At 33.0% G+C, this 60,948-nt stretch overlaps 3 protein-coding genes, 1 long non-coding RNA gene, 1 other non-coding gene and 1 pseudogene across 13 annotated transcripts; 4 read left to right on the top strand and 2 right to left on the bottom strand.

The window, feature by feature from the left end:
* Positions 1–8,281: 8,281 nt before the first annotated feature.
* On the bottom strand, positions 8,282–12,022 carry LOC18608680 (uncharacterized). Of its 2 annotated transcripts, XM_018116569.2 has the most exons (6): positions 11,661–12,022; positions 11,432–11,564; positions 10,672–10,775; positions 10,391–10,562; positions 10,165–10,296; positions 8,282–10,070 (listed from the first exon to the last, which is right to left on the bottom strand). In XM_018116569.2, the coding sequence occupies exons 1-6, from the start codon at positions 11,699–11,701 to the stop codon at positions 8,580–8,582; spliced, it is 2,073 nt and encodes a 690-aa protein (XP_017972058.2). In that variant the 5' UTR covers positions 11,702–12,022; the 3' UTR covers positions 8,282–8,579. The 2 variants fall into 2 exon arrangements, with proteins under 2 accessions (XP_017972058.2, XP_017972060.2); XM_018116571.2 differs by lacking the exons at positions 11,432–11,564; positions 11,661–12,022 and having other exon boundaries at positions 10,378–10,562.
* Positions 12,023–14,451: 2,429 nt separating this feature from the next.
* On the top strand, positions 14,452–30,152 carry LOC148764034 (uncharacterized). Its single transcript, XR_016024762.1, has 2 exons — positions 14,452–14,922; positions 29,967–30,152. It is a non-coding gene; the product is annotated as an uncharacterized LOC148764034 (long non-coding RNA).
* A 12,211-nt stretch (positions 30,153–42,363) lies between these two features.
* On the bottom strand, positions 42,364–42,756 carry LOC148764033 (uncharacterized; annotated as a pseudogene).
* Positions 42,757–45,209: 2,453 nt separating this feature from the next.
* On the top strand, positions 45,210–45,871 carry EPF1 (epidermal patterning factor 1). Its single transcript, XM_007043485.3, has 2 exons — positions 45,210–45,345; positions 45,445–45,871. The coding sequence occupies exons 1-2, from the start codon at positions 45,249–45,251 to the stop codon at positions 45,723–45,725; spliced, it is 378 nt and encodes a 125-aa protein (XP_007043547.1). The 5' UTR covers positions 45,210–45,248; the 3' UTR covers positions 45,726–45,871.
* A 2,200-nt stretch (positions 45,872–48,071) lies between these two features.
* On the top strand, positions 48,072–48,229 carry LOC148764032 (U12 minor spliceosomal RNA). Its single transcript, XR_016025012.1, has one exon. It is a non-coding gene; the product is annotated as a U12 minor spliceosomal RNA (small nuclear RNA).
* Positions 48,230–50,916: 2,687 nt separating this feature from the next.
* LOC18608676 (ELMO/CED-12 family protein) lies at positions 50,917–56,933 on the top strand. Of its 8 annotated transcripts, none has more exons than XM_007043483.3 (10): positions 50,932–51,126; positions 51,757–51,859; positions 52,538–52,641; positions 53,030–53,098; positions 53,565–53,680; positions 54,252–54,306; positions 54,397–54,517; positions 54,976–55,023; positions 55,139–55,233; positions 56,164–56,933. In XM_007043483.3, the coding sequence occupies exons 1-10, from the start codon at positions 51,073–51,075 to the stop codon at positions 56,263–56,265; spliced, it is 867 nt and encodes a 288-aa protein (XP_007043545.2). In that variant the 5' UTR covers positions 50,932–51,072; the 3' UTR covers positions 56,266–56,933. The 8 variants fall into 8 exon arrangements, 7 of the variants coding, with proteins under 7 accessions (XP_007043545.2, XP_088659288.1, XP_088659286.1 ...); XM_088803162.1 differs by having other exon boundaries at positions 51,104–51,126; positions 52,522–52,641; XM_088803160.1 differs by having other exon boundaries at positions 51,125–51,221.
* Positions 56,934–60,948: the final 4,015 nt, after the last annotated feature.

The raw sequence follows: 60,948 nt of genomic DNA, 5'->3' as shown, positions 1-60,948 counted from the left end.
ACCGTCAACATGTCGTGCCCTCTGATACCACTTGCCTCACTAATCATACCACCCAATTTAGTTAATCAAAGTGCAACAAAGAGGTGGCCGTGGCATGCCAGTATGGGCAGCCGGAACATAGGTTTTCCCGAAATCCATCAATGTGTTAGACTAATTAATTAAAAACTTTACCATATTGGAAGAAATAGATGATCAAAGTATATATGGGACTTGTGTCGGAAGGATTTAGGGGTTTTCAAAAGAACGAAGTCAACCCCCAATTGTGTTGAGAAAGTGTTTGTCTTAGATGGCAACATTATCATATAAACTTGCTACTGGCCCATTAGGGTAATGCCCTCAAATAATACTGCATGCCACTCTCTGCCTATATATGAGCATTGAAGGAAATGGAGATGGCCCACGCGCTTCTCCATCCTTGTATAAGTTTGAGAGAGTGCATTTCACAGTTTAATCGAATTTGCTCAGTACTATTGCAGACACATACATCGTCCTTTCTGCCTTTGTCAGCATATTTATACTGTAAGTCTACTCCACAAGCTTAAATTGACAAGAGGTGGCAATTTTACAGGATGGAAATCGTTCCTTTGGTAGGCTAGTTACATTTAATTATTGGCTCTTTTTTCAACATATCTTTTTGGTCTCTGAACCTGCACCAAGATACATAGGTTGCAAAGTTGGTCTAATAAATAAATATACTATTTTTTTTTTTTGGTTTGCTTAAGGAATTCGTTTCTTTTTCTCAAGTTTTTAAAGTCTCACGGATGACTGAGTCAATATATATGATTAATTAAGAAAGCTCTCCCTAAACAAATGCAGCTGATGGGTGTACTGATCTTCGTGCTTCACTGGTTTGGTATCTGACATGGAATCATACGCCAGCTAAATTCATATTAGGCTCCGTTTGTTTCTCAAATCTAATGGCTTTCAGAATTGATTTCTGTATTTTCTTATTTTTGGTTGGTAAAAAATGGAATAGTTAACAAAAAAAATATAATTAAATAGTCAATAAAAAATAAACCTAAAACCTTGAAAATTATCTTCCATTTTACAAAAAGCATAAAATAATTTTTAAATTAACAACATACAAAACAAACTCACCTCAATTGGACCGATCTGTTCAGGAATTGGGCCTTTTGGTGGGATTTTTAGACTCATATCTAGTTCGGAATATTATTAAATTAATAAGTACTTATTTTTGAATTAATTTTAATTGGATATATATTGAACAATACTAAACTATTAATATATAAAAATATTTTAATATTTAATTATAAACATAAGTATTTTGAATATTATTAATAAGATTTTTTATTATTTTAATAATATATTACCATTTTAATATCAAATAATAAATACTAATATAATAAATTATACTTCTTTACTATTTTAATAATAAAATTTTAGCATAAAAATATTACTATATTAACGATAATTTTTTTAATATTTTAATAATAAATAATTATAATAATAATTTTAAATATTTTAACAAATAAAATTTTTAATATCTTAATAAAATTGTTTTAATTGTTATGTCAATATTAATATTTTGACAGGTATGCAATTTTTTTTAAAAAAATAATCAAATAACAAAAAATATTTTTCATAAAACTATCTAAATAACATAAATATGAATTTTTTAGGAAAGTATCAACACTTTTAGAAAATTATTTTTTGGAAGTCTATTTCGTAAAACAAAGAGAGAATTTAATTAGTGAGAAGTGTCACAGATCCCACATCAATAAGAGATGTGGTGTAAGGCCCGATCTTATAAAATACTTATCATAATATACATGTGATGGATAGCATGTTTGCATGCTATGAGAGTTTCAAAAAATTTACAAAAATCGGTATTATACCTAGAGGAACAACAAAGTTGATTTAAGCCTCGAACTAGATCAAATAGAGATTTTAGGGTGAAATTGAAATTTTTACAGTCAATGAATGACTTAAAATGGTGATTCGGAGTTCAAGGATTAATTTGGAGTCAAATCAAAATTTTCACTATCTAGGGGCAAAATGACAATTTTGCCACCTGAGGATAAAATTGGAATATTGGAAGAAGTTTTTGATTAAGATTGATCACATTTGACTCATTGGAGTATAATTTGAGGTTGATAAGTGAAAAAAATTGTAATTCCGGTATTTTCAGAGCATAGGGGTAAAATGATAATTTTGTCACTTTATGGGTAAAATTGTAATTTTACACACCCGACACTTGTCCAGCACATGGATTTTATCCAATATTATCATGGATAATTGAAGGAATTTAAGTGGTGGAGAGAGAAAGCTTAATAGTTAAGAAATTAAAATGGACTAATAATATGGTGACATGTGTCAAGTTATTATCCATTTATTTTTTACCTTTAAAATCAGCAAAAATAAGCTTATTTTCTCTTCATGTGGCCGGCCATAGCAAGAACAAAGAGAGGAAAAGAAAACAAGAAACCTATGTGGGAAAATTAAAGAAAAAGTGTGGGATTTCAAGGAATCAAGCAATCAAAGGTAAAATTTTTTGATTTTGACTTGTGATCTACCTTTCTCATACTTTTCTCCTTATTTTTCATGGTTAGATTTCATATTTTCATGGTGAATTCATGGCTGCCCAAATGGGTATGGAGAGAGAATGAAGTTAGATTGATTTGATTTTAAGTTATGTTAGTGTTTTAAGTTAGTTTAGCATATTTAAAAACAAAACAATAAGAAAAGAATTCATTTTCCCCCATTACCATCATTGGCCGAATTTCCTAGGGAGAATATTGTGGCTGAATTTGATGATATTTCATGATATTTTGATGATATTTGATGTTTGGTGAGGCTAGAAATTAAATGGGAAATTTTGGTGCGAAAATACGAATTTTTGCTCAACATATAAACATGTATAATTATTGATCCGGGACCGATAAGTTGAACCTCATTCACAGTCACTGAGGTAATTTAGGTATAATTGAAGTGTAGAAAGTGAAAAGCATCGATTTGGAGTTAAATTGAAGATTTTAGCCGATTAGACCGAGAATAGTGCGGATTAGGTCAAATACCGTATTTAAACGACTATTTGGACATTTTTGCATTCCATATCATGCATTAGTAGCCTAAATTAGTTTAATTTCAATTTAGTATCAATGTGGTGAATTTTTCAATTTTGTACTATGTCAAGGTGGTGAGTCCTCCGATAAAGGTAAGAAAATTGCATCCAAAGACCAGTAGACAGAGTACTTCGAAAGTCTGCATTCTAGATATTGTGAGTAAACTTACTGTCATTTTAATTATCTAGAGTGGTTAGATGATTTCATGAATTCTATGAAAAAATTGATTTAAAAGGTAAATTTTCATGTTTTATGAATAAAGGTGATCCAATGAAATTAAATTATAAATTATTTTGAAACTAATAATGATTTTGAAAAAAATAGAGTACATGGAGACGGTTAATTGTGGTAATTTGATTGTTTAAATTGATGGCTTATGTTATATTGTTATTGTGTTGGCATGACTGGCTGGGCTGTGTTTATGAATTGTATAAATTATTTTATTTTACCCTTGCAGGCTGGGTAGTATTTCATTAGACTTGTCATGCCGTCAAAATTTTATTATATGGTGGATTATATATTAATTAATCACTACAGTAGGGGGTTTCTGTGGATCAGCCTTTTAGAGGGGCACGGTAAATCTCATTATATTCTTACCTCGAACGGAGAGGCGCGTAGGGTATCTTTTGGGGTAAAGCTTAGGATTCACTTCACACCAAACCACCACGTGAGGGGGAACTCAGCTAACGCTAAGGAACGGCTATGTTTTCAAAACAAAAACATGATTTATGTGAAATGTGAATTTTAATAGCCTTGGTGGTCTCGGTAGGATGCCTCGGCCAAGGTGTCCTTGAAAATGGATTTATGGCACAAGCCTAGTTGTTATGAGATTCATAAGCCTCTTCACGTATTTTAAATGAAATGTATTCTAATACTGTGACCCAGTTTATGATTATTTATTTTATTGTCTCCATGTACTCAACTCTAGATGTTTATGATAATGTCTGTTTACTCATTGGGATTTTATAATCTCACCACCCTCCTTTCCATCCATTTCGAGTTCAGTATAGACTGTAGATAGCTGATCTCATCGAGGACTACCGTTAGATCTGCATTTTTCAAACTGTAGGTTCACAGTCCTCTTTACTTTTGTTTATTCGGGGGCTCTCTTGTTATTGTAAATTAAATTACATACTCTGACGTACTATATTACAGTATGTATAAATTTATTTAGCTTTTACGCTATAAAAATTATTTATGTATAACTCTATAAATATTATTTTATAAGAAAATAGAATATTTTACTTAATATTTTTTTATTTTCTTATTATATCCAAATAATCGTAATTTCGTTTTAAATGAAAATTTTAGACTTTAAAACTCATTTTAATTATGAATTCTATGTTTTGTACTCGCTTACTATATTTTTAGCGGATTTCGAGATTTTTGAAGAAAAATGACCAAAATGCCCCTGTGAGGAAAATTTATTTTTCTATTGTTTTGAATTGAAAATAGTTTATAATCTCTCGAAACATGATTTTAGCAACTAATACTCACTAGGGAAGCGAGAAAAACTTATGTTAAGCCTTGCGAGGTTTCGATTGACATTTCGGGTAATGAATGTTTATCGAGATGTCGAGGCGGTTGTCACTGTCTCGATAGGAGTTCCGGGTCGTGACATGTGGTAAGTCCTGAGAATATAAACATGGGTATTTCATCATTTATTAGACATGTTTTTTGAGTTGAGAACGTAAGCCCGTGATTTATAGACTTACTTAAACTCTATTTTCAGTGTTTAAGACTGCATGAGGTTAGACCTAAGTTTCGACCCATGAGATTTGGTATCAAACTAGACCCAGATCTTCATTAATGTGGAGTCCCATGAGAGATAGAACGTCGAGATTAGACTTAAGTTTCGGTTTGTGAGATTTGGAATAAGACCAAACTCAAATATTCGTTGATGTGAAGTTCCATGAGAGATACAAGAGTCGAAGTAGACTCAAACTAGTGTAAGAGTCCGTTTTTTTCTACGGGTAAAGAGCTAATGCAACAGGGACGTTGCAAAATTGGACAGGGGTAGACCTAGGAATTTTTCTGAGTGATGTTATAATTAAAATAATAATTAAAAAATTAAATATGTTAAAATTCATAAAGTAGAAGTTTTAATGTTAAATTAAAGAAAATGCAAATTCAATACATTCATTTAATACTTTAAAGTAAAAATATCTAAAAGAACTATAATTGTCAACGATATTTTTTATATTTTGAAAATGTTGCTTGATAACATCAGTAGAACCACTATCAAATACATTTTTTTCAATATATGTCACTAAGCAATCATTCATCCACTCGTCACTAATTTGATTGCGTAGCCTATGCATTATGAATTTCATTGCTAAAAAAGCTCTTTTAACTGACGTTGTTGCAACTGGTAAGATCAATGCAAATTTTACTAGTAAATAAACCAAAGGATACACAATATTTCTATATGTCACAACCATTTTTCTTGCAAGATCACCAATTATGTTTACTTCAACAAATTCCTCATCCAAACTCAAGTCTGCAATCTAGTTTTCAAGTTGATTTTCAAATTCATCGTGTCTTCAAAAAGCTACCCCTTGGCACAAGAGAAACCTAATGCAATCCATTGATGCAATTAAGCGAGTTCTATAATCTCTTTTAACTTGTTTTGTTTGCTTACAAAGTGCTACATCAATATGTTGTTTCTACTTCATGAAGTCTTGGCATTTCTATTAAAGTTTTATTATGTGCACTATTGCAATTGCCAACATCAATATTTAATCTTTCTTTTTTGTTCCAACTTGTGAAACCTTCAGTTACAAAAGAATCACCTCCCCCTTGCTTCTCGATTTCATTTTTGAATAAATAACAACACAAGCAAAATGCAGCATCTTTTTGTATGCTGTACTTTAACCAGCTACTATAGTCATTAAACCAAGAAGAATTAAATCGATGAGGAACCCCATAAATAATTCTTTGAGGAAACTTATGATCGCAAGGTTGATATGACCCTTTTTGCAAATATGTGCTTCTAATTTCATCCTTGTCATTAGGATGATACTCAGAAATTTTTTTCCTTAATCTAGGATTTGCCAGAAGAGTACTTAAATCAAATTCAACATGACTTTATTTAGAAGATTGTTGAGTATGATCATTAGTAGAATTTTGTTGTTGTTGCTCGAGATCTGAATCTTGTGAGATAATTTCTTTTCTTTTAAAATATCTTTTCATGGCTTATTTATCCAAAATTATAAAATCTGGTTAAAAATTACTACTTATTAGCATAAACTAAAATATTAGAATTAAATAAAATATGATCTTACATAACAAATTATCAGGTTGAATAACTAACAATATGATAATTTTCTATTCATTGATCAAAACTAAGTATAACCATCCACAAACCACATAAAGTTAAATACAAAAATTAAATAATCAATATCTATAAGATAAATAAAAAAAAGGACTCATAATTTCAAGATTATAATTATGAATCCAAACTATCAAATTAATCAAAAAATATTTAGATATGAAATATTTAAAAACTTATCTTGGATTGAAAATTACTTACAATTGAAGCCTAGCTGAGTTGTTTGAGAGAGTGAAAAATACTACGAAGGATCGAGAAGCGGAAAGTCACTGTAGGTTACTTGAATTTTTGAAGAGCGAGAATAGATTAAGTTTTGATTTTTTAATAAAATATTAAATTATAGAAATAAATCTTTTTGTCTTTCCATGTAGAATTCAAATATTAATATATAAATTATTTTTTGATAAATCTACTTTTTGATTATATTGAAATATTATTTTTAAAAAAGAATAGTTAATATTATTAATATATAAATTTTTTAATGAAATTTCCCTTTTGGCCCCAATTCTTACAAAATTGTAAAAATATTAGTGAGTTCATAGTATTATTAAATATATAAACTCTAAAAATAATATAATAAATAAATATTTTTTTTAATTGAGTGATGTCACAACTAACATGGGTCAACTCATGTAATTGGATGAGATAAATATCACAAATCTCATACTAATAAGAGATGAGGTTATTTAAATTTTATTTTTAAAATTTAAGACTATACGAAATTAGACTTAAATTTCAGCTATTGACAGAAAGAGTATGCTCTGTTTGGTATGCTAAGTTATTGGGAATGTAACTTTACTTGGATATCAAATTGCCATTGTGGGAGGGAAGGTGACTCCCTTTTGGATTGGAGGGAATATTACTTTCCCATGACCTAGAGAAAGTAAAATGAGACCAAAAGGACCAAAAACCCTTTCGGGCTGAGTGATTTGACTCTGGTGATGGGTGTAAGGAGGAGGGAGAGAAAAAAGAGAGAAAGAAAAAGAAGAAGAGCCCTTCATTCCGAGGATGGGTGCTGTAGGGAAGAGAGAAAAAAACAGAAAAGGAACAAGAAGAAGAAGAGCTCGTCGTTCTGACCATGGGTGCAGGAAGGAACGAAAGAAAAAAAACATGAAAAGAAAGAAAGCAGACTGGGTTCAAACCCCAAAGGATCATAGACGTGCCATAAAATTAATATTTTTAATTAAATAAAATAAAAAACAATTAAATACATTGGAAATGTTTAATTATGATATAATTGATAAAGTCATATATGAATTTTAAAATAAAGAAGATATGAATTAATTAAAAATGATAATTAATCATATAAATGTGTGATTAATATTAATTGATTAATTATTTTAACTTAATTTAATTAATTAAATAATTAGTTAATATAATTATACACTAATTTAAATTAATTAATTTAATTTTTTAAAACTTAATTAATTTAATTATAAAAAATTATGCAAGTGTATTGTATTTTGATATATAAGAATAATTTTGAAAATTTATATTACATTCTTAATAAAATGTTTGTAAATCAAATTTATAATATTATTTTTTAAAAAATTTTAAATAATATTTTTTTTATAAATACTAAATACTGTAATATTATCTTTCAACAATCACTTTTCCTATTATCAAATTTCTAATAAAAGACCAAATGCCACTTGAATTGGCCAAGGTATTCCTTTTAATGGAAAAAGAATATATAAGTAGAGGGTGCAAATTGCCCTCAGTCTCGAGTGCATGATTGGATCGTAGCTGTCAATTAAGAATTGGGAAAAGCCTTAACATTATTGGGTTAGATTCTGTCAAACTTAAGCTATGGGTCCGTTGGACTCAATCCACGAGGGCCAAGTCTAGTGCCAAGCTTGTAGACTAATTTCTCTCAAAGAGCAATCTCCTAAACCCATATATATTTAGTATAGATAGAAAGTAATCCTCTGATAAATCCACTAAAACTTGACATTATTAGCTTCGTTTTCAGCAATTGCAAACAAATCTAAGAACAAATGACTATTTCCTGGTTCTAATTGAAACAAATAATTTTTCATATGATTATATCTTATAACAGGATAAAAAAAAAAAAAAAAGAAGTCAGGAGATACTAGGAGAAAAATAGAACCGGTCTTGTCCGCTGTGCATGCCAATACTCTTCTAGGCTTTCTTCGACACTGCTTCTACAGCAGACGCTCCTTCTTGAGAGCCATAAATTTAGCAGCTAAGTCATCATAATCTGGTAGCTTAGGATGGACGTGATTAGGGTTTTGAAAGGACAATGAATTGGAACGCAGAATGCTGTACCTGCGACCATCTCTAGGCCTTTCTTGGGGCATTGTCATGGCCCTCAGATAGGGAGGAACTGTTTCTTTTCTTGTCTGGGAACTGACCACACTAGGCAAGGAACTGTTAGAAGAAACATGGCTACCGGGGGAGGCACAGCCCTTCGTTTTCCCTAAGGTTTTCTCCTTTTCCATTTTGGGCAAGGTGAAAACTTCATATACACTTGCACTGTTGTCGTAGCTCCTTCTCCTGAGATTCTGTTTAAGAGTCATCTCTTCCATTTTGGTACATCCAGTTTCGTTCTTGCATCCTCCAATACAAGAACATTGGCAATGGCAAAACTGGTTATCCAAGTTTTCTTCCGTATCACAAATTGGAAACTGCCCTGAATTTCTGAGCCCTCTCTTTTGATTCCTCGGAGGAAACTGTTCTTCCCTGTCATCAACAGTACAAAAGTAAAAAGGATATTCCTGGCCGCAGATATTTACTTCACTGTTGAAGCGGCAATTGCAGCATGATGTCATAGTATTATATTTGCAGCAAGGTTGATTCAGTCTCTTCAGCACATAAGCTGATTGTTCACATTCTGCAATTGTTGTCTTCTTCTGAAGCTTTCTGTAGTGGTTAGATTTATGCTTGTGACTTGGAGACGTCTTGCACGGCTTCTCATAATAAGTCTCATGGTCATTATCCTTCATGCTTGAACGTTCAAGAGACAATGACCTCCGCCTGGATCTTTTTTCATATGAATTTCTTCTCTTACTGAAGGTCCTTGAGCTTGACTTTTCATCCTGTGGTCCATCATTATCCACATAACTTTCATCACAAACGTCATAACCATCCGTGACAGGTCCTCGCTTAGGCAGGAGGGGGGACTTGAACTTGAATAGTCTCTGATCCTGGCAGTCTCCTTTTTTCGTTGAAGATTGTAACTCCTCTATGTCATCAAGATAAACAACCGCTTCTTCAGGAAGCTGAGGCAAACTTTCTGAGGAAGATGGTGCTTTTCTCTCATCCCTATGTTTCAAAGTGGTTGTACAAATCCAGCTCATTCTCTGGCTTTTTCCAACACCTGTAGTATCAACTGTCAATTCAAAGGGAGAATCCGTTTGGGGAAAATTCTCTACTCTCTCTGCTTTTATCTGAACTGGTGACTCCATCTTATCTGGTGAAGGTTGTTTGGAGGAATTAAGGGAAGTACAAATTGCATCAGAATTTGGATAGGAGTAAGACTGACTTTGCCTGATCAAGCGACCGTCACTCATTGCCAATGGATCAACTTGTATAAATTTTCCTTCTATCTCAGTAGCATCTGAAGTCAGCATTTGGGATCCTTCGCAATTGCTATTATTTGTGTCCAATTCTTGATGTCGACTAATTTCTTTTAGCTGTGATTACATAGCACATGAGACTCGACTAAGTTGGCAAAATAACATCAAAATCTAATAACAAGACATTAATTAAAGGAATATATCTAGTTACCTGCTGTTGCATTTCGGGAATGAATTCAAGTGCCAAAATTTCTGGCTGCTGGCCGTAATCTCGAGCAATTTCATCAATTAATCTGTATTTCACATCATCTGAAACTGATTTTATGGAGAGCTTTTCTTTTATCTGTAGTCAAATTTATCAAAATACTTAGTGTTAATCAATGATAAAACCCTTATCGGTTGAAGAAAAATCAACAATACGCACTATAATGGCGAACCTCACGGTTGACAAGATTCCCAGGAAGTAATTCAACAGCAGTTGTTGCGAACCTCTGACCATAACGCTCCCCAAAGAGCTTTCGAATTGCAGGAAGCTCAGGAAGATCCGCACATCTTGCAGAGGCAAATATCAGACTTGAAACTGCTTCGTTGATATCATTAGGGCAGTCCCTAAAACAGCATAATTACAGAACAGACTTCATTATCAGTTCATAGTGAAGATAATAAGAAAATAGTTTGGCATCTATAATGACTGACGTTATTGTTGCGGGAAACATACTTGTTCCTGCGGATATACGATAGTTGAATGTTGACAAATTCACAAAAATTATCCAGCATATCATACACTGCCATTATGCTCTCATCCTTAAACAGCTGCTCCGCCTGAAATTGAGAATTAATGGTCAGAGCTAACTTTGACAAAAATAAGCTTATTCATAGTTTGGTATTGCTTGAGATGCACTTGGACACGCATGACACATTCTAATCACCTAAGACAACTGCAAAATGGCTAGCTAAAATATTTAATCATGTGAGGGAACCTATAGTTAACATTTGTGAGGTTAAAGGCTCCGGTCATCTAATGAAGCTTATATATTGTTAACCTTAAGCATTTGCAAGTAATTTTTACCAGAAAGTTGTCCACTCAATATATGACACAAGTTGCAATATTTCGTTCTTCCGAATTTAATAACGGATTGGTGAAAACGTTACTCCGAATCTTCATGTTCCTGTAGCTCTAGTCAGAAATCTTCAGCTTATGTAAGTACTATACAGAAAAATGCTTCCAAGAAAATTGTATCTTATCAAATTCAATGTCGATCAAGCGCTTGTTTTTTAAGTCAATACCATATTTAATATCAAAGTTATGCAAACAGCGTGAAGAAGAGCAATCAACAGCATCGATTAACTACTTAAAACTCAACTTGCTTAGTATGACTACTAGAAGAACCACAGAAAGCAGGGGAAACAGCAGGGTAGGCTTTGAGTAAATTACAGAGCGTAGAATTCAACAAGAAGATTTTCAATTTCCTTCCTACCCTGTTAAAGGCACTTTCTTCATAGCCAAGTTTGATGAGCTGAGCCAGGTCCTCACGTAGCTGTTTCACAATTGTATATCTTTTGTTCTTTAGCAGTTTCAGACGGCACTGAACACGCTTGATCAGCTTTTTACTGGAACAAAACAACACATACAATCCTCATAAGAAAAAAAGTAAGTATAAACAGCATATCAAATAAACCTTTTTTTCAAGACCCTCGACACAGAACCATTTTGAAGCTTTTCGCCAACCAAAAAAGATGTCAAACATGCTTCAAAGTCTATTGGGTTCTTCTAGCTTCAAGAGTGCAGCCACTAAAAACCAAAAGCTTGAGTTTCAGATTCATGATTCAGCAGGATTAGATACAACTCGAATATGGTACCATCCTTGGTGTTGTAGCTGTGAAATTCGGGAGGAGAAAGGAAGTGGAGAATAAGAGTTGAGAGCAACAGAAGGAAGACGGCATGACAGTTGGGCTTCCTTTTGGTTGGTGCTATATTCTGGAGGAGTGGGTTTGAAAAATGAAGAAAGTGGCAGCAGACAGTTGTAGTCTCCTGGAAAAACTGCTCCCACCACTCCGTTTATCAGGACACTTGGCAAGACAGCGTTATGCCGCATATATAAGCGAAGAAAATGAGAGGAATTTTTACTCACTGGCATTATTTATCTTTCAGTTATTTGGTCACTCATCTGATTTACATTACGGCTGTTTTATTGAAGCTGAATTGGAGCCTCCTGAGCTTGGTTTATTTGGGTGTAGCCATCAATGACATTGACATCCAGAATGTTTTCCTTCAATTGAAGCAGATCATGGTGTAAAAGCTTTGAAGATTACTCTAAGGCCGGGTTATTTCTAAACAACACTCAAATAATCTTGACTTTTTCCATCCAAAACAAAAGGATACAATTTGATTCTACCTTTAACAATCGTTCAAGTCAATTTTCATGAAAAATTATTCGCAATTTGATCATTAAATTTATACTGAAATTTCACCTTCTATAAGATATTTAAATGAGGCACCTAACCTACTAATTAACAATTGGCGTTTCGATAAAACCATGGACAATGGAAGACAGACGAATCATGTATAAACCCATGAAAAAGAAAAGGTGTTCATTATTTTTTTTTCATTTTCTTTTTATAATGGAATTTATATTAACTTTAATATCCGAACTTCAACAAAAAGTTAAAAAAAAAAAATTCAGAAATGCCTCAGATGAAGTTCCTCAGAATAACGCACATTTATGTACTTTGTACTTTATAGTATTCAATAGGCCTATAATTGAGAACTTTGGTTGGTGGACTAATGGCATTTTAAGCGGCTAGAATTAGTTAACCATTTTGACAAAAAATTAGGCCTGATCCTCAATCCTCTGATCTGATTGGTCCTAACAAGGAGAAGTAAAGCTGCCAAGATTAGTAAAGACAGGTAAACAAATTTGGTCCCCAAAGCTCACATGTCATCGTTCTGTTTAAACATGGGTTAAAACTGAAACCTTAATTCACACGCACTGGCCCAGTTCGCCTCCCACTTACCCATCTCTCATTCTTGTCCGATGAAGTTCAAAGTAGAATAAGGAACAAAACAGGAAGCGATTCAAGAAACCAAAAGACTGCGTGGTCGTGGTTGTAGTTGGGGTTGTTAGCACGAGCACAGCAGTCAAAGAAATAGGTAATCGAACCCACCATATTAAAAAGATAAACTATGCAATAAGCTTATGTTTCTGCTGGTGACCAACTGATGCCGGCAAGGCATGCAAATGTTGTGTAGAAGGGAGGTGGGGTCATTGCTTAAGCATGGTGGAAAGATTAGAGGATGATGATGGTGACCCTAGGGCCCAAAGCTGACTCTCTGATCCTTATCATCGTTTTATAATACTGCTTTTTCTTGGCCACCAAAAGGCAAAAAGGAATGTGTTATAATTAGTTCACTGTGGAATGAGCCCCCACATATTTGTTTACAGGGTTAGATTATTTTAACTCAATTTTGTGTGTGTTTAGTGTATGATCAGGAAGGAGTTCAAAAGTTGTGCAAGTGGGGAGCACATTATGTGGTTGTGGAGATGTTTATGATAGTTTGCATGTGTAAACTAGGCATGCAGATGTTTTGGATGTACATTGCCATGCGCATGGATTTAACATTTGGCATCTGAGCAAAAAATGCATCTAGGCAAAGCTGATGTGGGTCCCATTAGTGATGTCTTAGTGTCAGGCATCATTCGTCCTTTTTGCTCGTCTTGCGGCGAAGCCAGCAATGCTTCCCACTCTCTAACTTGCTAACTTTGGGAATGAAGGAATTATGCTATTCCAAGTATTAGATAGATAAGATAATGCTTCAAAATTGTGGTTAAAAACGTAGCACCTTTTAATGGTAGGGCTTCTTTCATCCCACTCTCTTTCATTGCTGAAAGTAACATCTAAGATATTATTATTTTTATCTTTATTCTATCATTTCCGTCATAATTATCTTTATCATTACTGTATTTACAAGCTTGAAATCTAAAAATATTGTGAAATTATTTTGTCTTTCATTGATAATTAAAAAATTATTAATTGTTTATCTATTTTCATCGTAAGATTGAATTTCTTATTTGAAAAAAAAAATTCTAACTAATTGAATGACTATTTCCTTTTAAAATGGAAGTCCTTATTAAAGTAAAATAAAATAAAATAATAAATAATTATTTATTGATCTAAGTTTTAAACCCTAAAAAGGTCCATGTGCTATGCTTGTTTATTCAATTAAGCCCCTCATCTTGTACATTCAAACGAATCCTTAAATTTTTTATTTGAATCAAACAAGCTTTTATCCATAAAAGAAAATTAACCATTGTTAAACTTAATGTCAATTAATGTTTTATGTCCATGTGATATATGATGTAATCATGTAATAGATGATGTGATATTTTTTATTTCTTTTTTTCCTCTCACTCTTCTTAAAAACGAGGTAGTTTTGAGGAGGCTATATAACGCTTCCCATTTTCTTCTTCCTCTCCTTTTCTCTTTCTTTAAACTCTACCTAGAATCTTGCTATCCCTACCGGTAGCCCTGTGCATCAGTTAGTTGCAACCAAACAACTGACAACCAACTGAAAACGTCGATTATTGCAATCGACAGTTTCGCCCATCAACCTCGTTGATCGATTGGTTCAGTTGTTGGGGGGACTCCCTCTTACCCAAACCAATTGGAAAATCGATCATCAATATATATATATAAAATATTGGCGGATTGAAATACTTGTTGTACCCTTCATCACCCCCCTCCCCCCCCCCCCCCAACTTTTTCCCCCTAACCTTTCCCCTGATAGATTCCACCAATTCAGATTTCCCTGCCCCTTCGTTAAACCATAACTCCCTTAATTGGCATCTCCCTTGCATGTCATCGCCAGAGCAGCACCTCTTGCCGTCGTTGACGTCACGCCAAATAGTGGCCACCGTTCTTCTACTTCCTCTAATCTCTATCGCAGCGTGCAATCATTCTTGACAGTAAGGTAATTTTTATTACCCAATGATATGTTTAGTTTTTAATGTTTGAGAATTATTATTTTTTTTGCGTAACCATAATATTCATTACTAATGTAATAACTGAAAATATATGTCAAAAATAAGACCGTATTCAACTACTGTGAGTACAAAAACTTACAAACTAGTAAAACTACAATTACTACAATAGTATGACAAATGTTATAGGGTGTTAATGCTTGAAATCCTCTAGTTTAGATGATTGAGTAACAACTCATTCACATTAGAGATCTTTGGTTAATATTTTGGGAAATATGAGGTATCGTTATATTGCTCATAAACCAACACAAATGAAGTAATAGGTGTTCAATGATTGTGATCCACTATTTTTAAATAAAATATAAATTATAGGTAAATTTGTATAACAAAGAAAACTAATTCTTAAAGCAAAATATATTATACATAGAAAGAGTTTATCTAGACCTTTATGTTTTTACTGCAACCTTTATGGCTTGATACAAGGACCTTATTTGACATTGAACATTTCAAAGAGTTATTGCACGTTTAATATGGGGAATAGCTAAGCTATTAGTTATTCCCTCTTTATTCCCATGTGATACTTTTTCCCATGTTTGGTTGGTAATTATATTATAGCATGTTTGGTATAGGGAATAGCTAAGCTATTCCCTATCTATTCCCATGTTTTCTCTTTATATCTGTTTGGTAAGCAATGTCATAAGGAATAGCTATTCCTTCAAAATGGGGTAAAACTCAAGCTTAACTAAACCCAAGCTCTCCAATGAGTTTTGCTATTCCATGACTGGGGGAATAATTTTAAAATGTGATAAGACTAAAATACCCCTTATAACTAAAAAATATTACAACCCTAGATCTATAAATATTTCTTTTTCCTTATTCTTTCTTTTTTCTCTCTCATTCTCTCTCTAACTTGCACTTATCACTGAAGATCATGATGGCGACGGCGACGATGGCAGTTTCACTATTGAATATGATCGAAAAACATCGATCTAGTCTTTTTCGATAAGATTTAATCGAAGAATCGCCGAATCTGGGATCCACGGCTTGATCCGGTCGCTAGAAGCACCAGATCTGGTGCTTCCGGACTAGATCCCCACGGTTGGATCTGGCACTCCACGGCCAGATCCAGCGCGGGAAGCATCAATTTGGCACCTTAGTGGTCAGATCTGGCCACATGGTGCTCCAGATCGGCATTTCATTACACAAGTCACATTTTCGGTGGCCGGTCCATGGAGAAGAAGAAAGGAAAAAGGAAAAAAAAAAGAACAAAAAAGTAAAAAATTATTTATAAAATTTAAAATATTAATATTTTATATATAACTTAAACATTGTTAATATTAATATGATTAAAATATTAAAATATTAATGTTTTATTTATTAAATTATTAATATATTAAATTTTAATGAGTATAAATAAAAATAAAAATTATTAATATTATAATCATAATAATATTAAATTATAAATAAAAATATTAATATTTAAAATATTAATAATTAAATTATACTAAAATATTAATATTAATATTTAAATTATTAATTATTAATATTTTAATTAAATTATAAATTATTAATACTTAAAAATAAAATAAAAATAAATAATCATATATATATAATAAGGATATTTTTTTCTTTTTACTTTCTATTCTTTTTTATTCTAAAATTATTATTACCAACCAAATACTGCAATAAGTCATAATAATTTTTCCTATCTTATTCTATTCGTCGTACCAAACTACGTAATAACTATCATATTCTATTCCCACCTCATTTTATTCCCACGTAATAACTAAAATATTCCATTCCTGTTTATTCCGTAAACCAAACGTATCCTTAAGGAATACCAATTCCTTAAGAATAGCTATTTTTTAAAATCAGTTAAAAGTCAAGTTTAACTAAATCCATCCTCCCCCTTGGTATTAGCTATTCCACATTTGATAGAATAGCTTCAAAAATTGTTAAGACTAAATTACCCCTCATAAGTTTAGAAATTTACAATCTTAGCCATATTAATAATTATTAAATAAACTATTAATATTTGAAAATATTAATGATTAAATTATAAATAAAATATTAATATTTAAGTGATCAATTATTAATATTTTAAATAACTTATAAATTATTCATATTTTAAAAATAAAATAAAAATAAATAATCGTAATAATATTGAAATTATAGATAAAATATTAATATTTAAATTATTAATTTTTAACATTTTAAATAAATTATTAATTATTAATATTTTAAAAATAAAATATAAATAAATAATTATAATATCATTTAATTTATAATTAAAATATTAGTATTTTATATGTTAATGATTAAATTATTAATAAAATATTAATATTTAAATGATCAATTATTAATATTTTAAATAAATTATAAATTATTCATATTTAAAGAATAAAACAAAATAAAAATAAATAATCCTAATAGCATTTAAATTATAAATAAAATATTAATATTAAAAAAATTAATGATTAAATTATAAATCAAATAATTAATATTTATATGATAAATTATTAATATTATAAATAAATTATAAAATATTAATATCTAAAATAAAAATAAATAATCATAATAATATTTAAATTATAAATAAAATATTAATATTCAAATTATCAACTATTAATATTAAATATAAAATAAAATAAAAATAAATAATAATTACATTTAAATTATAAAGAAAATATTGGTATTTTATAATGTTGATGATTAAATTATAAATAAAAAATTAATATTTAAATGATCAATTATTAATATTTTAAATGAATATAAATTCTTAATATTTAAAAAATAAAATAAAAACCAATAATCATAATGACTTTGAAATTATAAAGAAAATATTAATATTTTAAAATACTAATGATTAAATTATAAATAAACTATTAATATTTAAATTATCAATTATTCATATTTTAAATAAATGAAAATTATATATATATAAAAAGAAAAGAAAATAAAAATAAATAATCATAACAGCATTTAAATTATAAATAAAATATTAGTATTTTATAATGTTAATATGCAATTATAAATAAAATATTAATATTTTATAATGTTAATATGCAATTATAAATAAAATATTAATATTTAAAAAATAAAATAAAACAAAAATAAATAATAATATATATAGCAAAGAGTTTTTTTTTATCTTTTTATCTTCTATTCATTTCTTACTCCAAAGTTATGTTTCTACCCAAACACTACAATAAATTATAACAATTATTCCTACCCTATTTCACTCGTCGTAACAAAGTACGTAATAACTATTCTATTCTATTATCACCTTATTCTATTCTCATAAAATAGCTATTCTATTCCATTCTTGTCCATTCCGCGAACCAAACATGTAGTTAATGTTTGGGCATTCAATTAAAATGATTGACAATATACTAGAATTAATAATTGGAGTTAATATTTGGGTATTATTTTTTGTTGTAGATGTCAACTAATGAGGAAACAAATTTGGCAACTAATGAGACATTAATACCAACATCATTAACATTTACACCTCATGTTGGTGTTAGTTCTACTGAAGCCAACAAAACATATAAAGTTGTAAGCAAAGTGTGAAAACAAAGGAAACCACTTTAGTCTATATCTATTGTGTGGGATCACTTCACCAAATTTGTTGATAAAAAAAGTAATAACAAGGCTAAATGTACTTATGGTAAAGAATTGTGTGCTGGTACAAAAATAAAATGAAACACCTTCATTGAATAATCATATTAGAGTTTGTCTGAAGTTGAAATTGATCCGTGCTAGTGACAAGAACAAGAAATGGAGTTAGTTTTTGCTTTTGGATGAGATGGGTTGGGTAGTTGAAAGTTTGATCAAAAGGCAATTAGGAGGATTTTAGTCGAGATGATCATTTTAGATGAATTGTATTTTAAATTTATAGAAAATCAAGGATATAGGAAACACATAAATAAAACATGTCATAAATTTCGTGTACCGTCATGATGGACTGTTGCTAAAGATTATTATAAGGTTTAAACTGATGAAAAAACTCAGAAGAGAAGATTGTTAAGATCATGTCCGAGTAGAATGTGTCTCACCACTCACACATGGACTTTGGTACAAAGAATTAATTATGTGTTTGACTGCCCATTTTATTGATAATGATTGAAAGTTGTGAATAAGAATTTTGACCCTTTGTCTCATTACTAATCACAAAGGTGAAGCTATTGGGAAGGCAATTAGTAAATGTTTACTTGATTGGAGGATCTAAAAGATTTTTTCTATCACTGTTGATAATGCTAGTTCAAATGATGTTGCAATAGGACATTTGAAGAAAAAATTTAATGTTGTCAGAATTAGTATTTTAAGAGGTAGATTTTATCATGTGAGATGCATTGCTCATATTATTAATCTTGTGGTGTTTGATGGATTGAAAGATATCAATACCTCAATTGCTCGTGTTAGAGGGGCAATGAGATATGTTAGACAATATCTTACTAGATTAGCTAAGTTTAAATAGTGTGTTTTTAGTGTGGGAGTTGAGAGCAAGTGTTTTTTATGTTTGGATGTGAGCATTAGATGGAATTCTACTTTTTTGATGTTGGATATAGGTTTGAAATTTCATAAGGCTTTTGTATCATTTGAGTTATGTGGTAATAGCTACATACCTGAGCTAATGAGGTTGGGAGATGGGGTGCTTGATGATAAAGATTAGGCAAATGTTAAGAGGATTTCTAGTGTCTTGAGAGAATTATATGATTTGACCTTGAGTGTTTTAGGCGCATCTTACATAATTACTAATTTTTTTTTATTCCAATTCTAATGTGTATATCATTTTGATTGAATGGCAAAATGGTGATGATGTTGATTTATGGTCTCTGTCAATTAATATGAAAAAGAAATTTGACAAGTATTGGGGGAATATGGACAAAATGAATTTGGTGTTTTTCATTGCTATTATACTTGATTCGAGAAAAATGGTTTTTTATGTTGAATTCACTTTGCTTGAAATTTATCCTCTTACATAAGCTTCAATGATGGTTTTTTTTGGGTAAGACAAATAATGGATGAGTTGTTTCGTTGTTATAAAAACATGTCACAACCTCCATCTCATGTTGGTGAAAGAGGTCAAAAGTGTCCAATGTTAATGGAACAAGGCAATAGTGGTGGTTGTAGTGATAATGTTGCTTCCACTTTGATTGGTAAGGACACAAAATGTACTAAAAAAAAGATTAGATAGGTTCAAAAAGCTCCAATTGAACATTGGGTCAAAGAAGCTGAAAAAGGAATTGGAGAAATATTTATTTGAATTAGTGGATGATGAGGGTTTCGATGATGATGAGTTTGATGTTCTCATATGGTAAAAACTCAATCAATTTAGGTTTCCTATACTTGCCATTATTGCTCATGATGTATTACCGATTTTTGTATCAACGGTCGCTTCAAAATCTATTTTTAGTATCGATAGACGTGTGCTTGATGCATATCGGAGTTCTTTGATTCCTAAGATAGTACAAGCACTTATTTGTGCTTAAGATTAGTTGAATGGATTAGCATGTGATGATCCAGATTTGATTGAGGATGATTTGGACGAGTTCAATGAACTTGGTTTTGATAATTAATTTATAGTTTTATCTGTAATTTAATTTATTAAATTTGTTAAATATTGGATAAGTTTAAAGATCAATTTACCATATTTGTTATTTTATTTTTTAGATTTGCCAAATATTGTACTAGAGACAATAACTAAGTTTAAGCTTGAGTTGGACTAATATGTTTTTTTTATTGGCTATTTACACTTTTTAGGTAATGTTATCACAAGGTATTATGCATATTTACATTAAATTTAAAATTTATTTAAGTTATTTTACAGCAATAATTTATAATAATTATATATTTACTTTTAACATTTTTAGGGGTATGTTATGCAAAATCATTAAAATGGAGTTAAAGATCTATTTTTTGAAATTTAGTAATTTATGTTGTGGAACTTTGAGTTTTGTAACTTTTAATCCAAAATAAAAATCATGAAAGATATCTCTTCTTTGTTTATTTATTGTATAAAAATTAATGTTAATTTCTTTGTGATTGGCTTAAACTTACATAACTTTTAAAACTAAAGTTTATTTATTGTATGAAGATTAATATCTATTTATTGTATAAAGATTAATATTATTAGCCATTTAAAATAAATAAATTGACTTAAAGGGCTACATATATCTTTAGAAATAAATGGACCTAAAGTAGCCATTTACAAAGAACTACATAAAAAAGCCCAACCATACATAAAATATTCTAAGTCCAAATCCAACTATTAGCCCACTTGAAACAATTTAGGCCTGGTCGAAAAAAATCAATTGAAATTGATCGAACCAAGATCGGTTTCGATTGGTTAAAATCGACCTTTTGTTTTGTTTGATTCAGTTGATTTGAGAGTAAATTTTTTTTTATCAATTAGTCAAAATCAAATCGAGAATCGACCAAACCAAATTGTGCTCACCCCTACTTGCCATTTATTGCTAACATTGTCCGTTATTGACCAAACCTTAAAAAAGAAAATTCTTTAATATAGGAATGTATCTTGATCGACCAAAAAAATAAAAAAATTAAATGGTTTTATCCCCAGCGCATAGCAAAAGTTACAATCTAGTACTTTATGAAAATTAAGTTGTACTTTAATGAATAATAATGAAAATTTTCTATGATTAATGATATATTAAAATTTATTACACAATTATTCCTCAACAGTACTCAATAACCAACTTAAATATTTGTAAGTGGTTTAAAAATCATATATATATGAGGTACAATTTTTATTTTTTTGGCGTAATGCTAAAAAAAGTCCTTTAAAGAAAATTTAAATAAGTTTTTATTCTTTTATTGAGTTCAATCAAACCCATGTACTTTTATTTTGGGTCAAATAAGTCTTTATAACTAATGGTTGACTAATTGCCATTAATCAAAATATTCATTGTCATTTTATGTCCATGAGACGCTGATGTAACGTTAATGCAGAGGGTGAAAATGTGATATGGTCAGATAATCAGGTTACATTATCATCCATTATAATATGTCAATATGTTACGTCAATATCACGTAGCATAAAATATCAAGTGATTTTTTGTTTAAGTCAATCGTTAGTCATAAGTGTTTATTTGACTCAAAATAATAATATAAGAGCTTATTTAGCTTAAAATAAAAATACATGGGTTTGATTGAATATAATAAAAGTATAAGAGCTTATTTGAATATTTTAAAAGTAGTTTAGGGATTTTTTAGATATTATGCCTTTTGTTCTTTTTCTTACAAGAGGACGATAGTAAATTGCAAAAATTTCAAAATTTAACACGATAGTTTGGTGTTTTGATAAGTGAGTTTCTAATCTCAACTTGTCAAACCCTGTTCTATAAAATAATTATGACAAAATTTACATGCTCAATCAAATGTTTGTATATTTAGGAAGTTCGAGAAATCGTTAAAAGATGATATTACCCCTAATGGTACCATTGAGTCGATTAAGCCTCGAACTAGTTCAAATAGGAAATTTAAGGTGAAATTAAGAGTTTCACAATTCAGGGATGGCTCAAAATGGTAATTCGGAGTTCGAAGATCAATTCGGAGTCAAACCGAAATTTTTACTATTTAGGGGCAAAATGATCATTTGCTACCTGGGGACAAAATAAAAATTTTTAGAAAAAATTTTTATTGGCCCCATTTAACTTATTGGAGTATGATTTGAGTATTGAAGTATAATTTGAGGGTTTGGCAAGGATAAAAGTTTAATTCTGGTGATTTTTGGAGTGTAGGGGTAAAATCGTAATTTTTTCACCCGCCGACAAAATTTGAGATTTTGAGAGAATTTAGATCACATTTGACAAATTGGAAAATGGTATGAGTATAAGGGATGAAAAATATGTCTATGGGCAATTTTTCAGTTTTTGGGGTAAAAATGTAATTTTTGACTTTTATAGGGGTAAAAGTGTAAATTTCAAAAATTACTCCACCAAGACTTTGGATAAGTCTGAGAATTTTATCTAAGCTATGGATATGTGGGAAAAGTGTTTGGTGAAAATTTGGAAACAAATGGATGGCTAGAATTTAAGAAATTAATAAAACAAAAAAAATGAATAAAATAATATTATATTATTTTAGCCTTTAAAAAGGTCAAAATTTCCAGAATTCTCATCTTCTTCAAGCTGTCCAAACCAGGAGAAAAAAGGGGGAAAAGAAATAAGAACCTTAGCTGAAAAATTTGAGAAAAATCAAGAGAAATCAAGCATTAAAAAGGTAAATTTCATTGATTTTCTTTGTGATTTTCAGTACCCATGCATTTTTTTCTCATTTCCATGTAAAATTAGAGAGTGGGTATGGACACCCATGCTGGCCAAACCTCGATGGTGAGTTTTGAGCTTGAGTTTTGGTTGATTTTAATTGAATTAAGTGATTTTAGTTAGGTTATATTGAAATATAGTAAAAATAAGCTCGAGAAATAACTTTCTCCCATTGAAACCCATTATGCCGAATTTTTTAAGGGAATATTGGCTGCTGATTTTGATGTTTATTTGAGAAATTATGATGAATAATGATGAATTATGAGCCTAGAAAAATAATGGGAATTTTCGGAGCAAAAATATGAATTTTTACGCACTAGGAGTATTTTCGTAATTTGCTACCGAGATTGATAAATTGCACCACACTAAGGGACATTAAGTCAATTTGGGTGCAATTGAGGTATAGAAACTGAAAAAAAATTAATTTGGAGTTTAAACGGACGCGTATATCGATTTAATCGAGTAATAGGCTGAATTAGGTCAACACTGCATTTAAGCGATAGTCGGATAAGTTGCATATCATATCATGCATATATGTCGAGCCTGAATTGATTTTATAATGGTCAAGCATTGATGTGGTGAATTATGTATTGTAAATTGTGGATAGATGGTGAGTAAATTACACTGGTAAAAGTACAGAGATTGTGCTTGGAGACTGGGATTAGGAGTACATTGACTCCTAGAACTGTGAGTAAACTTATTATCATCTTAATTATCTAGAGTAGTTTTATACAACTGTGTAATTTTATGGAAAATGGGTTTAAATGGTAAATTGTTATGTTTTAGGAGAAATTATGATTTTATAAAATGATTTTATAAATTTTCTGGAAAATCGAATATTGGTTTTGAAAATTGAGTAATTGGAGACCATGTGATTTATTGAAATTATGATTTGAATTAAATGGCTTGTGATAAATTGGAATGATTGGCTGAATTTATACTTATGTTGAAAAAAATGAACTGTCTGTTTTGCCTTGATAAATTGATTAGTAATGTAATTGCCATGCTATGCCATTGAGATTTGATCAATTGGTGGATTAAAGATTAGCTACTGCAGTGGTGGGGGGGTTCCGTGGACCAGCCTATTAGAGGGGCACGATATACTCCTTTATATTCTCACATCGTTTGTAGAGGCGCGTAGGGTATCTCTTGAAGTGGGCTTTTTGAGTGCACTTCACGTTAACCACCACGTGAGAATAAGACTCAGCCAACGTCAAGGAACGGTTGTGATGTTCAACGAAAAATGTGTTTTATGCGAAATATGAATTTTTAACAGCCTTGGTGGTCTTAGTGGGATGCCTTGACGAAGGTATCCGCGAGAATGATTTTGGCAGGAGCCAAGTTTTATGAGATATATAAGCCATGTTGATTAATTGAGTAAACTGAATATTCATGTTATGAAACATATATTGGAAAAGAATATTTTAATTCGTCTCAATTTACTCGCCTTTAGATAGTTTAGATGGTGTCTGTTTACTCACTGAGATTTTATAATCTCACCACCCTCAATTCCTGACATTTTAGGCTCGGGATAGCCGGTAGATAGCCGATTGCATCAAGGACTTCAGTTAGCTTTGCATCGACAAAATTGTAGGTTCACAGACTCGCATCTTATTGGTCAGTTGGGGGCTCACGTGTCACTGTAAAAGTAATTTTATAATTCAGTTATTTGATTTAAAGTATGTATGAACATATTTATCTTTTACATCATGTTTTTTACGGGTTTTGGTATTTTTGAAGAAAAATGACGAAAATGCCCTTGTGAGCCAAAAAAATAATAATAATATTTTATTGTTTTGATTTGGAAACGACTTATGATTTCTTGAAATGTGAGATTTAACAACTATCGCTCACCGGGGAGATGCGGAAGCTGATGCTAAGCCTTGCGGGTTTTCGATCGGCATTCGAGGTAATGAGTACCTATCGAGACGTCGCGACGGTTGTCACGGGCCCGATGGGAGTTTCAGGTCGTGACAATTCAGTTGGTATCAGAGCATGGTTTAAATATAAGAGATTTTGAATTTTAAAGTTTTTGGTTTTAAAATTGTTTTAAGAATTCACATTGACACTGTGTGGCCCCAAGTCAAATTAAGTTAGGTTAGATCGAGTTAGTTGCATATAGAATCTAAAGTCGTCTAAGTCCATTCCATTTCTTATTGTAGAGTACCATGCCTCCTCGACGTGGGCGTCCACTTCTCTATAGGTTAGTAAGGAGGGGAAGAGGCCATACTAGACCTAGTCAGCTAGATCTCGTGGAGGGGGAGTCTGCTACACCTATTTTTTGAGCTGCACCTGCTGCTGAGCCTACTGAGATTCCTCCACCTCCTCCACCACCTACTGCTACTCCTGGCGTTCCTTCCATGTCTTCTGAGGCAATCCAAGCATTAGCAACTTTTCTTAATGTCATTACGGGCCAGGCTTAAGTTGGTCAAGTCCCTCATACTGTTGTCCCAACAGTATCTCTAATGCCACCACCACCACCTCCTGTTCCACCACTAGTGTTAGATGTCTCCATTTCCAAAAAGCTTAAGGAAGCTAGGCAGTTAGGTTGCACTTCTTTTGTTGGTGATTTGAATGCAACCGTAGCTAAAGATTGGATTACTCAGGTAACGGAGACATTTGTGGATATAAAATTAGCTGATGATATGAAATTAATGGTGGCCACAAGATTACTGGTGAAGAGGGCTTGTACATGGTGGAGCTCGGTAAAATCAAGTTCCATTACTCCTCTGACTTGGACAGACTTCTTATAAGAATTTGACGGTCAATACTACACCTACTTTCATCAGAAAGAAAAGAAGAGAGAATTCCTAAGTTTACAACAAGGGAATTTGACCATAGAAGAGTACGAGGCTCGTTTTAACGAGCTGATGTCATATGTGCCAGACCTGGTGAAGTCTGAGCAAGATCAGGCTAGTTATTTTGAAAAAGGGCTCCGTAACGAGATTAGAGAGCGGATGATTGTGACAGGCTGAGAGCCTCATAAAGAAGTTGTACAAATGACTTTAAGGACCGAAAAACTCGCTAATGAAAATCGGAGAATGCGAGCTGAGTTTGCAAAGAGGAGGAACCCGAATATATCCTTCAGTCAGCTGCCCAAAAGAGGTAAGGACACATCTGCTTCTGAGAGTACTGCTTCTGTTCTGGTGATATCTCTTCTACCACCACTTTCACAGTTATAGGAGAGACCTTCGAGATTTAGTAGGTTTGAGATGAATAGTACTTTCGAGAAGAGTTCTGGAGGTTCGAATAAATGCGAAAAATGTGGGAGATATCATGTTGGGGAGTGTTGGGGCATAAGATGCTTTCATTGTGGTCAGCCGGGCCACATTAGGAGTGACTGCCCACAGTTAGGACGAGCTACGATAGCTGCTCCATCCCCACTAGCTCATACGGATATGCAGATAAGAGATTCCTCTAGAGTACACCCGAGGCAGGGCGTAGCTGTACAGTTTGAAATGGGTAGCAACACCCCGACACAACCACCTTTGAGGCCATCGACTTGTTCTTCAACAAGAGTTTTCGCTGTAACGGAAGATGAAGCACTAGTTCGATCTGGAGAAAGTGAGTGAAAAGTTAGATGAAGGTGTAGGATAGTGATAGGGGATGTAAATACCAAGAGATGGACGTATAAATAAAGGTTTCAAGAATAATATAGTAAATGAGTTCATATGGAATATTGTTGTAAGAAGTTCTTATTATATTGTGGAAATTAGAACTCAAAAATACTTGAGGTATACAAAGTTCAAATGAATTTAAATCTTAAGTAACAAATTAATGTCGAAGTAAAGAAGGATACAAAGCAATATAGAGGCATGAAAGATGATTGAGGACAAAGGGATGACTCTGAGGAATTGTGATATTGCATCGTATTCAATGATCAAATCAAGGTAGATCTTGGAAACATAAATGGGATTATAAGGCATATACACATATGTGGGGTTGAAATTGTGATCAACTAAAATGAAGAATGATTTTTAGTGAATTAAGATTCAAACTTAGTATATGATGAGTGATGTAGGTAGTACAATGATAAGAAATTTTATCAGAAATTGAACTATGTGAATAAAAAAGACTCTGGGAGATAGTCGAGGAGATGATATCAAGGAAATATGATCTATAGCATGGTTAACCGATATGAGATGGATTAATATGATTAAGAAGATTGATATTTCATACCTATGAGATAAACAGGAAGTATGTGAAAATAATGGAAGAAAATACCCCACATTTTCTTTGAGTTTGACAAAAAAAATTTTGAGGACAAAATTTTATTTTAAGAGGGGTAGTGTTGTCAAATCCTGTTCTATAAAATAATTACGACGTCATTTACATACTCAATCGAATGTTTGCATATTTAGAAAGTTCGAGAAATCGTTAAAAGATGATATTGCCCCTAATGGTACCATTGAGTCGATTAAGCCTCGAACTAGTTCAAATAGGAATTTTAAGGTGAAATTAAGAGTTTCACAGTTCAGAGATGACTCAAAATGGTAATTCGGAGTTCGAGGAGCAATTCGCTGTCAAATCAGAATTTTCACTATCTGGAGGCAAAATGGTCATTTGCCACCGAGGGACAAAATGAGAATTTTTAGAAAAGTTTTTTTTGGCCCCATTTAACTAATTGGAGTATAATTTGAGGGTTTGACAGTGAAAAAGTTTAATTTCAGTAATTTCTGGAGTGTAGGGGCAAAATCGTAATTTTTCCACTTGCGAACAAAATTTGAGATTTTGATAGAATTTAGATCACATTTGACAAATTGGAGAGTGGTATGAGTATAAGGGATGAAAAATATGTCTATGGGTAATTTTTCAGTTTTTAGGGTAAAAATGTAATTTTTGACTTTTACGAGGACAAAAGTGTAAATTTTAAAAATTACTCCACCAAGACTTTGGATAAGTCTGAGAATTTTATCTAAGCTATGGATATGTGGGACAAGTGTGTGGTGAAAATTTGGAAACAAATGGATGGCTAGAATTTAAGAAATTAATAAAACAAAAAAAATGAATAAAATAATATTATATTATTTTAGCCTTTAAAAAGGTCAAAATTTCCAGAATTCTCATCTTCTTCAAGCTGTCCAAACCAGGAGAAAAAAGGGGGAAAATAAATAAGAACCCTAGCTGAAACATTTGGGGAAAATCAAGAGAAATCAAGAATCAAGCATTAAAAAGGTAAATTTCATTGATTTTCCTTGTGATTTTCACTACCCATGCATCTTTTTCTCATTTCCATGCAAAATTAGAAAGTGGGTATGGACACCCATGCTGGCCAAACCTCCATGGATGAGTTTTGAGCTTGAGTTTTGGTTGATTTTAATTGAATTAAGTGATTTTAGTTAGGTTATATTGAAATATAGCAAAAAATAAGCTAGAGAAATAACTTTCTCCCATTGAAACTCATTATGCCGAATTTTCTAGGGGAATATTGGCCTCTGATCTTGATGTTTATTTGAGGAATTATGATGAATAATGATGAATTATGAGCCTAGAAAAATAATGAGAATTTTCAGAACAAAAATATGAATTTTTACGCACTAGGGGTATTTTCGTAATTTGCTATCGAGATTGATAAATTGCACCACACTGAGGGACATTAAGTCAATTTGGGTGCAATTGAGGTATAGAAACTGAAAAAATTAATTTGGAGTTTAAACGGACGCGTATATCGATTTAATCGGGTAATAGGCCGAATTAGGTCAGTACCGCATTTAAGCGGTAGTCGGATAAGTTGCATATCATATCATGCATATACACCGAGCCTGAATTGATTTTATAATGGTCAAGCATTGATGTGGTGAATTATGTATTGTACATTATGGATAGGTGGTGAGTAAATTACACTGGTAAAAGTACAAAGATTATGCTTGGAGACTGAGATTAGGAGTACATCGACTCCTAGAACTATGAGTAAACTTATTATCGTCTTAATTATCTAGAGTAGTTTTATACAACTGTGTGATTTTATGAAAAATGGGTTTAAATGGTAAATTGTTATATTTTAAGAGAAATTGTGATTTTATAAAATGATTTTATAAATTTTCTGAAAAATCGAATGCTGGTTTTGAAAATTGAGTAATTGGATACCATTAGATTTATTGTAAATTATGATTTGAATTAAATGGCTTGTGATAAATTGGCATGATTAGCTTAATTTATACTTGTGTTGAAAAATATGAACTGTCTGTTTTGCCTTGATAAATTGATTAGTAATGTAATTGTCATGCTATGCCATTGAGATTTGATCAATTGGTGGATTAAAGATTAGTTATTGCAGTGGTTGGGGGTTCCGTGGACCAGCCTATTAGAGGGGTACGATAAACTCCTTTATATTCTCACTTCGGTCATAGAGGCACGTAGGGTATCTCCTGAGGTGGGCTTTTTGAGTGCACTTCACGTTAACCACCACATGAGAGTGAGACTCAGCCAATGCCAAGGAACGGCTGTGATGTTCAACGAAAAATGTGTTTTATGCGAAATATGAATTTTTAACAACCTTGGCGGTCTCAGTAGGATACATTGACGAAGGTATCCGCGAGAATGATTTTGGCAGGAGCCAAGTTTTGTGAGATATATAAGCCATGTTAATTAATTGAGTAAACTGAATATTCATGTTATGAAACATATATTGGAAAAGAACATTTTAATTCGTCTCAATTTACTCGCCTTTAGATAATTTAGATGGTGTTTGTTTACTCACTGAGATTTTATAATCTCACCACCATCAATTTCCCACATTTCAGGCTCGAGATAGTCGGTAGATAGCCGATTGCATCAAGGACTTCAGTTAGCCTTGCATCGACGAAATTGTAGGTTTACAAACTCGCATCTTATTGGTCAGTTGGGGGCCCACGTGTCACTGTAAAAGTAATTTTATACTTCAGTTATTTGATTTAAAGTATGTATGAACATATTTATCTTTTACATTATGTTTTTGACGGGTTTCGATATTTTTGAAGAAAAATGACAAAAATGCCTTTATGAGCAAAAAATTAATAATAATATTTTATTGTTTTAATTTGAAAACGACTTATGATTTCTTGAAATGTGAGATTTAATAACTGTCGCTCACCGAGGAGATGCGAAAGCTGATGCTAAGCCTTGCGGGGTTTCGATCAGCATTTGGGGTAATGAGTGCCTATCGAGACATCGCGACGGTTGTTACGAGCTCGATGGGAGTTCCAGGTCGTGACACAACTTGTTATTCAAATAAATGTCAATTACAAAGCACTTGTATCACTCAATAACTAATTGAATTTAATTACATTTAAACATAATTTGGATTGGTTTGTGGTATATGAAAGTTATGACTCATAATTCTTTTTTTTTTGTTATTTATAAGTGATTTGTCATTGATTATGGAATTAGAAGTCTTTTAGAAATTATTTATATTTTATTAATTTTCACTATATTATTACTTACAACATTGATAAATAATTTTATAACTTTTAGCATATAAAATGAAAAATTAAATTTTGATTTATATTGTTTTCTTAATATGTAACTAATTGAGAAATTGTTGGTTGTTGAAAAGATATATATCAAATTAAATGGTTAATAACATATTTGGTATCAAACTATAATCAAATTCTCAATTTGACACTTAAAATTTAAAATTTTGTAATTAGGTACTCAAATTTCACTTTCATCTATTAATTTGCTCTTTTGTCAAATAGGTGATGTGTCCAAAACATTTAATAAAACTGAAAGACGTGGTATTTTTGAGATACAGGACATGATTTTATTGGGTGTGTTTGAACACATTATCCATTTGATTTACGTGATTAATCTCATGGGCAAATTGATGGGCAAAAGCAAATTGAGAATTTTGACTATAGTCCGATTACAAAATATGCAATTAACTCTACTAAATTATCATTTCCTCTTTACTTTTATAATTTCAAAATCTATTTATTAGATTTTAATTGATTATAGTATATTATTTTCCAATGAAAACTTCTATTTCAAGAATAAAATTTATTTAATTCTAATGCTTTTCATTCAAATGCAATTTTTTTACATCTTGTCTATGAAAGAAATAAAGAGAAAGCTAGCGTGTAGTAGAGGATTACATCTTGTGAAGTAGAAGATGCCATAAGGAAAGTTGTTTTCATTCATCCATTGAATTAGCAGAAACTTTAATTATTATTGATTGGCTGTTGCTTGAGAATTTAAGCTCTTATGTAATGGGGATCACCTTGTCAAAAAGTGTGGTCATTAAAATTGTATTACTGGCTCGGTTCTTGAATTGGTTTAAGATCTTTAATTGTAGTGTTGATCCAAATACTAGTAATTCTCAGATATGTTTTCTTCTACCATCTGTTTGCTTGGTGAGAAAATGGAAACAAACAAAACAACAGAATATTTCTCTTTCAATTCTTTAGCACTTGAGTGGTGTGCACTAAATAGAACATGAATGAGTTTACATGGATTAAGGATCTCTAAAATCTACAAAAAAAAAAAAAAAAAATTAAGAGTAAATTATTATAAATAATTATATAAAAAAAATCTCTAAAGGTCATGTTAAGGTTATTGAGCTATCTCACGCCAACCTCTGATAAACCCTTCCTTTTGTATGACGCCTAAGTCGACGTGGGGTTAACCCTCATCAACCAATGTGGAGATGTAAGGCGTTACACCGAAAGTAGATTTGAAAAGGGGACGTTCGAAGGAAGGACATACTATTTTGGAAGGCTACCAGAACGTTTTGGATGAATCTAATCATGTGCAGGGTCAAGCGAAAATGCAAAAGATCTCTTATCGCAACATCTTGATGCATAATGAACAGCACTTGTCAAAGGAGACAGATTCGGAGGAAGGAGGTGAGATTGTGGAGGATATCGAATCTGATGATGATGATCTCAAATTCATGGTAAATGGCCCTTATATAGGGCTCACCAAGGATGAGAAGAAAAAGATTCAAAAGCCCTGAAGGAACACACTCGTAGTGAAATTGCTTAGTAAAGACATAAGTTACCCTTATCTTTGGGCTTTAATGGGAAAACTTCCAAGCCATTGACTTGGACAATGGGTACTATTGCTTTCGTTTCTTTAAGAAGTCAGATTACAACCATGTCTTCAAGGATGGCCCATGGATTACAACAGACCATTATCTGACTACAAGGAAATGGAAACTAGGCTTTCGATTAAAGAAAGCATTGATTGACTCTGTCGTGGCCTGGATAAGGTTACTGGACTGCTAAAGTTCTATGATAGAGATGTCTTGATGAGAATTGGCAATAAGCTTGGGAGGACTTTAAAGGTGGGTCGTACAACATCACATGCACTAAGGGGCAAGTTTACAAGAATTTACGTTGAGATAGACCTTCATAAACCTTTGGTGCCAAAAATCTTCATAGGTGGGTGATGGCAAGAGGTTGAGTATAAGGGTCTAAGAATGCTTTGTTTCCATTCTGGGAAGTTTGGCCATAGTATGGAGGGCTGTTTAGTTAAACAAAAAGAGAGTGAAGGTTTTTCAGAGGAGCAAGCCTGGAAAATAACATAGTCAGAGAAAGCTACAAAAAAAGACTATGAGCCTACAAAGTATGGCCCATGGATGGTAGCTAAGAAGGTTTACACGCGAAATTCGGGTGGGAAGACTGCTATGGTTGATAAAGCCAAAGCAAAGGTGGCGAGTAAAGAGGAGGGTCCAAAGACGAGTCTTCATTCGGGCTATCGCTTCCACTTGTTAGACAAGGAAGATACTTCCCTTGGAGAGGAAGAGATAGTACCTGAAACAACAGACTAAAACAAGTTAGATAAAGGTGTGAGTAGTTTAGGGAAGAATATTGTTATTTCAAGGGATAAAAAAACACTGAAGAAGTCACTACAAGTGGCAACAAACATTTCAAATAGGAAATAGGGGTCAGTAGTTCTAAAGCCAAAAGGAAGGTTCCTGAACTCATAAAAATAGCGTTTTCGAGTGGGAATACGAGTAAGAAAGGCTTGCAGGGATCCAAAACAATGACTACTCTTGATATCACTAAGGATAATATGGCTCCAACTAAACAGGTACCATCAGAGGAGGTAGTTATCTCTAGAGAGAAATGTATTAACCTCAAAGAGCTTTCTCACAATCTTGAAAGCAACTGACAGTGCGAAAGATAATCTAGGAGTGAGAATCAATGGCATGGCTAGGGAGAAAGGTACTACTGTGAGCTTGGATGATGATCAAATGTATGGAAATAATCTTGTTTCTTTTTCGATAGACATGGATTGTGCAAAACAAGCGATAGATATCATGCAAAACTTATTTTCATTGCATATTATCCATTTCTTTTATTGTCATTGTTGTTGTCCTTACTACTTTTTTTGTTATTGATGATTAATATATTAAGCTGAAACGTAAAAGGTGTTGCCTCAAGGAGATGTGTTCGCAATGTCAAAAATTTGTTGAACCTTCACAAGATCCAAGTTTTGATAATACTGGAATCCAGAGTATCAGGTGTAAGGGCTAGTAAAATATGTTGGTGCATGGGTTTTCCAAATTATTTTAGAGTAGAGTCGGTTCACTTCTTAAGTGGTATTTGGTTGATATTGAATGAAAGACATATTGAAGTTAAAGTCCTTGCTTTTTCATCGCAGCTGGTACATGCAATGATAAGTGGAGTGGAGAATAATTGGATATTCACCGCTGTATACGGAAGTCCGAAAGTGGATGAGCGAAAATTGTTGTGGTAATCCCTTTGTCTTACTAGTAACCTACACAACCTACCGTGGTTGGTGGTTTGAGACTTCAACCAAGTAACTTCCTTCAATGAGAAGAAAGAGAGAGTAGGTGTTAATTTTAGACATTGCAATCATATGATTGACTGTTTTAATCACTGCAAATTAGTTGATATGGGAGCATCAGGACCTAAATTCACATGGTGTAATGAAAGAACAAATATTAATTACACTAGAGTGAGATTGGATTGAGTGGTAGCTCATGAAGATTGGAATAGTATATTCCCCTACTTAGAAGTTCTCATTTTACCCCGCACACATTCGGATCATCTCCATCTTTTGATTTGTTGTCTTAAGTCTCCTGTAAGTTGCTTTTTCATGAAGAATTTTAGATTTGCGAATGCTTGGATGGCCCATCATAATTTTAACGAATTTATTGCAAATAATTGGGCTTAATTGGGCTATTGAGAAAGGTAACATAGCATTTGCTTTAAAGAAGCTTGTAGGCTCACTGGCTCGTTGGTAGCATGAAACGTTTGGAGATACACACAAGAGGAAACGAAGGTTGATTGCTAGACTTAAAAGGATTTAACGCCAACTTGGAAAGGGTCCAAATGATAACTTACAGAATTTGGAAGTCATTTTGGTGGAAGAATATAATTTGATTCTTCATTAAGAAAAGACCATATTGCAACAAAAGGCAAAAGTTGAATGGATTAAACATGGAGATGCAAACTCCAAATTTTGCCATGCTCTAGTTAAAGGAAAGCAGCGAAGAATGAGATTTGGCATATTAATAACAGATGATGAATCATGGTGCTATGACCAATGAGAATTGCAGAATTTGGTGTTGCAGTTTTATTCGAAACTTTACATAGATGATGGAGTATCCATGTCTTTTTCTAAGAATCCACAATGGCAATTGGATGATAACATTGTTTTAGAATTATTGAAGCAAATTAGCGTTAAAGAGGTGAGAAAGGCCTTGTTCGATATGGCTCCAAATAAGAACTTTGAGTTTAACAATTTCTTGAAAATTTTTTTCCAGAAGAATTGGGATGGTATGAGAACACATATGGTTTCTTTTATGCAAGAGACGTACAATAAAGGCCACTTTCCAATAGAGCTAAGCCATATATTGATCATGCTTATCCTCAAGCAAGAGAGGCTTGAAAAAATTACTCAATTCCAACCTTTAAGCCTTTGTTCAGTACCTTTAAACTTTGTCAGTAAAATATTGGTTGATCGTTTGTGCTCCCAGTTGGACAGAATAATAAGTAGGAATTGATGTAGTCTCATTCTGGGAAGGTACGCAATGGATAACATAATCATTGTTTAAGAGGCATTACACACTAAGAGAACAATGAAGAGACGAGAAGGTGCTTTAGCCATTAAATTAGATTTGGAGAAAGCTTACGATCATTCGAAATGGAGTTTCATACATGATGTGTTGGAAGAGCTTGGTCTTTTTGTAGCCTAGGTCAACTTAATCATGTATATCGTGAGGACCCTTACTTTCTCAGTATTATGGAATGGTAACCCAACAAAGGTCTTCTCTCTATCTGTAGACACTTTAATTTTGACAAATAATAAACAAAAGTTAAATATTCATTAGAAATTAATTAACCAAATAATTAAAAAAAAAGAAGAAAAGAAAAAAAGTATTGGCAGGGGCATCCATGCCTTGCCAGTACCAGTACCACCACTACAGTGCCAGACTCGAAAAACTCGCATCTGGCAGAGTAGCGGAATGAAGCCCCCGCAGAAGCCAAAACCAAGCTTGGACAACTGGGTATAAAAACCCTAAAAATCCAACAGCTGGCATAACCATTATCACAGTAAAAAATCAATCAAAAATATGTAGAAAAAATAGAAAAAATAGGAGGTTTTTTTTTAGAGTTTGTTGGTTTGGGTTTTAGGGGAGATTTTGGAATTTTAGGGAAGGGTTTTGGCTTTGGGTAATCAAAAAAAGGGAGATCTGGTTTCGTTTTGGTGCCACTGGTTCTTGGATCTAGTCGGCGTCGTTGGTGGGAGAAAAAGGATCTAGTCGGCGCCGTTGGGGGGTGAGTGAAGGAAGGAGAGTCGCGGGTCTCCTGTTGCCGGTTAGAAGAGGGCGATTTAGGGGGTTTTGTGCTACCATAGGATAGGGAGAGAGAGAGAGCCGATCTGCGCTAAAGGGAAAGTTTAGTCTCGCCGCCATTTAGTTTGGGTATGGAGAAACTTGAACGGCGTCGGATTAGGAGAGAGGAACGGTGTTGGGTTAAGAGTGAGAGTGAAGGCTTTTTGGTCTGATCCGAGCCATCGGGTGAAGGAAGGAAAGGGAGAGATCTAACCCGTGGGTAATTGGCAACGGTAGAGAGAGAGAAGACAGTTTCAAGCTGCTGGTGGGATTGACAACAGAGAGGGAGGTTCGGTTTGGGTGGTGGCTAGTGAGAAAGGAAGCTGGTTAGATTTTTAGAGAGAGGTAAGAGGATCGGTGAGTCAAGAGAGGGAGAATTGGTGAGAGAGAAGAGAAAGCTTAAATATTTTGGGTATAAAAGAGGGAACGATGTCGTTTTGATCTATTAGAGGTTCCGTCTAGCGGTTCTGTCTTTTGGTGCTTGGAAGCTACCATACAAAGCTCCGAACAGTGTATTCCAAAGTAGGCTGCGGATCTGGTGACAGTTTGGGCTGACTTAGCCCAATCAGGTAAAAGAATTTTATTCCTTTTCATAGGTTTATTGTGAAATTAGATTACTTAGGAATTAGCCTATTTTATTTAAATGAACTCTTGTTATTGACGATATGAAATAAATTTAAGTTACCTTAGTACAATATTGAAACACTCTTTTATGATGTCTTAGGAGATTAAAGTAAATAAAAAAATGTGAAATAATAATCTTAATAGTAAAAAAATAGTGAAAATGTTTTCAATATTAGAGGAGTATAAAAATGAAAGGAAAATAAAGATTGGATATTTGTTATCAAGAACTAAAATGGTGTGGTAAAGAAAATATTAATTATAATAATAAAATTTATCTTGTGGGGTCAATATTAATGGTATATAAATTGAATATTAAAGATGCCATAAAAATAATTATAGTACCGATGATGGGATGATTGGTCGGGACGCGAGGAATCGCAATCCCAGACTAATTTTCCATAGGTTCGGAATCCAAATTAAAGCTCCACCAGTATGATGGAAAGGCTTCGATTTTGAGATTTTGAGATTTTTATTTTAAATAAACAAAAATTTTACTACACAAAAATTAGTTGAAAAATAATAAATTAAAAAATAAAACTAAAAATGTATAAAAATATATGTTATATTTAATTTGTTCAAAATATAAAATAAGAATAAAAAATAATTAATTTCACAAGCATAACATATATTTCTATTGCATCATGCATATCATTGCATATAGATATTTTTGTTTACGAGTTAAGTCCCGATGATGGGATTTTTCGAAAATCTTGCGAAGACGAGTTTCTCTCGAAAAGCTCCCTAGGTGAAAGGATGTCCTTGGGTCCCACCAGTATGATGGGAAGACTCGAGAAACATCTTTAATAAAAAGGCTTTTGCTCGTAATAGGTACATATTCACGAAAACATTATTTAAAAAAAAAAAACGTACGATAATATCGATGATGAGATTTATTCGTCGAATTTGCGAAGGTGAATTTCTCGGATAATTCCTTAGGTGAGAGAAAACCCCAGATCCCACCAGTATGATGGGCGGATCAGGGAGAACGTCCTCAATAAAAGGTTATTCGTTCGACATATTTTTATCTCATACCATGCATTTCATCTTGCCTCACACTTGCATTTCATTTTAGAATCAAATAAAATAATTTAATAAAATTGGAGATACAATAAGTGAATAATAGCTAAGGAAATATAATGAAATTAAAGATTAAAGCCCTAATAGGATAATCTAAAAAATAGTACCGTTCATGGAACGGGCGTCCCGGGGTGCTAATCCTTCTCTAGGCGTAACCGTACTCCCGAACCTAGACCTAAAAAATGTAGACCAGTTTAAGATTCTATCGACGGGGCTTAAAATTAATTTAAGACTTCATCGATTAGAATCGAGTCAATAAGTGACCAATCACACCTAGAAAAAAGATTGGTGGCGACTCCTAGTGTGTTTTCACTAGCGTTTGGCTGTCGGGTTCACGGACCCGCACGTTACGACACTATTAAAAGGAATTAGGTAAGGTAATCCTCTTTCACCTTTCCTTTTTGTTTTATACTTAGAGAAATTATCTCAACTAATTGAGGAAATAGTGAAATTTGGAAAATAGATGCCCCTTTATCTGATGAGAAGTGGTATTTTTCTATCTCATGCTTGTACGACTTGATGTTGTTCGGTATTTCTTCACAAGAGAAAAGACGAGTAATGAAGCTAGCATTCAATAAGTTTTGCACGGCATCTGGTTAGAAGATAAGTCTCAAAAAATTGAGAGTTTATTCTCATCCAATATTTGCCTCACAAAAGCTTATCTATTAAGCAACCTTGTGGGAATCCCCAAAACTATAGACTTTGGTAAATATTTGGGGACACCAATGTTGATTGGTAGAATAACCAAACATACGTACATTGATTTGATAAAGAAGATCAAGCAGAAGCTTGAAGACTAGTATAACAAGAATCTATCTATGGTTGGTAAGATTACTTTGGTGCAATCAGTGATGAGTTCAATGGCGGTGCACTTAATGCAGATGTCTTATTTGCTTGAGTATGTTGTTCAAGAGTTGGATCGTCTTAGTAAGAATTTTATCTAGGAACACATGGGGATATTCCAGGGGATTACCTGGAATTAACTGGGAAAAAATATGTTCACCTAAAGAATATGGAGGTCTACAAATTAAGTATACCAGAAAACTGAATCTTGCTCTAATTACAAATCTAGGATGGAGTGTTTGGAGGAGGAAAGACTGTTTGTGGGTAGAGATTCTTCAAAAAAGTACATCAAGCACCAAGACTTTATGTCGATGAGTGCTAAGTCTACAAATTCTCATATTTGGTGAAGTATTTTGAAGGGAAGATTGGTGTTGGTAAAGGGTTTGGGTATAAATATTAACAATGGGCATCTAGCTAAGTTTTGGATGGACACATGGCTTAATTGTGGCCCTTTGTTGAATTTTTCTTCTATTGAAATTTCAGATGCCAAAGCTAGCTTACTAGTAGTTAGTTTTTGTGATGAGCATGGCAGTTGGAAGCTTGAAGAACTCTCTTAGTCGCTTCCTCAACGAATAATCTTGATGATAGCTGCTACCTTAATTGATCCAATAGGCAAAGAGAAAGACACAAACTTTTGGAGTCTAACAAATGATGGAGAATTCTCAATTAAGTCTGCTTATATAACTCAATTGAATGTTATTTTTATAAGGGAGCGTTTTGGCAGAAGGTATAGAGAATCAAAAGTTCAAGGAAGGCTCGTGTGCTATTGTGGCAGATTTTACATGAGTCTTTGCCAACATCATGTTGGCTTTTTCACAGAAGGATAGGTCACTCGACATTGTGCAAGCAGTGTGAGACCTCAGAAAAAACTATTCTTCATGCCCTTCGTGATTGTAACAAAGTAAAAGATTTGTGGATCCAAATAAGACCAAACTTAGTGGATAAAGATTTCTTTAATCTTAACTTGCAGCAATGGATTATAAAGAATATGACGAACACTTCATATCCGGATAATTTATATTGGGGCACTATATTTGTTCATTCATTATGGTTGTTGTGGTATTAGCAGAACTTGAGTATTTTTTATAAGGAATTCATTTGGCCAAATAATGCCTAGCAACAGATATGGACAAAATCGAAGAAGGCATGGGAAATCTTGCATAGAGAGCAATTATAGCTAAAACAGGAATATTTGATTGCATGAGAGAAACCCAAGCATTCATATGTAAAGTTGAACGTGGACTGTAATGCTAAGGGTCAACTTGGCATGGCATCAGCAGGGGGAGTAATAAGAGATAATTATGGCACTTGGTTTGTGGATTTGACATATAAAATTGGTATCTCATTCTCTCTTATAGCTGAATTATAGCCTCTTTATCAATGACTCATCTTGTGTTGGAATAAAGGCTTCAGGTATGTTCTGGTTGAATCGGATTCATTGATAGCATTGCAAAAATTATCTTAGCCTATATCTTCATCAAATCCTAATGCTCATCTGTTGAGAGGAATCAAGGAACTTCTTAATCGAAATTGGGATTGTACATTTTATCACATACACCGTGAAGTTGATCAATGCACCTATTGGATAGCCACACATCATGGAAATTTTTCTTTGGGGTTACACTTATTTGACTCTCCACTAAATGATATTAAGTATTTCTTGTAGACATTTGGGTTGTTTCACGACTTAGAATGATGTAACTTAGTTGCTTTATCCTTAATATATATAAAAAAACTACAAACAAAACCAAGCTTATCATATGCACTTCTCTTCATGGAAATGACATTAATGTAATAATTTTCAAAGTATATTGATTAAATTCAGATTTCAAGAAGTTGAGATTGGAGGATAAACAAACCTCATTACACCTTCAAAGCCAATTACAAAAAGGCCTATGTGACAAAATATCTACATTTGTAATTCTGTGCAAGTGTTTCTTGGAAGCATATGCATCGTGGGAAAAAGGTAAACTAGAATGTTGCATAAACTGAGCAAATGGCATTGCTTTCTTGTGCTAATCTGCCTCTTGTCCCATCCAGCTTGAAAGAGTCAGGTATAAATAAAGAAGAGAGGAAGAAATAGATATGGCATTCACAAGCCAATGTCATAAGTATATTTACTTCACAAAATCCCAATTTTGTGGTTTGGCGACAAATTGTCTACAACTAAAGAGCAGTTAACAAAAACAACCACCTGCCTTAGTGGGAAACCTGCAATCACAACGCTTACAAATGCCTTTACCATTATAAGTAAAGGGATTTTCCCCTTCTTTTGGTTTTGAAGAAGCCTTTCTTGAAGACCTGAACCAAACTCATTCTTTCCTTTCATCAGAATATTCATCATGGTAATGTTGTTCTCGGGTTGATGAAAAGTTGGGAACTTGCCAGAACAAAGAGTTTTTCCTGTGTATAAACTAGCAACAGAGCTTTCCTTCCCATAAATGAAGCCTATAAGATGATTGGGATTATCTGCCTTTACAGAAATAGAGAATTCTGTATAGAGGCTAAGATCCGACTGCTGGATATTGAAAGTCTTGATCCCCACCTAATTAACATTATAGGAAGGCATTTGGGGGTTATAAACTGTAAAAAGAAGGAAGACGGTGCCAAAAAGAACAAAAATCAAGATAAAAAGGAAGCAATAGCAACAGCACATGCACTTTAGGCAACATGTCCCTCTTGAGCTACGATTATGTGAATGGTAGCGGGAAAAGTTGCGTCTATGGGGAAAGGGCCGAAGGTTTCCTTGATCATTGAGCATGATATATTTTGGTGGATAAGGGGGTCTAGTGTCCATGGTGTGGGGTTGACTATCCCATTGATCAGCTTTTTGGTGGGCATTGTCCATATAGAAAGAGAAGAAGAGATAGAGACTCTTCTTCTTCTTCTTTTATGGTGAAATCTAGAAAGAAAATGGAAGAGGAAGAGGTGGGGGAATTTGCTTGAGTTGGCTCTTTTGGTTTAGGACATTGTTTCATATGGTGGATGTGGAGAAATGAGAACTAGCTCTGCTATTACTTAAACCGAGTTTTGTGGATGTCAAACAAAATTTAAATGTTGCCTTCTGTTTGTCTATTTTGGACACCAACCATTTGAGGTTGCTGTTGATATTTATATATCAAGACTAAAATGATTAATTCCCTCCATTGAAAAACTTCTCTACAAGATGGACTTTTGTCAACCAAAACAAGCTGATAGATACTAATTCTGGAAGATCCCAAGAGCACAAATTTTTCATTGGGATTGAGTTAACGTTTTGTTGAAACCTTGGGATTATCAAGGATTGGGTACATGTATTAGATTATAAGTGCTACCATAGTTGATTTCTTTCTCTTTTTTTTTTTAAATCATTTTGGCTGATGTTCCCCCTTTCTTTTGATAAGTTAGGTGTAAGACATGATTTGATTCAATAACATGATGATTTTCGCTTCAACATTGGCAAAAAATATGTACCCAAGTAAAGCAATACAAATCAACATACAAGCATTTTTTGGCCAAATGATATTTCAATCTTTTAGAAAATCTAATATGTTAAATTTAGGTCTGATTATTTAGACATGATGGTGGGTAGATGGACGAAATAGAGTTATTTTAGGAGATTGTATAACCCAACCAAGAAAAATGTTAATCATGCATTTAACCACAGATAGATAAGAAAGTCAAAAAACAATAGCTGGACCTTTCCCAGCCTTAGCCTGTGCTAAAATGCAACTCTTGAGTAAACAATTGCTGCTCTTATTCACTCATCATCTCAGAGAACATTAAAAAGAGAAAAATATGGCTTCTCGAAACCGAATTAACTCCATAAACATTCAGCAACACTTCTTAATTGAGATAGGAGCAACCGCACAGATTGCTGAACGACAATTAGAAGATTTTAAGGAACCAATTTGCATAAACGAAATTACTGATACCACAGTTGTCTTAACCTTAACCACCATTTTCTTTAGTTTCTATGACTTTGACTTTGGCTGTTCCCTGTTGCCGTCCACTATCGATAACTTGTATGATATGAGGAAAATCAGCCTTTTTTTAGCTTGATCTTGCCTGGAATTGAAGGAAGCCACCACGCTCTGAGCTTTTCTCTTGGAAAACGTCCGAAGACCAATATTTTCTTCTCTTCTTTGGCTGTTTTGGTCCAAGAGCTCGTAAGCATCAACTCTACGACTAAATTTTGATGTGGCATTCCAAACAAGAGTGTTCATGGCTACCGAACTAGAAACTCTACGTGATAGTGCATGAAAGATGATTAATCTTGGGGGTATTTGTTATATATAGAAAAAGGGCGGCTTTCAATTCACATTTTAATTTGATGCAAATAAACTTGTTGAAATCAACCTTTGACACTAGAAAAGGCGGCTATGAACTATTTAGATTTGTACAGCTAGTCAATTGACCTCAGAGCATTCAGTATGCTCAAATCAAGGACGGTATTACCTCGTGGTGCTACACATGGCATTATGTTGGAAAGGGTCGGCCAAGATCTATCTAAACCAAGTTGAGTTAAAAGATTTCCAAGGAAAAAAGTTGGCTACTACAAAGAAGTAACCAAGAATCAGAGGTTGGGATTCAATTTGCTTCTTCAATCGGCTGTTGTTGACTCGGCAAATTTTTTTGTTATACAAATGAAGTGAGATGGTTTTGCCTTTTTTGTATAAACTTCCATAAAGACTTTTCGTTATTCAAATATTGATTCTATATTTTACAAGGGAGAAAATAAAAATGAAAAGGCAATCACGCTTCATGTGGATCAAATGTTGGCAATCTTATTAATTTATTATTATTATTATTATTATTATTATTATTAATTACGTAGATGTGTGTGAATCAGCTTTAAGTAAATTAAGTAGAGTCAATCATAAAGGAAATCAAGTTTATAGATATATTATATTTCTAACAACCATGGATATACCTACTTAATTAGTCACACATATATATATTTCTTGTGAAATTATTTAGTCACATTCTTAACCATCTCTAATGTTGTCGATTTCTTGAAATTCCTAAAACTTGAATTACTATGAATTAAGAAATTCCCAAATATATCTCACCTAACCTAGAGATATATTAAGTAGAGCTCGAAACGCTTTTTTAGCTAGGGTCTAACAACTGAATTCAACATTTACATCCAAGTTGAGATAATTGTAAGTCTAATCAAATGAAAATAATAATAATAATAATAATAATAACATGAATGCATGCTTTAAAAATTTAACTATAGGATAATTACAATATATAATGTTAAAAAATTCGTAACAAAAAGATATGTGACAAAATCATTGATGATCACATGTTACCCTCTAATTTCTATGAGGCTAAAATTTCTTTTTGACCTACATATATATATATATATGTATATGTATATCCTATTAATTTTTAAGTTTTCTTGCTCTAAGCGGGGCAGCCTGGTCCAATATTTTGACTAGGGAAATGAGTCCAATGGTTCACTCGTTGTCATAACTTCAATTTCTGGGTTAGTTGGTGCAACATTCCGTCGGTAAAGACTATAGAGTAAGGAAATGTGCAAAGTAGAAAAAAAGATGCCATCGATGGGATCGAGGAAGCGAGAATTATTAAATAAATCAAGACATATTACATCACTGTTTCCTTGTTAAAAGTTTGTGTGCCGTATTGCAATTGCTGGGATGGACACATATTTTTAGCTGTCTAATCGTCATAATTTTCACATGTACGATCTACGTTTTTTTTCTATTGTACATTCAACGTATTCATGTTGATTTTCAGCTCTTATGTCAAATTGGTTATTGGATTTGGAGCTACTAATAATCTATCCATGAGCATGCCATATTTCAATTTCCAACTCAATTATAGTACAATATTCGATCAACAGAACTATTCTTTATTGAGTACTAAAATTAATGAATAAAGGGGAAAACTCCAGAGAATGACCAGCAGAACCTTTTCTTTTGTTGCTATTGCCTCTTCTGGGAATATAGTTAGTTGTTTGTTTACCATCTCCCGTAGAGCGGCCTGAGCCCTAAGGCTCTACTACATCGGCTGGACCTTTGAACAGCTGCCGTAGGGTCCTCTGTCAAGCCTCTTAGGCCCACTTGGCATCTGGGTCGTGCTCAAGATTGGTCTAGAACAGAGTTGTATGGACCACTGTCACTATGCGTCTGTGACCAACAAAGAAGTGGTCCAACTCCAAGCTCATCGAGTCCATGAACAGTATAACGGAGGCAGAAAACATTAATGGATGTCACATTAGACCCTCAGTGTCACATTATATCAGTTTACACTATGCAAAAGTAACTAGCATAAAAGAATTTCTCAAACCTTCACAACATTCATTTATTGATCCAAGTTTGCCGAGCGAATTCCCGAGTCAAAATTCACGTAAAAAGAAGCACTTGAATTCAGTATAATTCCTGCCAACTTACTCTTTATCACCCTTCTTCGATAATACAACCAAAGGCTACCTTGAAGAGTCCTGTGACCCTTCGTGAGCAATCTCTCCCTTCCCTGCACCCTCTTTCATGTGACCTTTCCTTATCGTTCTCCATCTTACATACTTTTGCCTGTGATTTGCTTCAATACCATTCTCTATCCGCCACCCTTTAAATATGTTCATCCACTTCACTGTTTTCCTCAACCCCAGCTACCGCTTTCAGTTTGCTCTTTACTTGCCTAAGCTCATTGAGGCAAACAGCCGAAATAGGAAAATAAGATTGAAGCCATGAAGCGTTCTGTTTGTGTGGCTTCAATTGCCATTATTCTCTGCTGTGTTCCTGTTGTTGTCACGTCTGCAAGGCATGTAAGGCGGCTGCAAATACGTACGTATCATTTTCCCTCCAAAATTGTCTTCATTCTACTAAGACACATGAAAACACTCTCTTGTTTCATTTCGTTAACATTTTGTATTATGAAAACAGATCATAGCCAGGCCCATGAATCTCAGCCAAGCACAGGAGAAGGGATAGTTGCAAAACCCAATTCATACTGGGAAAGAACAAGGCCAATGATGAAAAGAAAGGGGTCAGACACATTACAGATTGCAGGATCAAGCTTGCCTGACTGCTCACATGCTTGTGGCTTGTGCACACCTTGCAGACTAGTTATGGTGAGCTTTGTGTGCGCATCGCTGGAAGAGGCTGAAACATGTCCTATGGCTTACAAGTGCATGTGCAACAACAAGTCTTATCCAGTTCCATGAAATTACTTCAACTCCTTTCATCTTTTTTTATCAAAGATATAGGCGGTCCATCTTGTTCTTTAGCGGCCTTGTCCAATTTTACCTTGTAATGTGCGCTTTGGCATCCTTTTTTGTAATCAATAGAGTGTATAAATTTATTTTGATTCTTTTATATCCACTTTGGGGTAATTAATTTGACTACTACTGCCACGACGATTGCTCTAATTTGGCAAGTTCAGTAGATGATGTACTAACGTAATTAAAGGAAGGAAAGAGGGAAAAGCCCTTCATTCTTACAATGCTGGGATTCTATTAATTAAGTTTTCTTTTATTCTTAACAACGAAATCATAACAAAGTTTAAACCCAATTGATAATAATAATAATAATAATAAATTTCATTGAAAAATAGGATGCTCATAAGTCATAAAAGAGTATCACTTAGTAATATTCCTTGGTAAGATAACTAAAAATAATAAGAGCACCAAAATCTTACAATTCAAAAAGTTGACAAAGATACTATTGTAAAGCTGTTATAAAAGTCTTATCATCACCACGATTATTATTATTTTTCTAGTATTGTAACCTTGCATGAGCTTCGATCTTTTTGTGACGTTAGTATTGACCCTCATTGCCAACAAGATATGAATGATAAGCTCCAAGCTCTTGAGAAAACTCATATTTGGAATTTAGTCGATCTCCCTCCAGATAAGATTGCTATTGGTAGTAGATGGATTTATAAAATCAAAACCCACTTAGATGGTTCTACTGAATGCTATAAAGCTCACTTAATGGCCAAAGGTTATACTCAAGAATATGGAATAGATTATGAAAAAACTTTACTCTTAAGACCTGTATAATTTTTATGGGTAGTTTTTTAACCATTGTTGTTGTCAAATGTTGAATGCTTCTTCAAATGGATGTCAAGAATGCATTTAAAAAATGTATTTTATCAGATAAGTGTACATAGCACCTCCGTCTGGTTACTCTCATACTTATAAAGTCTACAAGAGTTTTATATGGTTCAAAACAAGCACAAAGAGCTTGGTTTGCAAAATTCAGTTCCAATATTGCCCAGTTTGGTTTTACTTCTAACCCTCATGATTTTGCATCATTTATTCGACATATTGATTATGACATTATTCTTCTGCTTCTTTATGGATGATTATAACTCAAGTTGATAAGATTTTTATTATAGAATTACAATAATAACTTAGTCAAAATTTTGAAAAGAAAGATTATTCCTCTTAGTTATTTCTTAGGGCTAGAAGTCTCTTCCACCTTTGATGGTTACTGTCTTTCTCAAGCTATATAAGAATGTATCTCCACTCCTTTAGAACACACTACTAAATAACTTCGATAGATGGCACTTTTTTTTATTGATCCTACTTTATGTCGTCAACTGGTTGGTAGTTTGGTCTATCTCACAGTGACTCGACTTGATATTGCTCATTTTGTTCATTTAGTTAGCCTATTTATTGCTGCTCCTCGATCATCTTAGTGGCCATCTCATTTTTCAATTGTTATGTGTATTTTGTGCTATATCAAAGACACACTCTTTCATGGACTTCACTTTTCTGCACATTCTTCTTCAATTTTATCTTAATATTTTGATGTTATCTGGGTAGGTAATTTTATCAATCGTCGCTCAACTATGGGTTATTTTGTTCTTTTTGGGTGATTATCTCATTTCTTGGTGAAACAAGATGCAAATTGTAACAATCCGTTGTAGCACTTAATCTGACTATCGTACTCTTGCAGATACTACTTCAGAGTTACTTTGACTTTGTCAATTGCTAGAGGATATGGGCATTACCCAAACTTCTGCCATTGTCCTTCACTAGGATAACTGTAGTGTTATCTAGATTGCCCCCAATGTTGTGTTTCATGAGCGTAGTAAGCATATTGATTTTGATCATCATTTTGTGCATCATCATGTAATTCAGGGACTATTTGTTTTGCTTTTGTGATCTCTTTAAACTAGACTACTATCATCTTCCATTACTAGTCGATTTCAATATTTAGTTTTCAAACTCAAGTTGGCTTGTATCAAATCACTTTGAGTTTGAGAGAGAGTGTGAGATAATTATACAAATTATTTCGCTAAAGTTATAATACACTACTATTACTTAGTTAGAATATAATATTTGGTTAAGAGTTATACTACAATAATAATAATTAGTTAGAGTTAGACTATGAATAGGATTAGCCTTATATATATAAGGCATAATAATTGCAAAAGCCTCTGAACTATTCAATAAAATTCAAATAAGTCTTTTTTCTTCTATTTCATTTAATCAAGTTCTTATACTTTTACTTTAGATCAAATAATAAACCTCTATGACTAATGGTTAATTAACTACAATTAGTCGCCTTAAACTAATGAGTAAGGAAAACAAAGCGAGCGGTGGGAACCGCTTGTAGCGCCCAACCTCAAAGGTGCGCAAGAATTTGTGGAAGGATAATAGGCTGGCCGAGCGCTGACGCTGCGCTTACTTTGTGCAGAACTCGCTTGAGCGAGCTTCCCAGTAAAAAAAAAAATTACCTACAATTAGTCAAAATATTACTTGTCATTTTATTTCTAAGTGGTGTTGATAAGGCATTGACATGAAGGATAAAAATGTCACATAGCCATGTCATCATACCACATCAATATGTCATGTCATTATCTATTATGACATGTTAACATACCACGTCAATGTCATATGATATAAAATAATAAATGACATTTTAACTAATAACAATTAGATAATTATTAATTATAAAAATTTATTTGTTTCAAAATAAAAAAATATTGAAATTTAATTTAACGTAATAACAAAATAAAAATTTATTTAAATTTTTTTGAATAATTTAATAACTATTTTTTAAGTATTATACCTATATATAAATATCTCATTTACTTATATAATACGCATGATTTTATATAATACAAGAATTCTCTTCTTTTAACATTCCTAACAATCTTTCAAAGCTTTAGTGCAATAAGCAATTTCTGCTCTAGTTCCAAAATCATTACTTGGATTCAATTAGAACTAACACATTTCGCTTTTACGATCGAAGAAGGTTTAAATAGGATTGAGCAGCGATCAGTTGTAATCGAATAATTGATCGCAACCGTCGATTATTGTAACCAACGGTTGCTATTGCAATCATTGGTTGATCTGATTGGCTTCTTCGGTCGATCGGCTCGGACATCGGGGGGGACTTCTTCTCCCCCCGAACTGATCGATTAACAGGTCAGTAGATATTTTTTTTGAAGGGAGAAATACAAAAATACCCTTCATTAAACACCCCTCACCTTTTGCCCATAAAGCTAAAGCAGCAATTTTGCTGTTATTATTTCCCCTTTCCCCCTACCCCCTTAATTTTTTCTTTCCCTTTCCGCCTCTCTAGCTCTCCCTCTCATATTAAACCCTAAACCAGCAGCCACCAACAAAATTGGTTCCACCGAAACCGATCGAATCGAAGCCTCTTACAATTGATCGAAATCGATTTTAATCACCATGTGGTTCGATCGGTTAGAATGCGTTAATTTTTTTATCGATTTTAAAAAAAATCAAACCGAAAACCGATCAAATTGATATTTGCACACTCCTAAGTTTAAAGCTTGATTTTTCTTCTTGAATTATTGTTAAAAGAAATTGATAAAGAAATTTGGGCCCAAGTTTATCACAGGCCCAATCAATTGAATGAGCTTAATGGGGTAGGACAACGAGCAAATGTTGTTGCCTGCCCAGTAAGCCCATTCCCGAACCAGGTGACCTGCAAGGCTTGTGGACTCGGATAGACTTGAGCGGGCTCTAGACAAGATTTTTAAATTCAGATCTAATTCGAGATATTATTATATTAATAAAAAATAATTTTTTAATTTTAATTTTAATTTTAAAATATATTTAAATATTAATATAAAAATAGTTTTTATAATAAATTTTATTTAAATGAGTTAAACCTAAATATGAGATGTATCAAATTTTTAAAAGTATTAATCAAATTTAACCTCATCTATGAACACTTGTATAGCTCAGTTTATACGGTTTTCTTTTTTAAGTAAGACGTAAGAGCTTAGATAAGGCATATTCATCTTGGAAAATTAGGATTAAGGAAATACCTTCCTCCGGCATCACCTAGTAATTTTACAGAAATATAAGGTTTAACAAGTTCGTTCATGATTTGATGCTTCGGTTGGACTTTTGTTATATTTAGTCCTATTTTTGGTTCTGCAGTGATAAAAATAATTTGAGTAGGAAACCATAAATAATTTAAATACAAATATTAGAGTAAAATGTCGTAGAAATTTTTAGGCTGAATAGATTGGATCTACCTTGGTGGTTTGATACCTAGTTGTAGTACGCCTACGTGATAACCGCTATCCAACTGTCCTTCCGATCCATCATGATGTTTCAAGGAGTATTGATTTAACCCAAGTTAGGCAAGGCTAGAGCAGAAGAAACCAGAGGGTCAGAGACATTAAAACAAAATATTATATATGTCAATTACACAGCCGAGTGCTACGATGAAGGCAAGTAATCAGGGAACCGACTGGCTTCAATTGGCATGCCCATATTAGGCAAAGAGAGACAAAAATAACAAAGACTGCTTCCCAACTTCGGCCCCCCAACCAACGAACTGACGATTGTTTCTATGCAAATTCTATCTGAGAACTAACATGCGGCCATTCTTCACCTTCTCTTCCTCTTCCTCTTCCTTTCTCAACCAGTTCTGGCCCCACCCTTTTGCCCAATCGGGTCCCTCAACGAAACAATCACCAACATTTGTTCTCAACACATGCAATAATAACAGGTAGAGAAAACCCTTTCGGAGTAAAAGTTTTACTCTTATTTCTTTATTCCTTATGCGTGCGTTTGTGGGGGCGTGAGTTTTGTCTTGCATGTCAATGTTTGCAGAGAAGAAACATATGCTGTTACCTTTTACGACTTTTTCTCTTTACGTTTCTTTCTTTTGCATTACAACCTTTATCTAGTATTTGTTCTTTTGGGATACAAAAAAACCTTCTTACAGTGTAAAGTTGTGCAAAAAGTGACCTTTGATTGCGCTCTTAATGTTTTGCTCTCAACAAAAAGTTTACATCTTTTCATCTTCTGGGTATCTTTGTATTTGTGTCATTATTCTATTACTTGACTCCCTATCTCTTTCAGAGAGACGGAATGATGAGGGGTTGAATAATGAGAGGGGAATGGGTTGGAGCATGAGTTCACCGCAATCATTTGCTACCCATTTCTTCAATCCTTTTTGGACCCCCCGTTCTTTTCTTTTTTCCTTTATTTTGTTATTTTTTTTCATTTCTCTTCCTTTTGCTTTCGGTTAAAAAGAATGTAAGAATCTAATCTTTTATTTTTTGGTCCCCTCATGAGATTAAGGAAGCGTCGACAATGCTTTCCTTCTTGCTCTTCTCTTCACAGAGTAATCCTTCCCACGCCTCCTTTTTCTCTCTCTAATTTTGATCAGTGTTGCTATTGCCAGGCTAATAAATATGCCTGTTAGCTTAATCTGTGTTTGTGAGTAATCTTTTGTAAACGTAATATTTCAACTGAATCAACTGATCATATAGATATTTGGTACTGTCAGCTTCTCTGCCTAGAAATTTACTTCTCTCTCTTCTCTGTGCTTGGCTATTGGCAGGTCTCATTAATTTATAATGTTTTCTTCTTTTTTTTTAAATATGAAGTTGTTATAAAGTTTGGCAGCTTTTGATTGACTACCTCTTCATTTCAAAGAGTGTCTATATTCATTGGGTTATTGCTACTTTTATAGGCCTAAGTTAAGATTACAAATTTCCTCCATTTCTATAGTTAATTATGTCCGTTGTTTTCTATTGTGGGAGAATGAATTCATTATATAATGATAGTTAAGAGCTTAATTACGTTAGCAATCTACAGGCACAATGTACAACGTTTAGCTTCCAATTATGAACCTTCAACCTTGCGGAAAGAGTTATGAGTTTTGGAGCCTAGCACCCTCTGTCAGGTCTATGGCAGTTTTATTTTATGCAACTAACTGGTACTGATAAGTGTGCCGAAAACTCAAATGTAGGTTGATGAGGATGAAGTTTACTGGAGACAAAAGAAGGGCGATGAAGAGTTGGAATGGACACACAGTTCCACTCACGTAATATCACAGTTGGCTCGATGTTTTAGTGAGTAGATTTTCCTGAACTTCTCTCACCATTCCTATCTAGGCTGAATATCTTTAACGACACAAATTAGGATGGTCTTAATTGTCTTTGTATATTTGGCATGAAATATTTGTTCAAGTTTTACTTTTCATTGATATGCATATTTACTGAAATGAACATTATGGCATAGCTTAATAAGTAGCCAAACAGAGGGAAAATAATTTTAAACCTTAACTTGTTGGAATTTTCTGATCTCCCAAGCCTACATGAGCTGCCTCGAGCTCTTCCTTTCACATTGGGATCTCATGGAAATTGCTGGAATAGGCTTTAGGCTGACAGGTCAATGGCATTTCAAAAAAAAAAAAAAATACTGAAAGAGCTAAAAAATGTCTTAGAGTGTAGAACACAACATAAACTATTACTAATATGGCAAATTTGGTTTCTAGAAATTTGTCCAGTTCTTTTAGCTTTCTTTGTTCAGATTGGTTCTGTATGAGTTCATTATACTTCTTTTCTTGTTCCTGTCTCTCAAGTCTCGACATGTACCGTCTAGAGAAATTAAGTAGAGTAAAACTACTCCAATAACATGCAATGTTTAAGGCTGTATCAACCAATTTCAACATTGAAAGGCTTGTTGACTAGCAAATAATCCATTTACAGCACATTCTCTAATATCTGATCAGTCTTATATTGTTGTAGCTAATGCTATGGTTGGATCACGATCATGGATAGGAGGGCTATTTAATCGCTCAAGCAATAAGCGTAATGAGAAGTTTCTTGACTACCCTTTGTCTCCTATTCAGGTAATTGAGAAAGTTACTCAAGTATTAGTGCTGATTGTGATCTATATGTTTTCAACTTTTTTTTATGTCTAATTTAATTTTTCCATAAGGAAAATATTTGTTTCCATGGAATGTCTATGCACATTGTTATCAGATATTGAATTTAGCATTTTCATGAAACCAATCCCTTAGGTTTGAAAATTGAAAATCAGACTTACTTGTGTAGGAACTACTTTTTGCTGTCATTTCTTAGGGTTTCAGCTTGAAGATATGCTGAGAGAATTTATGACATTTGTCCTGTTTAAGCTATGATTTTCTTGGTGTGATTTGTTTTGATATATATACATATGTATGTATGCAGAGCCTCAGTAATAATAAAATTGATATTGTTTCTTTAACTTCTGACTAGGAACAAAGACTTCAAAAGCTTCAAGAACGATTACAAACACCTTTTGACGAGACTCATCCTAACCATCAGGTACTTTATTTAATTTTTTTAACATCCATCTTTCTCTCAAAGGTTATCTTTTCTAACTTTGATTAAGACTTGGTTCCAAATCATAAATATCAACTGTTTCTTTTCTATAAGAAGACAGGACTTAGGCAGTTGGATCTTCTCAGTCTATGTTTGGTTTAGTGGACCATAACTAAATTGGGATCAATTTATTAATTCTGTTTTAGATTTAACCAAAATGGAAGTAAAAACAGCTGATCATTTTCTCCATTTAAATCTTAGGATTAGTTTTGGGGGTTCGGGGGTAGGGTGTGGGGGGAGTAATTGAGAGTTCTTACAAAATCTCATATCTAGGTATTTTGCTCTGTCATGTAATTTCTACAATTTGCAAATAGTTACATCTTCTGCTTTCATTATGTTTCATTTTAATCATTTTTAATGCCATGTAAATTAGTGGACGGTTGATCTTATGATCCTTTGTTGTTGACAGGAAGCTCTCAAAGCATTGTGGCATATTGCCTTTCCTAATGTTGCTTTGAAAGGCTTAATCTCTGAACAGTGGAAAGAAATGGGGTGGCAAGGCCCTAATCCATCAACTGACTTTCGGTACAGTACTTACATTCTATTTTTTCTGACATTTTAACTAACTATTTTTCTATCCCTTACTGACAATGAGTCATGCTAAAAGGGAAACATATTGCTTTAGAGGTTGTAGTAATTTTATCTCAAATCATTCTGTTGACATTAAGAATAACTTTCTTCTATAGCCGGTATAAACATTATATAGGAATAAAGTTTTCCATTATGTTCTATGTAGCGCTTTCTCCCTCCATAATTGCATTAAATTTATGCTGGATGCTAATATACAAGGATATCAGCATAGTAGCGGGATTTGGTCATTAACAGCAGCTTTTAGTTATAGTTTCATCCAACAGGGTGAATATGTTCTGCATGTGTTGTAGAATACATGAGGAATGGATTTATACCTCCAACATATGTCCAAACACACCTTGGTAAAAGTTTTGATTCTTTCTAAGGCCATAGAGATAACTAAGAGGTTGGAAAGGATATCCAACAACGAACTTGATAGAATGAATTGTTTAAAACACTATGTCTTTTTCTAGACTTCCTATATTCGAAATAACAATTATTTGTCTAAAAGTGAACTTCTCTTTAGGGGCTGTGGTTTCATCTCTCTGGAAAACTTGCTGTTTTTTGGCCGAACATATCCGGTAAGCCTTCTGTTTCTTTTTAGTTTTTTATGTCTAGATTTCTGCAAGAAAATTGGCTTATTACTAATAATATAAAAATACAAAATGAAGGCATCTTTTCGTAGGTTATTATTTAAGCAAGATGGAAAGAGAGCAACTTGGGAATACCCATTTGCTGTTGCTGGCATCAATGTATCATTTATGTTGATTCAAATGTTGGATTTATATTCAGGTTTGTAGGCAATATTAATTTCTTTTCATTGATGTGTTCAACTATTTTCCTTACAAAGTAGCTTAAGATGACTCCATGTTGCTGGGTAGTGAGCGAACAAAAATTTTTATTTTTAATTCATAATCTATATTGTTGTCCTCAGTCTATTTCTGTCAATGCTTTACCTTGTTTGGTAATTCTTGAATGTCCTCTGCTCTACTCTAGGAAAACACCATGGAAGTCTTGCAATGTAGATTAAGTGGACTATCCATATGCTCTGACGATCTTCTGATCATGATATTTTTGTTGATCAGATCCTATTTATTTATTTTCAAGGAAGTCAGTAAAGCACAAATTTTGAAGGTTCTGTTATGTTTAGAGGATCTGTTTAGTTAGAATGCAAACATCTTTACTAGTTTAAGATTCATACAAATAAAATGTGTTAGCTGTTCTGTAATCTATCCTCTTTCTTTTTGCAGCAAAACCAAAAAATCTCCCAGGATTCAATTTCCTAAAAATATTGGGAGGTAATAGAACCTTGGATCTTAGTACTTTCTGCTCAAGCACTGTTGTATCTAAAAAACTGATTTCTGTTTCTTAGTTTTGTATTCAGTCTTATGACCTGAATGTTTGACATTGCAGAAGATGAAAATGCCTTTGATGTACTATATTGTATAGCTTTTGAAATGATGGACGCTCAGTGGCTTGCTATGCACGCTTCCTATATGGAGTTTAATGTACATCTCTCTTTCTCTCTCTCGTCCTTACTGACACAGACTGACATTCACATTTTGATAAAATCTCTTACTCTGAAGTTATAAACTATGCTTTTCTTTTTCTGTTATTTTAATGTCATTCCAGTTCTGCTCTATGTGAAATCCCAAACCATCCAAATCGTGACAATCTTTTTTTTTCTTCTTTATCTTATTCTCTTTATGGTGACTGGACAGAAAAAGATGCTACATTGATTTAGTGGAAGTAATTTTGAATATGAAAGCTTATGAAAGGATTTATAGGCAATCAGTACATCTAGTGAGGCATTTGTATGCTCCTCAACCATCACTGGTGGCTAGGCATTGACACTATGGAACAGCCTTTTTTATGATGATGATATCTAACCGCAGTCACCATGTGCACCTTTTCATATATCAAAACAACCAGGTACATAAAATGGTCCAGAGCCGCAATAGACTAGCCGGGCTGTGTGTTCCCTATGTTAATCGCCCCTTTTAGGATGATGGAATGGAGCTCAATTATCCAGAAGAAGAATATACCTCTTGGCCTAGAATTTAATATCTTAAGGGAAAAACATTTATGAATATGTTCAGTAATGCAAATGATCTTTGCTTATTTTGACAATTTTCAATATGTTTACTGCCCATATTTTTAATTCCTTTTGTGCTTTGACCTGTCCCATCTGGATAATAAAAGCACATTGCTTCCCGAAGGTATGCTAGATCCGTTTTTTCTTTCCTGCGATGCTGGCTCCTTGAGTTTCCTTTAAAGAATGTTAGTATATTATACGATATTAATTATTTGTTTGAGATGGATTTAACTGACAATCATAAGTTGCCAAAGACTGTGTAACTTGACTCTTTTTTCCCTTTTTTTTTTTTTGTGAAAGAGCCATTTCAACTCCTTATTCTCTAGTATTTTCATTCCTGCAGGAGGTTTTGCAAGCAACACGCACACAACTGCAGAGAGAACTGTCTTTGGATGATGTTCATAGAATACAGGATTTACCAGCGTACAACCTGTTATACCAGTAGCTCTGCTGTTAACTGTTCTTTGGAGCCACCAAAATGCTGATCAGTCTCGAACAATTTTGCCAATCAATGGGAACGTTTCAAAATTTGAGGGCTATTAACTGACTCGTTCAAGATGTTAAAAATGTATTCTAGGAAGGTTTTTGGATGCTTTGCAGCTGAGATTTGTACACTAAAACAGACACTAGAGAAGCTTAAACTACTGAGGCTATGAAGGCACCTGATCGACATTCGACACTAGCTATATTATCAAAATTTGAATGGATGAAGTGCTAGTAATCGATGCAATGAGCTTTAGCTTTCAGGTTTCTAAATTTTCTTACCACCGGTGTGCATGAGGATGGTAGTTAACGATCTCCAGTTACATAATGAGTTTTCATACTGCTACTGGCTCTTCTGTATGTTCTTTGCATGAATATGGGGGAAGCTTCAAGAATTTGGATTCCTGATGGAGCCTCTGGTGCCCTATTGGAATGGAAGTAATTCTTTCTCCGTTTCATATGAAATATTCTGATGCTCTCTATCAAGTCCTGCCCCAGTTGGTGGCATGTAATTTTCAGATTGCTTCTGAGTCTATCGGTCCGAATATCAATTTCCACAGTTTTGAACAAATGATCAGATGGTGGCATGTAATTACATGATATTTGTTTAATCTGATAAGAATTCACGTTTTTATGTCTGTCAATTTAGGTAAAAAAATGTTAAAATCCAACCTTTGACTGACATAAATGTAACTATATATTTGTTTAATCTGATAATTTCGAAACAAGTTTTTTTTTGTTTTAAACCTAATTCATCTGATCATTTGTCCAAATAATTAATAATAGGATTTTTGAAAGATATGTTGGATGTGAGGCAGCAATCATGATCATTCAGACTGCACAAGGTGTAACGGCAGCTAACCACAGTTGTCTGCTGCACTAATGGTTAAACAGAACAAATCTGTCTTAATATGATTAATAAGACTTTGCAAGTGAAAGGAGCTCACAAAACACACTCAAACTAACCAAAGTTTGCTGGCAAACAATTGAGAGACAAAGCTCAAGAAACTAGAACTTAAAACTGTATTTCCATTCAAGTTTTTACAGGTTTATGTAGGCCAATCAGTGAGCAAAAGTTTTCACCTGCTCTCACTTATCTCTGGTTCGTCGCCAATAATTCATATGCTAACAAATATCTAAACATAAAGAAAAAAAAGTTGACATTACAATGCAAGAATGTAAATCAAGAAATCTAACCAAAGTAGAAGCATTTAAACTTAGAGCCTGTTTGGTTTAGGTTTTTTTTTTTTTTTAGCTTAAAAGGTATTATGAAGCTTTTATGAAAAAATTAGTTTTTAAGATTAAGCTAAAATTATTTGGTAAACTGTTTAACAAAATAAATTACATAAACTCTAATTTCGGTTAAAATTGACATAAAAGGTATTTATGTCAACTTCAATCACTTAATAAATTATAATGGAACACTTTATGTTTATATACGATTTTAGATGTTAATAAAGAAATAGAACAATTCTCAAACTTGTATAATAATAATAATATTAGATTTTGTTGATCTAGCTAGCAATCAGACTATGATACTTCAATTGTTGTATTTTTAAAAGAAGAAAAAGAAAAGCTCCTCACTAGAGCTTTTCTTTAAGGTCTTTTTTTTTTTAATTTTGTTTTTTGAGAAAAAGTTACTTTTTTTTAAGAGCTTTTCAAAAATCATATTTGGCTTGATTTTTATTTTTAAGAGGTAGATAAGTTGAAAGAAAACCAGACCAAATAGACACTAAGCAAAGAGCTTCTATGAAAAGGTATGATGCCTGTGCTAGAATGGTGACTTCAACTAGCATAGAAACCAAGCAAACTTGAATCTAATGCTTTAGATATATCTCAATTCAATAAAAAAAGGTTAACAAGGGTGTACATAAACCAAATAAGAAGTAATGGAGTAGACATGTACTAAAAAGAAGAAGGAAAACAAGCAAACATGTGATCTGCAGTGAGAGAACTAGCACTGAAGTAAACAAATTGATCTGTAGTGGCTGAAGCTGATTTGCAGAGGCAAGGAGTAGCATAGTTAGCCATGGTTCAACATTTCTCCTTGGCTGCTTTGGTGCAAATTCGAATTAGCTTCCTTTACATTTCAAATTTGATTTTTGGGAATGACTCAGTGAAGATGTTAGCAAGTTGATCCTTTGAACTGCAATGGACTAGAATTATCTATTTTTCTTGTTGCTTTTCTCTAAAAAAGCAGTATTTGATCTTGAAATATGTTGTCAATTTTTTCATACACAAGTATATGTATCGAACAAGTAATATAGACAACAAATCTATAATCATATCCCATAGAGATTTGTTCATAAATCTTCACTAAGTACTAAAATTATGACAAATTAATCTTATTCAAATAACTAAATTCTTTAGAAAATTAATCAAAACTAAATTAAAGCAAACATGAAATGAATTAATAGAATTTAAAATTTACTTGAGACAGGCAATAGATTTAAATATAGGATTATGGGTTCATTCAACACTTCATCTAATAGCAACTTCTCTTGTTATTTATATTTATAGGTGATTTTATTAACCTATAATTCAAAGCTATGTAAAAGTCTCCATCGAGATGCTTGCACAAATACCTAATTTAATTGGGTCACTATATATATATAGAAATCAATTAAATAAAGTTTATTAAGCTAGTGTTCTAATTTGGTTATGTATGGCAATTGGCGTATGTCTACTCGAATCATAAATCAGATCACCTAAGTGATGTGAACCAGTCTCAATTAGATTTACGAGTCAGTTAATTGTTGATCAAAACTAAATTAAAGCAAACTTGAAATGAATTAATAGAATTTAAAATTTACTTGAGACAGGCAATAGATTTAAATCTAGGATTATGGGTTCATTCAACCCTTCATCTAATAGCAACTTCTCTTGTTATTTATATTTACAGGTGATTTTACTAACCTATAATTCAAAGCTATGTAAAAGTCTCCATTGAGATGCTTGCATAAATACCTAACTTAATTGGGTCACTATATATTTATAGAAATCAATTAAATAAAGTTCATTAAGCTAGTATTCTAATTTGACTATGTATGGCAATTGGCATATGTCTACTCGAATCGTGAATCAAATCACCTAAGTGATGTGAACCAGTCTTAATTAAATTTACAAGTCAGTTAATTGTTGATCAAGCAATTAAAAGCATTAAGAACATATTTGAATTAGCAAAACTATACCCATTCATAATTAATAAAGGAGAAACAACAATTCAATCCATATGCTGAAATCCACCACAATCCTAAAAAAATAGTTAAGCTTATAATATCTAATCAAAACCTCATCCAAAGAAAGCTAACCATTAATCTAAGTCAAGAAAATAAGAAAAACACAAAAGTAGGGAAAGAAAACTAATAGCTGAAGCTTTGTGATCTTGATTCTCCCTCAAATTCTCTTACTTTCTTCTTTTGTTTTTGATTCTTTTTTTCCAGAGAAATTAATTACTACCTCATCTCTTAAATCTCTGAAAAAGGTCCCTTAAATAGGCTCCAAATAACCTAATTTTCAAATTCCCATCTAATAGTTTTATATTTGAAAAACTATGCAGTGTCACTTTTCTAGTGCCATGGTGCTAGTTTCTTGATGATTTTTCTCTATGATCCAATTTGAACTTGGAAAATTGGTAAACATGAAAGTTGTAGCCCTGTCTCTTAACTTTCCATGGGCTCAATAATCACATAGATTGGACTCCTGGAGTGAAAAATATGCTCAAAATATCGCATCATATTCAGTCTATACAAACTGCTGCAGTTCTCAAAATTTGACAAGTATTGTGACCATGATTTGATCAGAATTGGGCAAAGTGATAAACATCAGAGTTGTATCTCCTCTGCTTATCTTTCTATTGATTCAAGAATCATCTCATTTGGAGTTTTATAGAGAGAGTTATGATCAAAATACCGAGACATGTTTTGAAAATTCTGAAATTAATCATCTGTGCTCGGTTCACCTCGATGAAGTTTTACGCACTTGCACACCTTTAAAACAAGGACTAAATTAGTGATGGCTCAAATTAAGACTTCTAACATAAAAATGAGTTAAAATTACTAAAATTAAAATATTCCAACATGTATTAAGCTTAATAACAAAAATCATAAAGGTACCTAAAATTACTTAAAAACATAAGGACTTAGTTATTTTTAATAATCAAAATGTGGCAAAATAACTCTATATCATAGAGTTATCAAAAGGCTTAGTTCTATTATGGTAAATAGGATTCTTTGCAATTGCCATACTGTACTGATTGTCTACCATGATATCAATAGCCTCATTTTAGACCAAATTCAAATCACTTATTAGTTTTTTTAGCCAAATGGCCTAGTTAAAAGCAACTGCTACTACAATATACGTTGCCTCAATTGTTGATTGTGCAATGGTGTCTTGCTTCTTTGAATTCCAATTAAACACACTAGAACAAATGGTAAACAAATACCCTGAAGTGCTTTTCATGTCATAACAAGAATCACCTCAATCACTATCAAAATAACCAGATAACTTCAAAGCTGTTATACTCTTAAAGCAAACACCAAAATCAATTGTTCCTTCAACATATTTCAGCACATTCTTAGCTAATTTGAAGTGCACCTCACTCACACAATGCATAAACCTTGAAAGAATGTTTACTATAGACATA

Source organism: Theobroma cacao, chromosome 2, assembly GCF_053813885.1.
Source record: "Theobroma cacao isolate CCN51 chromosome 2, ASM5381388v1, whole genome shotgun sequence".
Taxonomy (NCBI): Eukaryota; Viridiplantae; Streptophyta; class Magnoliopsida; order Malvales; family Malvaceae; genus Theobroma; species Theobroma cacao.
This window is presented reverse-complemented; position numbering and strand designations above follow the sequence as displayed.

Bases quoted from the DNA above. Each gene is read 5' to 3' on its own strand.
- LOC18608680 (XM_018116569.2), bottom strand. From the start codon at position 11,701: ATGTTTGACATCTTTTTTGGTTGGCGAAAAGCTTCAAAATG. The intron at 10,563-10,671 runs GTATGTTTCCCG...ATGCTGTTTTAG, and splicing joins TCGTATATCCGCAGGAACAA to GGACTGCCCTAATGATATCA. The intron at 10,297-10,390 runs GTTCGCCATTAT...ATTTGACTACAG, and splicing joins GGAATCTTGTCAACCGTGAG to ATAAAAGAAAAGCTCTCCAT.
- EPF1 (XM_007043485.3), top strand. From the start codon at position 45,249: ATGAAGCGTTCTGTTTGTGTGGCTTCAATTGCCATTATTCTCTGCTGT. The intron at 45,346-45,444 runs GTACGTATCATT...TTATGAAAACAG, and splicing joins TGTAAGGCGGCTGCAAATAC to ATCATAGCCAGGCCCATGAA.
- LOC18608676 (XM_007043483.3), top strand. From the start codon at position 51,073: ATGAGATTAAGGAAGCGTCGACAATGCTTTCCTTCTTGCTCTTCTCTT. The intron at 53,099-53,564 runs GTACTTTATTTA...TGTTGTTGACAG, and splicing joins AGACTCATCCTAACCATCAG to GAAGCTCTCAAAGCATTGTG. The intron at 55,024-55,138 runs GTAATAGAACCT...TTGACATTGCAG, and splicing joins TTTCCTAAAAATATTGGGAG to AAGATGAAAATGCCTTTGAT.